The 57,034-nt window shown below is 32.5% G+C and overlaps 1 protein-coding gene across 1 annotated transcript; it reads left to right on the top strand.

The window, feature by feature from the left end:
* The first annotated feature begins 10,192 nt into the window (after window positions 1–10,192).
* LOC129958608 (uncharacterized) lies at window positions 10,193–21,262 on the top strand. Its single transcript, XM_056071205.1, has 3 exons — window positions 10,193–10,350; window positions 11,103–11,249; window positions 17,976–21,262. Exons 1-3 carry the CDS (start codon window positions 10,311–10,313, stop codon window positions 18,170–18,172), a joined length of 384 nt encoding a protein of 127 aa, XP_055927180.1. The 5' UTR covers window positions 10,193–10,310; the 3' UTR covers window positions 18,173–21,262.
* Window positions 21,263–57,034: the final 35,772 nt, after the last annotated feature.

The raw sequence follows: 57,034 nt of genomic DNA, 5'->3' as shown, positions 1-57,034 counted from the left end.
CTCAATACTTTTCCTCATTTTCTTCTGCTTTTTACTTTCTTGTTGGGATTGTTCCTCTTTGAAAAGGCATCTCACAATAGTTTCTATAGTTTCTTTTGTATTTTTGGTTTTTGTACCATCCTGTTTTTTGACACCGTGCAAAACTGTTTTCCTTTTCATTTTATCTGCCGCTAATTTATAAGGTAGCTCAAAAGGGTTCATTCTCGTTATTTCGCTACATAACTTTTCAAAGCATTCAATACTTTTCTTTCTTAACATCCCTCTGTATATTGATTCATTCTTTTTATAAATTTGTCTTCTCTTCATTCTCTCTTCAGTGTTTTTACATCGTTGGTATCTATGCCGCAAGGCTCTTGTCAGTTTTCTTTGTTTCTCCTGTTCAGTGTCCCACCATGGGACCCTGAGATGATTTGTCTCTTTACTGTTCGATCTTTGGCTAATTCCTTGAATGAATTCTGTAAATTCTTCTACCCATACTTCTAAATCTTTTTTAATTTTTATCCTTTGCATTGTTTCGCTTATATCAGCATATTTTTCAGCCACTTGAAAACTAATTTTTCGTATTTTCCACTTGCTTAATTTAAATCTTTCTGCTGAAACAACTTTGCCACCCATATTAATTTGAAAATCCAAAAATCCATGGTCACTCAGAGTATTTTGGATTACCTTCCAGCCCATTACTTTGTCATGCAGGTCTTTAGTTGATAAGGTGACATCAATCCAGCTTCTTCCACGTGCAGATTGAAACGTTGGCAATGAGTTTGGATCATTCGAAATAACAAGGTTCTTCTTAAAAATGAATTCTATAAACGAGCCGGCTTCATCTTGTGGTATATTATCGGGAATTTCATTTCCCCACAGACGACTATGAAGATTGAAATCTCCGCCAATTAGTATGGATGATGTCCCCAACTGTTCAAACAGATTTCCAAGTTCTTTGCAGATTTCTTCTTTATTGTGAGTCGGTGGGAAGTATGCCGATACCATAGTAATTTCACTATTTCCCACTGATAAATTGGCTGCTACTATGTTTTCGCTAGTAAATCTTGTCAAAACAGAAATATCTTTGTTTCTTACTGCTATAATCACCTTCCCGTAAGGGTGAGAAATAATTCTCCATTCTAGGGGAAGTCCTATTATTTTTCCTTTCATTGTATATGGTTCTTGTAACAAGTGAACATCTGGAATATTGTCCCCAAACAAATTTAGGAGTTCCTTTGTTGCATATTTACCCCGACCTATATTATGTTGAATAACACGCCAAGAGTAATCATTGAAAGGCTTATTATACATAGTTCGTCTGTTTAATCAACTGATCTCTCTCCCTGATAAATACAGGGCAATGCTCCGATGTTGCAATATGATCCGTTCGAATCATAATCTTTGTTCTTTTGCGATATTCTTTACAGTTTCTGCATTCTGGATTTTGCTTTGTCGAATCACGCCCATCCTAACGCATGCGCAAAAGCGCGAAGGGTTTTACAATCCGTTGTCAAACAGTATTTTATCACTTCTCTTGATTGTGCTATGCAACTTTGTATTCCCAGTCTAATTAATTTCGCCCATTCGGGAGATATAAAGAAAATAAACGTATACTATTTTGCTAAGTTGGCGGTCCCTGAACATACAGTTGAGACAATTTAAAACACTTCTAGTAAATACCAAAAAAAAGGTATTAAAATTTGTGAATACCAGTATTACAAAATTGTACAAATGGCTCAAAATACCGGTATTCGGTATCCCGATATACCGGTATTGCAATCTCTAATCCCAACTCTTTACCACTACTCCCAGTTGTCTGTAACCTAGTACTGCTTTAGAGCTTTTTCTAAGTTTCAAATATTTGATCTTTTGCCTTGCAAAGATGATTGCCTGCTGCTAACCAATTCCTGACAATTGTACAAGTATTAGCATTGTCTTAGATATTCCAATGTGATTTTCAAGGTAGGAGGGTGCAGTGGCGTAGCGAGTTTGAATAATACCAAGTGTACAATGTGATTTTTTTTCGGCTCTTGCCTTAATTAGTGACTTTACAAATGTGAACTGATATTACTTTTTTTTACAGTTTAGTTATCTTTCCTTAAATATCTGAAATTAACGCACTAACATTTTGTCACATGAGTCCTGTATAAGATCGGTCCCAGGGAACCTCTCTAGTCGATGAGCCACGTGTACGGCACATTCAAAGATGCAAGGCCGCAGAATCGGCAAAACAGAAGCCGAAAAAATCAAAAGGGATCGACAAAAGAAGAGAAAAAAAGCGGTCAGAGATCTGGGGGGTTGATTGAACTTCTCTATCCCTATATCCTGTCAGTGCATTAATCTATGCATGCAAATTTATTTATAACTAGCCGCCTTTGGCGACCAGCCGGTTCACCAATCTTAATGCTCGTTAAAATTTTAATAATTAAATATTTTATGTAATTCCTCCTTTAAAAGCTTCTTCATTAAAATATTTTAAAACTTCATATTTCAATTCCCTCATAATATTATAAAGACCTTCAGTCATAACGTAATCTGTATCTCTCTAATTTTCTGTTAGCTCCCGTAGAATTTATGTTTTAAATTAAAGTGGAAATGATTAATCTGCAATTAATATAATAATAATTTTTACTAACACAAAGCTTTTTTTTTTTTTTTTTGTAATATGATTACTGAAAACAGAGTCATTGAGCATTTAAACCTATGGGCACTAAAGAATATCGTTCTTAATTTATGTAATATCTTAAGAATTTGTCAGCAAAATTTTTTCAGATTCATCATGAGCAGGTCTATTAATTAACAATGTTTAATTTTAAATGCATCAAGCACTAAGAAAATAAACTAAATCGTTTAAAATAATCGGTCGAAAAAAGGTTAAAAAAAATTACTTAAAAAACGATGAACTAAAACATAAATACAATTTAATTACAAAAGCATACAACTAACTAAAAATAATTTAAATTAAGTCCGCTTCACCTAGAAAAAGATCTCTCTGTGGTCCGCTTCCGTTGAAAATAGATGTAAACAATCAGAACACAATGCGCATGTCTGAATTTTCAACGCCAGTTGGGGTAACTCTATGCAGATTAGAAATTTTTTAATTTCCTTTTTTTCTGTTTTATTTAAATTGAAAAGTGCTTCAGAATGAATCTGAAACATGGATTAATTAACAACGTTTAATTTTAAATGCATCAAACATTAAGAAAATAAACAGAATCGTTTGAAATAATCCGCCGAAAAATGTTAAGCCTAAGCCTCATTACTGTTGGGAAAAAAATGCTGAAGCCTTATTCATTTGGCGATGGGGAAAGAAATGAAGATTTTTTTGGTGGGAAAGTTAGTTTTTAATTAATAATTAGAATTCTAATTAAAATTTCAAAAAAAGGGACCCCAGGTGCACATTCCCAACCTCCAAGGTATACACATACCAAATTTGGTAGCTGAAGGTCAAATGGTCTTTTCTGTAGAGCGCCAACACACACACACATTGAGCTTTATATAAGTATAGATTATTATTATTGAATATGAGTATTGCAAACAGAATCGCTCGGTATTGTCTTATGTGAACTACAAAATATTTTTCATAATTTATGTAATATCTTAAACAATAATTCAACAAAAATTTCTCAGATTCAGCATAAAATTCAGTTTTTATTTTAGTTTTGCTTTTAAAAGGATTGAAATGAAATCAATGAAAATATTTTGTTCCGCCTATAAATATATTTCAAAAATTATGAAGTCTAAATTTAATGCAGTAAGGTATCAGATTCTGAGAAATATTCTGGACACACCAAATTTTAAATAAATGAATGAATGTTTCTATTTTCCACGATTAACTAAGACTGATTTATGAAGTTTTGAATGTTAAAAATTTAGAAAAACTCAACATTTTCATAATCTTAGGCCAATTAATCTTGAGAAACCTGCGCGCTGATTGGCGTATTTTCTTTGAAACGATCGATGGAAAATCTAAAATTATCCTTTTTTTATTGAATAGTGATATTCAAATTTTCATAAATCAGTCAGTTTAAGTGATTGATTTAGTTGATTGGAAATTAACTCTTTTTATTTAAAATATTAGTGTTTCAAGAACACTTTGTTATTCGAGATTTCTACAGCAGAAGCTTTATGTAAAATCAAAAATTCGTTATTTATTAGAGCATTTATTGAATCAAGTTACATGAAATATAATAATTTTCCATTTAGACCATTTTAGCAGATATGTGTCTTACTAAAGGTTTACAAATTGACTGTGCGGCTCTGATTTAAATGGATATCCTGTTCATATTAAACAAACCTTAAAATAAAACTGATTTATTGGATTAATAATATAGAGAGTGTAAAAGATCATAAAATAATTTTTCTTGAATTTATTTTTTTAGAAAAAATAATATTTCATATTTGTTTCGTTTCCTACAGACACGTGCCGAAAATTATATTTTTGCATATTTCATTTCCAAAAAGATTTAATTTATTTTTAATTGGAGCTTTAATCAATGTGATGGCAACACTTTGAAAAAAGCTAATTTTTTCCCATATATGCAAAACGTGCTCGTGCAGCTTAAATTTTATTTTTATTTTGTACGAAAAAAAATTGTTGAAAAATATAGTTAAAATATTTATTTAAAAATTCATTAAAAATAGAAATTTAATTTTAAGGTTAAAACATTGGTATCATTTAAAAGATAAATTTTTGATCTTTAACTTCATGTAAAAATATTTTTTGTGCGGTAGTATTTTCGGAAGTTATAGCAGAAATACGCCAAAATTTCGCTTAATTTTTAAATAAATAAAATTCTAATTAAAAATTCGAAAAAATAACCCCCAGGTGCACATTTCCGGCCTCCAAGGTATACAGGTGCCAAATTTGGTATCTGTAGGTTGAATGGTCTGGCCTGTAGAGCGCCAACACACACACACACATTGAGCTTTATTATAAGTATAGATTAACCGCTCTTGGCAACCAGTTGGCTTGCTGGGCGCTAAAAATTCCAATGAAATAATTTCTGTATCTTGGTCTTAATGGATTCCTCAACAAAATATATTTAAACAAACGACGCTGTCTATAACTTTTGATGGACGTGTAACTATTCTCTTTTATAAATACATTATATTTTTCACCGTAGAATGACTTTCCAGTTTAATAATCTTTATACATCTTCTAATATCATAAGAAAAAGCAACAATATTTAAAAATGAGCACAATTTAAAAATCTTCCCCCTTTGATTGATTTTGAAGAGATAGAAGAGATAGATAAAGAACTTTTTGTAAAGAGTTTAGAAAAAGTAGCTTAACAGCAGGATAGAACTTTGTGTTTTTTTTTACTTTTATTTATTTTTCCATTTCATGCATAAGATGATTGCCGTGAAACTTCTGCTTCCTTTTTGCTATATAAAATGCATATATTTCTCATAAAAAGGACTCCTTAGTCCGCATATATCTATATATTTTCAAAAACCAATAAGGAAATAATTGCTCATATCAACGAGTAGGTAACGTTTTAATGAATTATTTTTTTACTACACCATATGTTAATGTTAATTTAATCTATTTTGTCTCAGAAAATTTTTTAATCAAGTACTGATTGCCGAATGGTGGCATTCAAAAAATCCTTTGGAAAAATACATTCCAAATGAATGAGTTGATCAAAACTCATTGAATCTTAAAAATTGGCTAAACCATTGGGATCAAATAATCTAATTATATAAATAATTTAATCCATTTCAACTAAGAACATTTTAAAACCGAAATATGAATTCTAGAAAATATAACTCTCCTTATATCTAGATAATGCATTAATCTTTGTTTTAAATGAAAAATATTTTTTAGCTTATTCTTCATTGGTAGATTTTTACAAAATTATACTTCTTAAATATAATATATAAATATAAATAAAACAAAATTTTTTGTAACTCTTTTCTATGCACAAAACTAAAAAGTCTGATAGCTATTTCATTGTTTAAATAGGAAACAAACCGAATCATTTTGCTCCGTTGACTCCATTTCCTTGTCTATGGACGCAATTCAAGACATTTTTGAAAGTGACTGCTATTATTGGTCAATGAACGAGTTTCAGTTGAACTTACTCTTCTATGTAATTGGCTAAAAATCCACAAAGCTACATGTTAGTGTTCACCGTAACCAGTATTGAATTTTATTCGACGTTGCTTAGCAACAATGAACTATTTAGCAAGAAAATTATTCCATTGTTGAGTGAATAACCTACGTCTCTCACTCCCTCTTTATTTTCTGTTCGTGCCAACTTTTCTTTCGCGCAAAGTCCATTGGAATATATTTCAGTGAGTTGAATTAGAACTGCGAATGAGAAAAGCAGATTGAAGAATTCAAGGGTTGATTCTTCACCTCATTTAATAACAGTTTGGCGAATCAATTCTTCCTTACTTTTATATAATAGACAAAAGCAAATAACGATTGCTTTCTTGAAAAACTGATTAAAACTAGTTAATTAGTATTCAAAATTCAAATTTTAGAAAATAAATGTCACAAAATTTCAAAATAATTTGTTTCAAAGAAATGAAATGCTCTCCTGAAAAAAAAAAAAAAAAGAAAGAAAGAAAAAAAACATTGAATCACTTCACTCATACAAATAATTATTAGACAATTTACATCTAAATATACAATAGAGATAAATAAGTAGGGCTTACAAGTTTTCTATAAATTTGAAACTTGTTGATATGAACTTGAAATAAAATAGAATTTCAAGCGCGACACATAGTTATGGAAACGTACATCACTAAAGAATCACTGTTTAAATATTGTTCGAACTGAAAAAAAAATCCGAACTTTTCGTATAATGTTATTTTATGATAATACAGATGAGACAACGTGGAAGATGATGTGATATCTATTAAACTTATCAAAATGGTTTTAAATGGACACTTTTCCATTCAGAAACCTATCAAATTTAAATAAAAGTTGAACATCCAAATGAAAGTTGTAATTATATTTTTACAGTAGAATTCTCTTAACTTAAATCTCTTTTTAATCAAATTATTACTTAATTATATGTTTTTTTATTGAACATTTATAAATCCCCCATACACCACACAGTATCACACGGGGCTTACAGAAGTAAGTATGTAACACATTACAAAGAGAAAAGAAGAAAATTTAACAGTCATAAAAGATTACAGATGTCAACAATAAATTTACTAAAATTTTCAAAAGCACTTCTAGTGGAAATAAGTTGCTGAAACTCTGGAGGCCAATTTATATTTATGTCCTTGAGAGCCATATTTATGTCCGAATTGGGTTTTTATATTTAGAGAGAGAGAGAGGAAGAAAAAAAAAAGCTTTATGAATTTTTATAAAACTGGAATTTTTGAAATTTATAATAAAACTGGATTTTTTTTTTGTTAATTGGCATTTTTTATCAACATGATAATTCTCTGATATTTTTTCATGTGTAATTTTTTACAAACTTTTTTTCATGTCACTTTAACAAAGAAAAAAGCCCCTACACAGGTTTAAAAATATAAAAAGTTCTACAAAAAAATCTATTAAGATTTTAAAAATTTCATATTCAAACAATTTTTTTTAGAAAATCGAATGAATTCAGAAATAGCGAGAAACTCTAGGTAAGCCTATACAAGAATGCTAAAGAAAAGGGTAATGTAATATCTTGATCCAGAACGATCAAATAAGAGAGTAGCGTAAACAAACATTTACAGCCTTATATATGTACACAAAAACAACTTGTTTTTATCTAGGTTAATATTTTTTTACAAAATTCACATAATATTTGAAAATTTAATCATGAAGTAGTTCCCCGATCAAATCGGAGAATAGACACCAACAAGACGCTAACAGGCTGTTAGCTCGAAACGGCTACTCCAGAAATCCACCGATCTTTATCGGGTGGATCCTAACACAGAAACCCGAATCATATGGAGCTTCTCACAAAATCAGGAACCACTTCTTTGAGCACCGACGTCTCTTCGACTTCTCCTTCCACGTCTCTCACTGCTCTCCTCTCTTCTCTCTCTTTTCTCCCCCTTCTCTAAAAAAAACCACATTTTATTTCTGTCATATCTCCACCTTTGATTTTCACATTGGTGAACTAGAGTTCCCTATCACCCAATAGCTGATCAGCAATGTTTCCTCAGCGGTATGCAGTTGATCGTGGGAATGTCTGTTAATGATCCATCTTTGCGACTGACCCCTTCCGAACGCGTGTTAGTTAAAATCAATTCACAGCCAACACCGGTTAAAGTACACCCGACTTCGATTCTTAATGACAACGGTTTCTGATGATTGACCGTTTCTTGAAGATTCGAGGAGTCCCTTCATAAAGAAAAAAAGTTTAATATTTGGATGTTTTGACATTCTTCTTCCTTGAAGACATGATGGATCTATTTGAAACGACGAATCTGTGGCCTTTTATCTGGATACAACAAATGACCAGACACAGTGACTCTACCAGTGAAAGGATCCTCTTCTGGCAGTCTGTAAGCACTTAATTATGTGTGTGGAAACGGGTGACGCTACAGGTGGTTGGAATGCCAATTACCCTGTGAGGGAAAAGGAGAAATGTTATAGTGGCCTTGGTGAATTAATATTTCATTTGAAACCTGTTATTTATCATGATGTCATGAAATCCTTTTTACGAAATTTGAGGGGTTTTTTGTTGTTGTTGTTGTTGCTAAATCCTTTATTTATCAGTTGCTAAGCAATGCATTTCTGTTTTGAAAAATCTACAAATCCAAATTCTTTACATGGTTATTGTTAGGCATTAGATGTATTTCTATATATATATACAACGATAACAATCCTAAATATACTGGGATTCCAATTTATGGGAGAGTTTAAAAAGATACTGTACTATATTAAGGAGATTAAAGAGCCTTTTTATTCAGGAAAATATATGTTTTTATTGTCTGTTATGAAAAATCTACAAATCCAAATGCTTTACATGGTTATTGTTAGGTATTAGATGTGTTTCTATATATATACAACAATAACAATCCTAAATATATAGGGATTCCAATTTATGGGAGAGTTTAAAAGGATACTGTACTACTGCATTTAAAAGATTAAAGAACCCTTTTATTAAGGAAAAGGCATTTTTTTTTATTATGTTATAGACATTGTTGAAATAAATATCGGAAAAGATTTTATGTTCTTAAGATCAGTGCAGGAAATTCCTAGTACAGGCTTTGAAAAAAATGATTAGTCATTTCTTGTTAAAAATGGTTCCCTTTTTTTTTATATCATTAAGGGAATTTATTAATTGAAATTTGGAACATATTGCGTTGTTTCATCACTGCATACTACAGATTGAGGTAAATTCTAATGAGCGCTTTTAATTCGAGTTATTTAAGGTCATGCATGATATATAAAGGAAGTCATACATTTGAGAACTCTTTAGCATATTTAATATGCAAAAGGAAACGTTTTGAAAAATTGCATTTTATAAATTCCCACGATTGATGATGACTTACTTGTATTAGAACATTATCACTTTTCGGAAGGGTTTATTCTTAGAAATTGGTAAGAAATCGCAATTACTGATTTCTAAGGAAAATCTGATTCATTGCAGAGCCTTGATATAAAAGTCATTAATGATATGAATTAAGTGTATGTCATGTGATCTACAAAAAAAGAAAGGAATATATTTAACTTCACAAGATATATACTTAAAAACTTAAGTATATTTCTTAGGAAGCTAATTTAATTTTCTACATAAAACAGTAACTTTTCAAAAGGATTCCAGGATACGAGCTATAAACAATTTTTCGCTCGTATGTTATTAAAATTGTTGTGAAAATTTAACCTAAATAGAAAATAATAATACTTGAATATCTAAATACTTGTTGTTAGTATTATGTTTCAATTAAATCTTTTCCATTATCTTAACCTAGGCTAATTTAAAAAACTTTCATGAATTGCAAAAGAAATTGTGAGATGTGGCTAATGCACATCTAAAGAGAGTGCTTGAAAACATTCTTTTATTTTTGAGCTTCAACGGGTATATCTTAAAGTCAACCTAAGTTCAGTCAGTAAAAATAAAGATCTGTTAATCATTTTTCTTTGTAAAGATTTTCTGTCACATCCCCACGTCGCATTCGACAGCTTAGTTTTTATTTGGAACAAAATCCTTCGTTAAGCCCAAACCCAGCAGCTCCCAAAATTTCGAATCAGGCGGAGCTTGCGTGTCGTCAAACGTTGCTAGGTAACGAAGTACACTGCGCGTGTCATCGATCTTCACGTGGGCAACCAACAGAGAACAACAGTCCTCTACCCGACAGCCGAAAAGCATGGACTTACTGTCCAACGTGCAATCCGACCCGACTTCGTTAACTAACCAATGCTGGGGACTATGACGAAAGACCAAGAGCATAAACCAGGTAAGTGGAGCCTTATGGGTAGCGAATCTAATTTATTTTTGAGTCGCGCATGTCCATTTCAGATCTGTTTCATAACATCCGATTTTAAGACGTTATAAATAAGTTCCGGAAAACGCTTTGACATTTCATTATAAATTACGAAATTCCTCAATCGGCTGATCTCTAAAAATGACAACTCGTCAACAACCTGGAAGTAGTTCGAACTTTCGGCGATTGTACGAAGATACTCGCTTATCTTGGCGTAAGTCGCTTTAAAATATTAATTTCAATTTAGGATTCTTTTGGATTTGTAGATCTTGAAAAAAGGATCATTTTGTTTCTTGAAATGTCCGCAATACAGATACGCTAATACCTAATACTTGAACGTTTTATTTCGACATTGTTTCTAAATAGTAATTCATATTTAAAAGTATTTAACCATTTTGAGATGTACAGAAAGGCTTTTGTAACGATGCATTTATCCTTTCAAGGCTGCCATTCAAACTATCTAAATATCTTTATCTCAAACATTTGGTGATCAAAGATTGATAACAATTGATTAATCAATTCAATCCGTCACTGAATGATAAAAATGAATTATTTTTGATACCGACAAATGATGAATTATATTTATGGATTATTAACAAGCATTTCTAAAGACTGGCGCTTGCGAGACGAATAGTTTGAGAACCATTTGGTCCGCATATGTGTAATCAGTCGACTCTTACCTATTTTAGGCATTTGGCTGATTTCAAAGTGTTGTTTTTCATTAGGTTGGGATTACTATCTGGAAGACGTATGGTGGCCAAGGATCCGACAACCGCAGAGGAGAAGAGGATCCGGAGAGGAGACCGAAAATGATTTCTGCAGAACGGTACCCGCCGAATACTACTCCAGACACCAGATGCTTCGAACAGAAGGTGAGTTCATTTTTACTGTTCTGAAAAAAAAAAAGAGTTTCTGATTCCTTGAACTATGCGAAAAGTTTATCAGCGATGAATTGGAAAATGAACCGTTGACAAGATTTATAAAAATCTTATTTACTTTTAAGAATTTTTCTCACTGCGTTTTTTATGTACTGCGTACAGAACCTTTCCGTAAGGATCATTAACGTCCAATAGCTCATTGAAAAAAAGAAGTCAAGAATATTTAGCGAGAAAATGTATTAGTATTTTAACTAAATTTCGATACTTAAACATAAGGAAAAGGCTTTTATCTTAAAATTAGATAACTTTTCCTTTTTTCTAATAAAAATGAATGAGCGTTTGCTGTCGGTGTGTGTTGACGCTGTATAAACCAGGTCATTTGACTACCAAGTTTGGCAAATATAAACTTTGAAAGTATACTCCTCAGAATGATTTTTTTTTCAAAATCTGAAGAAGAATTTCCCGAGGAAACAATTGAAATCATTGTTTCCTCAGTTTTTGAATGAATGATTCAGAGTATTTGCAATGCTCTGAATCATTCATTCACAATCAATATGCTAAATAGAATTCTAAAATGAAAATTAATACACTGTAAAAAGAAATCTGAAATAATGAAATTTTATTCTAAAAAATGCACCTGAATTGAACCATACACAATTCTAATGGTTTTAAGAAAATAAGATGATTCTTTTCAGCTAATTAATAACACAATAACAGAAATGAATGTATTTTTATTTGAAATGAAACTCTTTCGAAGTACGGGTAATTCATACACGCTTAAAGTAAATCATTTAACAAAATCTATGTAATCTCATATTCAAGAATCACATTTATATCCCTTGATGAAAACTTCCCTTTTCATGCATAAATACAAATGAAACACTTTGATTAAAAAAGCGCAACTAAAATCTTATTTAACAGAATAAATATACATATTTTAAAGTTTGATAAAACATTAAAATGAATGAATTTTTTTTTTAATTTTACGCTTTAATTTGCATTAGAGATAACATCTTTTTAGTATTAATATTTTTAGGTTGTCACTAAAAACAAAATTTGCTTAATATCTAATAAATTAAAATTGAAACTTCGAAAAAATCGCTCTGAATCTCCCATTCCATCGTCAAAAATATATTTGTACTAAATTTAGTAGTTCTAAATATAACGGAGTATTTTGTCAAATGGACATACAGACTCACACACATTCACTTTTATTCTTAATAAAGAAAAACCTTATTTCATGAATTAAAATATAAATATCCGATGCTTTAATTTTTGAAAGAGCATACATAATTTTAAAAGAATTTCGAGTTCCTGTCTGATATAAAATTTCTCTTTTTCTTTTTATCTTACCTGAAAATTCTATTATATTTCCTGAAACTGTTTTTGTTTTGTTTTACGACAGTTAAAATTGAAAATTTGGAACATTTAACTAGAGCTTAATGACTGAAAATGGTCTTACTAATAAAACAACAAGAAAGCATTTTTTCACTGTTTTTAATAAACATATCTAATATTTAATGCTAATTTGTGTTTTGCAACATCTGCAATGTATCGATTATTGTTTCAGAATATTTTCAGTATGACTTCCTTTACCTTCCGTGGCATTGTTACAAATTTAGGTAATTTTGAAACACTATATTATCTTGATTTCCATTAATGCTGTAATTTTTGACAATAAATGCTTGGAAAACAAATAAAGGGCACTTGTGATATCAATAGCTAAAAGTATATTCGTGTCAGTTAACTTGGGTGTTCAAGTTAATTGTTTGAAGAAGTATTCAAATAAGTCTTTGCCGATTGAATTACAAATCGCAATAAAAACTGATTAGTCAAAAAAACAAAAAAGAAAAATATTCCTCAAATTAAAAATTTGAAAACAAGGGATTGAATAAATCTGGACGAAAAGAAAGATTAGCTTACAAAACTGGGGAATATTTCAGAAAAGTCCTTCCTACTTTGTAATGTAAATCAACATTTATTTTACTGAAATGTTCTTTTTTTTTTCAAAAAATTTTATTTTTAAACAGATAGTTCAAATTTTATTTTAGAAATTTGCATACAATTTAGCATATCATAATTCTGCAATCATAATCTACATAATTCTACATATAAAATAAACCTATATATTTCTTGAGATATTGCATGAATGAGTAGTGTATTGAGATGTTGCATGAGATTTTACTCATTATCACGTTTTGACCAGCCAGTAAGGAGATTGCTATGCCTTTTTGTTGCTGTTGTGACTTATGGCCTTATTTTAAATAATTTGTTGTTATGGCACTTTACAAGCCCGCTGACAGTCTGTCAGCGATTGAAGCCGAGTGAGCGTCTCTTGTTTTTTCAGTAGCGCCAACTATGGCCAAGAGTACGACTTAGCTACTTCCTGCATCACATTCACTTGCACAGCTCCTTTCTACAGGGGAACACAGATAGAATACAGAAGAACAACCATGCACGAACCGGGACGCACAGGGAAGACGCGCTACCCCTATGCCAGGGCGCCGGCACCTTTGTGCTTACATATACAAAATAAAAACCAATTAATAATATATCACTATAGAAGTAAAAATTTTTAAAAAAGCAACAGTATTGAAATCGAACATATAAAGAGGACCACAAAAGTTTAAATTTGTGATAGCACTGCTATTTTGCAAATTGATATTTTAAAGTTGATATACGTAAAACACCACCTCATAAAAGAATAACATCCGTACTTCGGGCTTTCTCTATTTTACTTATTGCATTTCAATACTATCATTATGGAAATTATGCTCTCCTTATCAGTCATTTCAGCAATTCTTAACAAGTGCTTCAAGCTTAAGAAATGACTCTTTTTGTAAGTGACCGTAATAAAATGCATGCTTTTTTGTGTTCAAATTTATTAAATAAATGAGTCAGGAAGAAATATGACAAAAACTGATAAAATTCAACAGTTTTCGATTAATGAAAATCGTTATATTTCAATAAAGTAACGAAATGAAGGCTCAGATATTTGCTATCTAAAATATAGAATATGACTATTGTTTTGGCATAGACATAGGGATTTATAAAAATAAATATCATTCGTTCTTAATTTTCTTCATACAATTTTATGTCATTTCATTGAAAAATAATTCATCTCTCATAAAACACTATGTAGAAATTATTAAGACTGAATTAAAAAAGTATTAAATTGTATTAAAAAGCATGGCATTAAATAATCAAAATTTTATTAAAAATCATTCCAAATTCGACAAAACTCACTCTTGTTAATAAAGTTTAGAATGTTGAAAGCTCTTCTAGAAGTAATTCTTATAAGTAACAAAGACGGCTTTCAAAAGACCAATGATTTACAGTTTTATGACCTGTAAGGAATTGTCCCGTACGGAAAAGTCATGCAATCCGTTTTTTAGTGCTTTGCCTTGAATAGATGGCAAAGGAGATGAAATTCAAGTTCCTGACTGGGACATTTTGGCAATGAACATTTTTTATTATAAATCAAATACATTAGAACTTACATTTTTCATGACAAAATTTTTGCAGGCATATTAAGAAAAAATGAAATCGCAGATTAGTTTTAATCTTCATTACAATAAATGCAAGTCAGAAAAATGCTCCTTGCAATGGAAGCAACAGTTGGGTCATTTGAGAATCAATTCATTTCTTAACTCTTTCAAATGGATGCTTTAGAAACACAAGACTTCAAAAGTACAGGAAATCTGATAAGAAATGTTATAATATTTACCCACCAGACTTGAAAGAGTTACAGCATTAAATTTTAGGTTACTCTTCATCCCTTGATAGTTTTTTCATTTTAATCAAATGACACATTTTGTTCTGAAAACGTGAAATTCAAATTAATGTTTAGGTAACATCTATGAAAGATTTCATTTCAATATATTAATTTCAAAATACGATACACGAGTCTGGCTTGCCTCAAATTGTTGAGTGGTATATTTTCCTATGCACATGAAATCCAAAATATATTACAACAATTTTGCAAGTTGTTCAATTTACCACACTTGTTATTACAGAGTTGCAATCCGATGGAGTGAGAGAGAGATTAATTATAGAGTGTTGAGTTGCAATCAATAGCATTAAAGGAACTAGAAAAATTTACAATAATCCTCCTAGTGTTATAAAAACTTGCTATAAGTAAGAGGTTCTTGATTCCTGCATGGATGCAATTTTTGAAACTTTCGATTTGATTATGGATTTCCTTCAATGCTTTTCTTGTTAGGTGAAACATTAACATGAAAAATAAATTATCGCCTTTTGAAACTACAATTTGAACCAAATTAATATGAGAGTGGGTGAATCACCATTCCTCGTGCCTCACCACCTTCAAGGGTAGTCTGAATGGTTGGGACAGAAAGAATCTTTACACTTTCAGTCACAAAAAAGTGAAAGAAATTTTTAGATCAATACCCGGTTTGGAAATTATATTGTGAGACGAACTTCGTCATTTCGAACAGTGGTCAAATAATGATGACGGCCTCTGAACCAACCTTCTGCTGGATAGAAATGGGCGAACCCGATGAATGCAATGGGCACCAGACCTACGCATAAATCGGAGTTTCGATGGAATCAATACTCAGACTTTGCCCCCGAGTCCCTAGCCATATAGTCAAAGCTCAGTCTTCATTGCCTCTATAGTCAAAGCTTCTTGCAATGACACTGAAACTCGTGGAAAATTTGTTTTCATATGAAATTATTAATAAATAATCTATGCAAGAGAAATCTGACAAGGTGCTTTTTATCAATGTAATGTCTTTATAATTCAACATCGCTTTTAGCATTCTCTCATATCAATTTATTTTAAACCACCACGATTTTCTGCAAGGGCTTATGTTATCAAGGCCCAGCTAGGATCTTACTTAGATTGCATCCAACCTATTACTGTGAGGCAGTTATTCTTTGAAATACTTTTTGTTGTTGTTGTTGTTCTTTTGTATACATACTTATTATGAAAATTAAAGATCGCTACTTGGGTGTGTAAGCAGGTTCCCTTTTCCCTTAGCAATATAAGAGAGAAATTCATTCAGGCTCTCCCAAAATTCTACTGCTTACTACCTGCCCCAAAGATGCCAACCTTTTTTCGCAATGATGATATGCTAACCAATATTGAGGATTTGACTCTTTCAAATCTCACGATAATTGAATATTCTATTAGTTGTGCATTGGAAACATACATTTATGTCGTCTTATCATCTTAAAACAGATATCTCAAACGTAAATGTAATTTTTGCTCATGCAGAGAACTATCTTCATATTAAAATCCATACGAACTCCATTTTTTGAAATGACAATACCCGAACTGGAAAAGATTCAGATTCAATTTGTCATTTCAAGGGAGCGAATGATTGATTATGAGTAATTGATGTTAAATGAAGGTTTCTCCGCTATATCTCTAGATAGAATACAATAATTCTGGCTTCGTATTAAACTGCTATGTAATAGAAATAAAAATTATAAATGTTTTCAAATTTCAAGTAATATTTTAAAATTTTGATTAATTATTAAATTGATATACCCTAAAAATTGTTTTAAATAAGCATTTTTTGATGCCAATCAAAAAACAGTATCCTAAACTACTCTCAACAAAATTTCAATTATTTCCGCTGTATAGCTCTGAAGATATATACAGAAATTCTAAAGCTGGTAGTATACCAGTATTTTCACTCTTTTCGGGGTATATTGCAACTTAACATAACATTAGTCAAAAGAAAAATATCTCTATAATGAAATAAAGTCTGATTTCGGGCATTAATTCAATCTATAATAAGGTATTAATATAATATATTTCTTTTCAGTGCAAAATGCTGAGACGAAACGAATTGTTGATGTAGTAGGAAGATCATTTTAGAATTGCTTCTGCTCTAAATATACAGATGCCCTCTCCAATCGCGGCCAAATCACTACTTTCTAAACCATTAGAAACCAAGTAGAAAAAATGACGAAAGGAATTAGATTTGAAATGATCTTCTGTCTAATTTCTCATTCATTGCTGATTCTTTGCTCTATAAATTAAATTTAGTAAAATATTTTGCATTAAACCAACAACAACAAAATTCTAATTTTCTGGAATTAAAACTATTAAGTTATGTCATTTTGAATGTCAATGCTTTAGACCATTTCAATGGTCGTCTCGAAGAAGAACAATCAATTAAACAGATGTCGTTTCTTCTAGGAAGCTGTTGATTGGCTTAAAATAATGAAATTAAATGTTTCATAATTCAGTCAGTTTTATTTCTAGAAGAGTGGAGTTTTTTTGTTTTAAATGTTCGTGGATTAAGTATATCTTACTAAAAATAATCAATTGGAACTGTATTTAAACTTCATAATGTTTCGGAAGTATTTTATTGAATCCAAATTCTAAAATATAATTTTTTAAGTCATTTAAAGCATTTTTCTCGTTCGAAGTATTTGCCTATTTGATTTTAATGGTTTAGAAATCAGCCATAAATGGAATGAAGACACTGAATAAAACAGAATTAGAACAGATTAGGATAGCAGAAACTTTCACGAATTCCTTGATTTATAAAATTATAAAAAAGGGATATTTTGAATAGTTCCATCAAGTATAAATGAATTTATAATCAAAAAAATTTGAAATAATCTATGAATGTATAATAAACGAATGTATGCTGACCTTTACCATTACCTTGCATTCTTTAGAATGAAAATAGAATTTATAAATTATATATAATGCATATAAAAATTTACATATGATTTCAGCTCCAAGTTACATAATGTCACCATCGTTTCAAAATCAGAAAGGTGCTCCAGTGTATGCATATCGTCCAGGTTCAACAATGCCACAAGCTCAAAAATCATGGCCAAGCCGTGCCCATGATGGATCAATGGAACAAAAACAAGCATCAAATCAGCAGGATCCCAACAATAACCCAGACAATGATGGGTTTTCAAGATAATTTTTTTTTCGTCTTTTAAGAATCTTAATATGTGTGAATGTGTATCATTGAAATGCACAGTTAAAAACCCTCTACAAGATACCATTGTAGATGTATCTTCATTTGATGGGTTTGCCCAAACGTGTGCTAGAAATTCTTGGCGCAAGTATCTTTTTTGTCTTTTATTATGAAACATATTAAAACTCTTGTAACATCAGGGCCGGATTATTAAATAGGAAACTACCTAAGAGTCCCGCAACTTTACGGAGCCTCGAATTTCTTTGCAGTACTTTCAGAATAATTTCATTTTGTACTTTCATTAAGTTTAAAAAGGCAGTATATACGAACTAAAATACGAATTAAAATCAAGTATTTTTAATACTTAGAAAGCTATAACATTCCTTATTCATTACCTTTTGTATATTTTATATAAAAGGAAATTGATAAGGAACTGCTGCTATTGGTCAATCTTATTGTGACCCAATATTTATTTTCTAAACTGTTAGAGATAGATAAATAGTTACAAATGGGAAAAAAAGGCCTTTAGTAAAGAAAAGAATTATATTTATCTTGTTTAAATAAAAAAAAAATTATCTCAGAAAAAGTAACGAATTCTAACTTTTTTAACTTAACTAACTAACTTTCTAAATTCTAACTTAACTAATGAATTCTAATTCTAAGTTCTAGCTTTTTATACTTTCCCATAGCCTATTGGTCATATTTAGCAAAAAATTGGATACTCTAAATCATACGATAAAAAGAGTCTCATCAATTTATGACTAAATTTTACCGAACTATTTAACCTGAATATAGGTCGTAAATTTTAGGAATGGTTTGAAAAAATAACACAGCAATACATAATTTCAGTTTGCAAAGAATCTCTTATAAGATATCCCTCGAGGTTCCAAATTGATCTGTAAAATTCGCTTAAAAAAGTAATTTTCGATGTTTCATAGGTCGGTCAGGTTTAGTCGCAACAGGGAAAAAAATTATTTGTTAAAAATGTTACAGTGTCAAGAATATTTTACTTGATATGATTAACAGCTCTGAGGAGACTGTATAAAGAGTTAGATTTCAAAACTTATTGAGAAAGATATTTAGTGACATAAACTACATAAAATATAATTTCCCCCATTCTTTAAAGCATTTTACTAACTGGAACTATACGTCTAACGGCTTAGAAATTAGTTATTGCGTCCTATGAGAGTGGACATTTGGGCGGAACGAAAGAATCATCTTTACATTTTCAATTTGTAATAGCACGGAATAGTTGCATTCTGGTGTAGATAAATCAAATTATAAATATGAAAAATATTGGTTTACATCTTGAGGTGCCGCAATGATGTTGAAGTTTCATAAAATTGAAATTTTTTGCTACATTTTGAAGTTTTTTTAAAAAATAATCAGGTTCTGATTTTTAATTTGTAATAGCGCCGAAACATTGCCTTTTGGTGTAGATAAGATAAATCAAAAATATGAAAAATATTATATTACATCTTGAGGTGCCGCAAGAACGTTAAAGGTTCATAAAAATCAAAAAACGTTTAGTTATATTTAATACTTATACTTGTATAAAAGAAAAAAGTACCAGTTGTGGAACAAGAGTTTCTAAAAGATCAACGCTCTAACAGGAAAACTGTTATAGGTAATATTGATATAGCTACAAAACATGCGCTTTGAGGAAGAAACAAGCAAGAAAAATTAGGAACTACAGAGAACAGTTAAGTTGAATCAAGGACAGATAAAAAACACTAATGTGTCAGAAATGGTTACTGGCGACAATGACAGCGCTGAAAAACAATAGTGATCTCTACAAAAACAGGCAAACCAGCGTGATCCTTCAATTATTCAAGAAGAGATAAAACTAAAGTTTTTTCAAAGAGAAAAACACTCAAATGTTACCATCTGTAGCTTCCATTGCTGACCATATCGAATATCAGATAGAACTACTACAGCTATATCTAGTGCTGCTTTACAGGACTTGGGTGTGATCACAAAAGAAATAGACAGGATGAAAGTTAGAAAAGCGATTGAAACCTCCCTTGTTAAAACACTTTTCTAATGAATTTCTCATACAGAAGGTATCTTAATCGGAACCAAATACTGTAGGGGACTCGGTTATCGACTTTCCGAGGCTTCCTTATCACATGCAAAGCAATGGAAAGAGCTGAGAAATTGGTAGCCGAATCGGCTGAAAATGTCTGTGGTTTAATCACAAGAGAAGGATACTTAAGAGCAAAAATTGATTCATTTGTGAATATGTCAAAATTCAATATAAAAAAAATAATTTAATGTAGCAATGGAGTAGAAACAAACATTTTGCAGCTGTAAAATTTGCAATCATTAAGGATACAGAAGTAAGAAACACAAAATTTGAAATTAAAAATATTTATTATTTTTATTATATTTTGGAATAAATAATTTTGTTCAATTGTAATACTTATATATTTATTTAAAACCATCCTTTGTAACATTATATGTAAGAAAAATTTATAAAAAATATCTTATCAAAGTTTATAATTTTACGATTCTTTTACAAACTTTTAGCTCTTTCTTGCACCTCAAGATGATGTAATATTGCAACCAAACTTTTATTTTATTTAACATTTTTTTACCTAAAAGTCAAATTTTTCCCGCTATTAAATCACCAAAACTAAAATCTAAAAAATTTTTTTAAAGGCCCCCAAGGTATAACATCACTGAGTAATTCTAAAAAATATATCTTGTTTCATAATTTAAAAAAAAAAGATATGATCGTATAATTAAATAATATTTAGATTGTGCTAAAATTTTTGTCCTTTTTTATTATTGTTATATAATTACTTTGTAATTTGACGTTTTATACTCAATAAATAGAAATCAACTCTTTAAAAAATGATCCCCAGTTTGATGTTTGCTATTTCAATTTGTTCGAATTTGCTACTTATATAAAGATTAAATTAAAATCAATAAAAAATTGAATTTTGGAAATTGTGAAGGTGAAAAAAGGAATCTTGCATTGACTCAGGCCCTTAGAAAACTTAATCCGGCCCTTGGTAACGTATCTAATCCTTGTTTATTAAAAGGTTGATATATTTATTACTGTATGTGTTTAATGATTTTGTATTTTAATATGTGCAATTATGTACTTTTTCTGAAATGAATAAATCACCAAAACATTATTCTACTTTTTATTACTGTGCAATAATTTAGTTTTATGTGCTTTTCTTCACTCTTATTGATAAGTTGAAGCTATGAAATTTGTTTAAACTTAACAGAGAAATGAACTAACATTGAATCATAAAAAAAATTATTGTTGACATTATATTGAAAATGAAAATAATTACAAATTTGCGTAAATTAATGCGACAGTTATAATTTAGAAGATAAATTTTGTTTTGAGAGGTAACAAAATTGGAGCAAACCGAGGCAAAAGTTGTCCTTTACCAATTACTTACTAAATTAGAGACTTTTCTTGAATGAATGCAAGTTGCTTCTCCTCAGAACGTTAATAATCTATTCATCTTTGATGTTCGGATCGAAATAAAATATTTTAAGAACTCCCATGAAAACAATTTGAAGGAAGTGCTTCAAAAATTTCATTAACGCCTAGTTCAATATCCACAAGTAAATACATTTGTTCTGAATGTCCCAATTTCTTCGGTAAATAAACCTGTATTAAAAAGAAACATCAGGAGAGACGAGAAGGAAGATTTCGAAACTTTCAAATAAAAAAAGAGCCATAATTCAGTAAAGGTTTTGTTCATGTCCGCAGATAAACGCATCTATTCTGAAGAGTTATTTTATCTTAAGAATTCGTCCTAGAGACCATTTTCAGAAGGATATATATATATATATATATATACAATTGAATACATTTTTAATTACATGATAAATAACTTTGTTTCCTTATCTGGGTGGAGATATTTCATTAAATCTGCCTTCTGCGAAATAAAATACAGATAAGATTAGTTAGGGTAATTGGAAACTAATTTTGCAGTGTTTTAATTTTCATTGTCTTGGAAATGCTCTTATAAGAAGGAAAATTAAGTCTCTAATTTAGATGTGTGCATAATCATATTCTGGAGTGCTCATTAAACAATTCCGTTTTCCAAAATTCATTTATCAATTAGCCGATCTTAGCTACAGAAACATTCATATTTACCTGGTATGTTCTTTATTGGCCGAGAAAATAAAAAGTAAGTGGTAACACGTATTTTAGCTTGTGCTCATATTAGCGAATTGATTTGAAGACAATGTATTTGCAACGATAAGAAACTATTGCCTAAGAATTTATTTTACCACCGTTCTCAATTATCCAGAATGGTGCTTTTGAAGAAAAATACAATCTGTTTCGTGGAATTTCGATTATAAGCTGTCATAACAAGTGAATACCATCCATCTAATCATTTTATCCCCGATATCATCTGTAAATTAACCCGTTTAAAAAATCAATATTATAAAAGACTCGAAGGAAATATAAAAATTTAGAAATTTTAAAAAGAATAAGGAAGAAAATCGAGTTCTTATTTCAATCTCGAATTCAGCTCATTTTTCTCTGCCATTCCACAAAATATCTCCTCAGTCACAGCATCTGATAATCTTATTTTTGGCAATCGTTTATCGCCGAAACAAACTGATGCTCCTCAAGCTGTGACTCTTTCAGTCCCTCAAATGAGCGTATAATGGTCATTCATTCGAATTGATAATAGAATTGAATATAATATCAATTCAATAGAATTCATCGAAATATATGTATTTGCTCATGTCAACCATGGGGATGTTACTTTCTCCTTCTCAAGACTCAAATTCATCATTTTCAGATTCCTCTTTCAGCAATACATTTTTTTTCTCCTTTCTTGAGGACAGTTTTCTTATTTTCTTCCATACCCAATGTCAATCAGTATCAAATCATTATTAATAACCAAGTTTAACACATGAAAAGTATTATAAATGAAGATCATATTGTAGATTTTATTAAAATATCAGTTTGTTAATTTGGTATAAAATAAACAATTTTGGTCGTACATGATACTTCCCCGTTCCTAGACTTAATATAACTTCCTACCATCAATTAAATTATTCAAAATGCATGAAAAATGTAAGCTTTTATTACATTAAAAACCTGTTCCTAACTATCCCTAGATGAAAATTGTCCTTGGGGATGGAGAACCCAATTTTCTTTCCAAAGAGAAAATTTAAAAAGAAAGAGAAAATGAAAATCAAATCTTACCCGAAACCGTTTTACCTTACATCCAGAAAATTTATAACTTATCAACCTACCTTGCAAATAGTCATAGCAATGAATGAATAATGCCATTAGGAAAGTTTTGGGTGACGCCTTTTTAAATACGGTTGCAATTAAGCAATAGGTGTCAGAAAATTTCACTGGAAAAAGCGGGAAAATATTTATCGACTTGATCTAGAGTGCCTTGAGAAAAATTTATGTTTCCTAGCTCACTTCACCGGTGCGTACTGTCGTCACTATTCCCAATTAACCATTCGAGGGGAACGAAAAAATCGGTTTTTGATTTTTAATTTGTAAAAGAGAGGAAAAGTTGCCTTTTGGTGTAGATAAAATAAAATTATAAATATGAAAAATATTGGTGTAGGTCTTGAGGTGCCGCAAGGACGTTAAAGTTCCCTAAACTTGAAATTTTTGTGACATTTTAAAGGTTTTTCATGAAATAATCATCCTTAATAACTTTTTAATCATAACTTTTGGTTTTTACTTCGTAATAGCACGGAAAAGTTGCATTTTGGTATAAATAAGATAAATAAAAATTATAAAAAATATTATATTACATTTTGAGGTGCCGCAAGGACGTTAAATTTTCATAAAAACACATTTTTTGCAACTTTTTAAGGATCTTTGCTTGCTTCGATTATGAAATAAAAAGCTTTAAATAGGCGTAGTCATATGAATAAAAGTATAAGAACAGTTTTACTATTGCACTGGCATGGCACTGAGTCGTCGCCGGAGCGGTTGTTATTGGGGTAAGGCGGAGATATGTCTGCGTCCAGTGACATGGACAGGGCTGATTTCAAATCAGTAACTTTGCCGAGTTCAGTTGAGTTGGTGTCTCCGTTCTCAGATATAACTGATTTGTTAGTGTGTGCACTCGTGTGCTTTGCTGTGAATAAAAATAACGCAGTCTAAATTAGCGAAGACAAGACAAATATCAGAGTGTTTTATTTTTGGGAAATTTAGTGATTTGCTTGAAGTTGAACTAACTACATACGAATCTAGTGCTACTGTTATATTAGACATAACCTCAAAATTGCTTCAGAGAAGGATTTTTCTGTACGCGAAATATGGGACACTTTAGTTCCCATAATAGAACAAATGTGGTCAAGAGCTTCTATTCCTGTTACTTCTAGCACAAGAATTTCACAAATGATAAAAAGTTATCATGCTAAATACAGGAATTTATTAAAGTCTAAAAGTAGAAAATTGTTCAGATAAGTTTAATTCCAACTTCACAGAATTTAGAGAAGAAATTAGACGTTTATTTGATATTGCTGATTTGTATAAAAGAAAAACCGTGCCAGTTATGGAATAAAAGGTTCTAAACGGTCAACGCTCTAACAGGAAAATGGGTATAGGTAATATTGATATATCTACAACACATGCGCTTTGAGGAAGAAAGAAGCAAGAAAAATTAGGAACTACAGAGAACAGTTAAGTTTAATCAAGGACAGATAAAAAATACTACTGTGTCAGAATACTGGCTACAATGACAGCACTGAAGAGCAAAAGTGTTCTTTACAAGAACAGGCAAACCAACAAGATCCTTCAAATATACAAGAAGAGATAAAACTACCAGGTGTTTGTGTGGTTCAATATTATGTTAAAACCTTCATGTACATATGGTTCCGAACATCTGCGTAACCGTATCTCGTATTTAGGCTATATCTGTGACGATCTCAATAGCTTTATAGACCTTATTATTTAAAAAAAATGGGTACTTAGCAGCTCCAGAAAATATCCTTTTGTCCGTGCTAATTCGAAGAGAAATTGGTTTACGACTTGTTTTAAAAGCAAGAACAGAAAGTAGAGCCAAAGCAGGAAGTTTAAAGTTCCAAATGTAAATTCGATGCAAGGGTGATCGACATGATTTCGTGGCTTGAAAATGACGTAACTAACTGAACCCTCAACCCTTGCTAAAACATGTTTCCAGCGACTCTCGCAAAAACTTTATACAGAAGGCATCTGAAGTTGAACCAAATACTATATGGGACTCGGTTATCTATCGACTTTCCGAGGCTTCCTTATCACATGCAACCAATGGAAAGAGCTGTGAAATTGATGGCTGAATCACCTGAAAATGTCTGTGGTTCAATCACAAGAGAAGGATACATAAGAGCAGAAATTGACTCACGTGTGAATATGCCAAAACTTAATTAAAAAAATTTTTAATGTGGCAATGAAGTAGAAAAACAAACATTTTGCAGCTGTTACATTTATAATCATTAAGGATACAGAAGTAAGAAACGCAAAATTTAACATTAAAAAAATAATTTTTTTTATTATTATATTTTGTAATTAATAATTTTTTCAATTATAATGCTTATATATGTATTTATAATCATCTTTTGTAATATTATATGAAAGAAAAATCATAAAAATATTTCATCAAAGTTTATAATTTTTCAATTTTTTTACAAGCTTTAAGCTCTTTTCGGCACCTCGAGATATTGTTGTATTGCAACCAGAATTTTTTTTTAATTCTTTTTGAACCTAAAAGCTAACTTTCCTCTACTATTATAAAACTAAAATCTTTGAAAATTTTTTAAAGGCCCTTTTTAAAAATTTCCATTTTTTTTACACATTTCAAGCTCTTTGCGGCACCTCAAGATAATATAATATTGCAACCAAATTTTAAAAAATTGTTTTTGAACCTAAAAGGCAGCTTTTCTGCACTATTACGAAACTAAAATCTTAAAAAAAAAAAAAAAAAAAAAAAAAAAAAAAAAAAAAGGCCATTTTCGTTCCATCCTACTGACCATATAGCATGCAAATTTTTGCTTACGCGAATGAAATTTCCTCCTTCTCGTTGCATCGTCTTAAAACCATGTAATTACCAAATAATCATCGTGTTTAAAGTGACTGTAATGCAGAAAATCATAAGCCTAAAAAATTATCTACGTATTATATCATAAAAAATACATATTATTTCATAAAAAAAGGAAAATATTTCATTTTTTTTTATCTTAGTAGTTTCAAATGCTTTATTTATTTTCCTTTCTTTGCATATCACATGTCTATTCCATATCCCATGAATAGCAGTTCGTAGCAGGAGTTCATTCATCTCGGATGGCGATAAATGTGCATACATAATGCTTTAATGTACCCTGAAATGAATCAACTGCAAACGGCAATGTCTGGGGGAAGGTTGCTGATGATTTGGCCAAAGGGTAGATCATCAGCCAGTCCAACATCTCCTCGTCTTTCCTAATATTGCTTAGCGTAAGAATAAGGTGCCACTCCATTTAGTGGATGGAGAGGAAAATATGGAATAAAAAATTTCTCTCCTTCCATTCAGCATTAAAGAATATAATCAATATTTTTAAAATATATCATTTCAAACCGGTGATTGTTACGTTATACATTATATACATTCATCTTTCTCTTGCTCAAAGACTATCAAGTACATTACTTCAGTGATTTTTCACTTTTAAATGCATTTTTTTTCCAGCTAGTCAACAAAACTCTTTTTTTTCAGCGTTGAGCTAAGCATATAAATCGTTTTTGATTTTTCATGCTTTGTAATTAGTAATTATGTTCTTTGTAATTGGTGATTATTATATATATATATTAATCGTTAATAAGGTTAATGGCTAATACATATAAACATAAATGCTTTAAGTTGCTCAAGCCGACGGTCTGGCATAGGGGTAGCGCGTTTTCCCCGTGATCTGGGCGTCCTGGGTTCAAGTCACGGTTCTCCGTGGTGTTCTTCTTCTGTGTTCTATATGTGAAAGTGCCCCCCCCCATGTAATAATGGGTTGTGCAAGTGAATGTGACGCACGAAGTAGGTAAGTCATACTCTTGGCCCTAGTTGGCGCTTTCGAAAAAACAAGAGACGCTCACTCGGCTTAAATCGCTGACAGATCTGTCAGCTTGCTCGTAAAGTGCCATAAGTAACAACAAATTATTTAAAATGTTTCGTAACAAAAGCTATTTTAACTACATAAATGACATGTAATAATTGTATCTTTTAACCCATGCGCAACCACATCAGTCGGCAAATTACGAAAAAATAATCGTACATAATATTTTATTCTACACATCGACGACACTTGAAGAAATATGATCGAGATGTTTAAAAAAAGAAAAAGAAAAATTCAATTTTCTTAGTTTGTTTGCAAAAAAAAAAAAAAAAAAAAAAAAAAAGCTGACTACATGTTTTAGAAATCAATAGTTAAGTAATACTTTCTTTACTGTCATAAAATACAGTTAAAACAGTAGTGACTAAAATTAGCCGATTTTACAAGTGGAAGGAGGGGGAAGGCAATGGAAATCATTCGACAGCCCTATACCAAGGAAATGACATTGATTTCCAAAGGGAGTTGAGTATTTTCGTTTCTTGTTCGTACCCAACGAGAGGAGTTCCCACAATGCTTCCTGGTATACTTCTTCACAAGGGTATTATTCCTCTCCTGCATAAAAAATTCGGACTATAGACAAGAGCATGAACTCCAAAAGTACTCAGGTTCCTTCTGAATATGACATCTGAACAAGAAGAAAGAGTAGCAATATAAGCGATCCCTTCTGATGCAATTATTTTTATATAAGTATTTTTATTTTTATTTCACATAATTTAAATAGATATCTATAAAATCCCATTTTGTATCCGTTTCACATCTTGCATGCAAAAAGAAAAGAAAAAAAAAAGACAGTTTTAATTCGGATGCTAACGTGGTCGTTTGAAGGTTCTTTTAGCTCGATCTCCATTACCAGATGTCGCTGTTCGGATGAGTTGTTTGCCCTGCTAGGAATGAAATGGTGTTAACGCGTGCACTCAGTATTTTTTAACGTTTGTCCTGTTCATAAGTTCTGATTGACAATAACAGAACGCATAAATTTGTAATCGTATATGGATAATTTCGTTCCCGTGTGAATAAGTTTTACATTACAACTGTAACAAAATGTTTTCACGCAAAGAAAATATCTTTATTGTGTGCAACAATAAAGAGAAAGTCAAATCAAGCTATGCAAGAAATAAAAAAATGAAGCTTTTATTCTAAATTATTATGCATGAAAAGACATTCGAGGAAGAGACGTGAACAATATTCGATATGTTCACGAACCTCTGGATCCTATATCTGCTGGATTTTCCTTTGACGGCACATACCTCCATCTATTTTGAGGGATGAGGTCCAAGATCTCTGACGTCCTGTTGGCAACAAAGGGCTTCCAATTTAGAGGAGGTGAAGACAACCAGGAAAGAACAACTTGAGAATCTGTCCAAGCATATATATTAACATGATCATTAAAAGTTTTAATTAGAACAGATTATAATCGGGCTAACAGGAGAGCTCCATTTAACTCCAGCCGTGGAATGGATACAGGGTTTAGCGGAGCTACCTTGCTTTCAGCTGCTAAAATAGTGACTTTAGTAACACCATTATCCGATCGTTGAACCGCATAAATTACACAGGCATATGCTGATTGCGATGCATCCGAAAATCCATGAAGAATAATTTCCTTTTCTGTAATTAGAAGCCATCTCGGAATAGAAATGTGACATATTTGCTGAAATTCCTTTTTGAATTTACGCCACTTAACTGCAAAATGTTCCGGTAAGGCACTGTCCCAATCAAGTTTCAGCAACCATAACTGCTGATAAAAGATTTTTATTAATATTGTGGAAGGTGAAAGAAAACCCAAAGGATCAAATAGCCTTGCTGATTGCGATAGGAAAGATTCATTCGCAAAATTAAAGTCAATTTTAAAAACAAAGCAACCAGTAGAAGAGTTCCAAATAAGTCCCAGAGTTTTAGAACAGTTTTCGGGATGAATTTCCACATTAGATTCATTAGCACTCAGGCATTCAGCTAAATTATTTAAGACATGTGGAGAATTGGAACGCCACTTTCTTAAGTGAAATCCCCAGACAGCTAGAATTTCCGACAATTTTTGGATTAACGCGATTGCTTCTTCATTAGATTTTGCTCCAGCCATCAAGTCATCCATATAAAAGGAATTTTGAATTATTTTAGATATTTCAGGATTTATAATTTGAGAATCCAAGCCTATTTGATGTAAACATCTAGTAGCTAAAAATGGTGAGGATGAAGTTCCATAAGTTACAGTAGAAAGTTTATATTCCTTAATATTGGAATCAGGTGAATTTCTCCACACTATTTTTTGCAAATTTTGATCTTCTGAATCAATTGAAATTTGTCTATACATTTGCTTTATATCGGAAGTGAAAGCAACTTTATTTAGTCTGAATCTGACAAGAATAGTAAAAATATCTGGTTGCAATAATTTTCCTACCCCCAAAATGGAATTCAACGAATTGAAGTTAGGCGATTTGCAGGATCCATCAAACACAACTCGAAGTTTGGTTGTAATACTGTCTTTCTTTTGCACAGCATGATGAGGAAGAAAGTAATCCGGTTTAGAAGAATCAAAATCTTTATTAGGTGACATATGCCCCAATTCTTCATATTCACTCATAAAACCCTGGTATTCCAATTCAAATTCTGAGTCAAATTTAAATTTCCTTTCCATTGCTAGAAGCCTAGAAACAGCCATTCCCTTTGTATCTCCTAACTGATTAATGTCCTTATAAACAGGTAATCTTACAACAAATCGACCCTGATCATTTATTCTGTAAGTTGATTTAAAATGATTTTCACAAAATTCTTCTTCATCTGACATAAGAAACTTTTTATCCAACAACTCTTCCATTTGCCAAAATTTTTGCAAAACAGAATTAATGTTGTAATCATTTTCGACGGAAATCAGATGTGATTGCGTGTACGATGATGAAATAGAATCTCTTCGAATCTGACCTGCGACAAACCAACCAAATATTGTGCTTTGCGCAATTGGTTGTCCTTCAGACCCACTAATTTTTCCATTACGAAGGATTGAGAAAAAGCAATCAGACTCTAAAATTATATCACATACTGATGGACTTGAAAAATCTTCATCTGACAGAGGGATGCCCTTCAAATAATCTAATTCTTTAATGTTAATATTCTCAACTGGGATTTGAGAAGTAACCTTATTTAAAATAAAAGCATTAACTGTCAAACATTCTTCACTAAATCTTGACCCAATTTTTAAATTAACTGAGCCACGTGTGGTTCCTGCTTGAACACCACTTATTCCACTTAGAGCCATTCTAGCATTCTTTCTTTTTAACCCTAAAATATTTATTACATTTTCACTGACAAAACTGGACTCCGAACCGCTATCTAGCAAAGCTCTGAATAAAATGGAATCATCCTCACTATTATACAGTAAAACCTTTGGGAAGGAAGGTTATAAATTTTGAGTTGTTTAGACATGTGCTAGAACTAACGGGCCTTTGAGGTTCCGCTGATTTATTGCATTGGGTTTCTCCCCCTTGGCGGATGTCGCCTTCGGAGGGGTGTTTTGCGGTTTGATCGTTAGGTTCGGGTTCGGATTCTGAAACACGTGCACTATTACTTTTAACATCTTCATGCAAGAGTGGATTATGTTTTCCTTTACATATGGTACACTTTAAATAACTATTAGAGCAATCCTTAATTTTATGAGAATTCAAACATAAAAAACAAAGATACTTTCGTTTTACAAAATTCTTCCGAGCATTCAAATCCATATTTCTAAATTTAATACACTTAAACAATTTATGCATTCCCGAACATTTCAAACAATTTTTATCACTTTTATTTCTTTGACTATTTTCACATGCGACAAAATTAGACTTAGTAGGAATTTTAGCATCAGATTCATTATAAACTATTAATTCAAGAGATGAACATCTGGTATTTAAAAATTCCAAGAATTCTTCCCACGTAGGAAATTCTATTTCTGAGGTTTTCACCGACCAAAGTCTTCTTGTTTCAGGATCTAATTTTTGCAATAACAAATGAATCAGTCATGGATATCTGCTAGATGCCTCTTCTCCTAAAGATTTTAACCCTCTCAAAACTTCATCACTCGTGTCAACTATATTTCACAAATTAGTTGAATTGGCTTGAGAGATGCCTTTTTGTTCCAAAAATGTTTTAATTAATGCATGAATAATTTTCTTCTTCTTATCATACCTGTCCATTAATCTTCCCCATGCTTCTTCATAGGAGTCATTGGACAACGGTATGTGCTTAATCAAGGAAGCGGGTTCATCAGACAGCAAACCCTTTAAATATTGAAATTTTTGACTATTGCTTAGTGAAATCTACGAATGAACTGTGGATACAAATAAATCTTTAAAGTTCATCCAATCTTCAAATTTACCAGAAAACACTGGAATAGTATGTTTTGGCAAACGAAAATTCGAATTAGATTGAACTGAAGATTTTGTGTTACAGCAGAAGTAAATTGTGATGTATCAAAAACATCAATTTTATTTTGAAATTTTAATTTCAAGGAAAAATATATATTTTCGAATTTCTCTATTTCAGAATCCTCAACAGTTAATTTTGAATCTAATCTTTCGAATTCTTTCAAAAGTTCTTCTAATCTCTGCAAACGAATCACTACTTCATTTTTTGATTCTAATTCAGCTGCAGAATGTTCTAATCTAGTCAAGGAGGCCTTAACCTTGCCTCTTACGACTCTAATTTGCGTTATGTGTTCCTTATATCTTTTCGGGTCGTCCATTTTGAAAAGAAATTATATAACAAATAGTTTGCGAACCGAAACCAAAACTAAAGAAAATTACGTTCGCTCGCAATTGAAAACTTCTTATTAAACTCTTCAGACGTTCTTCTCTTTAAAAACATCAAACTAATAATCAATAATAATAAGAAAAAAATGAAAGAAACTTATCTGTTTCTCATGCTGACATCTCGTCGGTGCCTCCAATTATGTAGCTGGTTGTGTGTATTTAAGCCAAGGAAAGATGCTTTCTTGTCTCTTTTCTTATTTATTTTGCACACACACACATATAACAACACATGGACGATGACTACACATATATAAGATAACACATAATACAATATACATTTAAAGTAGAAAATGCCGCTAACAAAGAGCGAACGAATACTTCTTTTTTGCCGCTAATAAAAGAGCGAGCGGTGCCTGCTTGCACCAGTTTCACACCAACTCTCAGGGAGAAGTCTTTACAAAAACAGCTTAAGTGCGCCTCCCCCACATTCCAAACATACATATGGTTAGCGCATGCTGCGCCATCTATGTTCAGTATTAATCTTTACTATATAAATAAATATACAAAGAATAAAAAATACAAATAAAATAATTAAATAAAAACAAAATATTATAAGTAATAAAATCACAAAAACAGGTTCAGAACATAAAATACAGATTCTTATCAAATTTGGAATCAAATCTGTGTCTGTCTGTACCTTCGAATGCTTATAAATTCAATATCTTATTTAATCAATGAAATGAGTATTTAATCTTGTGCATACATTCATAAGATTTGCTTTCAATGGGTCGGCAAAAAGATTCCACAATATATATTTGTACGACAGATTCAGAAAAAAAATGTTGAATTTACGACAAAGATCTACATTTCATAACTACTGCCATGCAAGATATTCACAGTTTTATCCGCAGTTTTATGTGGGGGATAAGACTTATTGGAAAGTATTCGAAAAAGGATATGGAAGACCAGTGCCACTGGATAATTTTAAAGGATGCGTTAACAACGTTGCACACGTCTGAATAGGTTTCTAAAATTAATATCAATTATGTCATAATCCTAAATGGTTAAGAAAGATATTATTTTAAATTAATTTAAAAATAAATGCACAGTTATTACAAACAAAAGTACAAACTTTTTTATTGCTTAATATTTTCTGCCACCTTAAATTTATAAAAATTATTTTATCTTATTATTTATTGATTTATTTTAAATTGCTAATGCCTATCTTTGGCAACCAAATATGTGTGCATCATCTATATATTTAAACTATTGGGAAAAACAATACTTCATAATAAAACTGATGTCACCTAAATATGTCGTTAACAGTCCCCTGCTATCCACCAGCATGCCTTTTTTAGAAAAATCTACATTTCTATGGCAATTTCGCCAGTTTTTATTTCATGTCAAATCTCATGACATCTTGATTCTCGTCAATAATCAACTATTCATCTATCTTTATTTTCGAGAGATATAGCAAAATAAAATTTAGGTAGAGCCCCCTGTCTTAACAGTTGAACAGATTTCGACAATTTTATATCAAATTACTTTCGTCACTTTGTACGCATAGCTAATCATTCAGAATGTATCATTATTATGCAATCATAATAATATTGCATTAGGAAATAGTATTTCCTTTAGTTTTGATAAGATTTAATTCATCCTGATTGGTCAACACGAGTATGTTAATACCAAATTAATCTACTTAATTAACTACGAATTGATTACTCAAATTAATAATGAGTTACTTAATTAATCTATAACAAAGCAAATTAATCTACTTAAATTATCACACGTCTTTTTAAATATTACAATAACTGCTTGTTTAACATCACATTTTTGCTGTTTTATTGTATAGCTAAAAAAAAGTAATCTATTGCATTTTGAACCAAGATTGCATACGTAGTCACGTCGTTTTGGTTGGATGGTTGTTGGTGTTATGTTTATTGTCGCAAGGACCATATATGGCATGCTGTGCCAAGCAAATGGTAGGGTTATACGAATATATGATTAAAAAAATTAAAAGCAAATAGTACAAGATAGAAAACATCATAATGCCAAAATGAGAGATAAAAAATTTTGAAATTTCAGTTTATGAAAAATAAAATAATTCAAAAACAGGAGAACGCGTCATGAAATATATTAAAAATGTAACAAACATCAATTAATGTATATGTGAATGTAGAACTGAATAGCGTTTAAAAAATTAAATATATTCACCCACCAAGTCTGGTCAAGTTAAAGGCAATGAATGGAAGAAACGAATACGAGAAGAATTAAAAGCAGGGCATTCGACTGAAATGTGATATACTATAAAATCCAGTTGACACGTTGCTGCTTTTTCACCTAGAATTAGATGCCTCTGAATATGGTGTGTCCTATACGGAGACGAGTCAGTTTGACATCCATCTCAGTATAGGAAGAACAGGCCACAAACCTATGATAGGTTTGATAGAGCGTAGCTTATTATGAATTTGAAGATTCCATGTCTCCTGCCAAGAAGGATATTTGTGATTGAAAACTGCCGTTTTAACATTAGAAAACGGAAATCCTGTTTCTTAAAAACACCGTTGCAGATTTTGCAGTCGAGTCAGCCTTTTCATTTCCAAAAATGCCCTCATGAGCCGGAACCCAACGAAAAATGATATTAAAACTCCCATTTTGTAATAAACAAATAGAAAACAAAATACGAACAGCAATCGGATGCATCCGATAATGATAATTAGAAAATGTTTTCAAGGCACATCGGAATTCGGATAAAATCGGAATAAATGATAAAATTACGCTGAGTAGAAGGCGAGATATTTTGCAGAGCATAAAAAATTGCCACTTACTCAGCCATAAACACAAAGCAGAAATTATGAAGACGGTAACTCACTGTAGCATGGAGTTATAATGACACAATCAACATGTCCATCTGATTTTGAGCTATCCATGAAAACTGGTATAAAGGAAGAATACCGATAGCGCTGATGCAAAAAGAGTTGCTGGAAAATTATCGGAGAAGTCGATGATTCAGTGAAGGTATTTAAAAACGAAAATTGAGGGATATCCCAAGGTGGAAAGCTAAAAGAGTCCTGTAATATTATTTTGGCTCTCTAACTGAATGGAGAGGATGGAAATCTACGAAGACAAACTGGAAGATTCCTATGACATGATTATGCACGGTAATAATATAAAATAGATAAATTCTGACGCCTTAATTGAAGAGGGAGTTGATGGCAAATGACATACAGGCTCTCTACTGGAGAAGTGCGGAAGCTCCGGAACAGATTCTTAGAGTAGTGTGGTGTATAGTATCCAGTCGCCTATGGGAGTGCAGAACAATACACCATGCAGCCGTAATCAATGCGGGAAAGGATGACTGCTTGGTAAATACGAGTACGGAGGTTCAATCAGCACCCCGAGATGTTTTGGTGAGTACTTTTAAAATATTCAATAATTTCTCACACTTCTTCCATAGGTATAAGATGTGCGGAAGGAAAGTAAGTTTCCGATCAAGAATCACTCCCAGAAACCATATTTCACTAACCACTGGAATTTTAATGTTCCAAATATGAATATTCGGATCAAGATGGAGACTTCTTTCTCTGAGTAAATGAACGCACCGGCTCTTCTCCGGAGAAACAGTGTGCCCGTTTTTATCACACCACGCTATCAATTTATTTACGGAGGTTTGTAACTTTCGTTCAGTTAGATTCATACTACTTCCGTGACAGTAGATTTGCTGATCGTCAACGTAAAGACTAGTTTGTACAGATGAAGACAAATGAGTTAAAATTTGACTAAGATGAACGATAAAAAGTGCGACTCTGATGACGCTTTCTTGAGGAACTCCCTCAGCTTGATTAAAACGAGTTGAATAAAAGTTACTAACACGAACTCTAAAAGTCCGAACTAATAAAAAGTTCTGTAAAAATATGGGCAGGTTTCCCCTAAAACAGAAGTTAAAAAGTGTTGAAAGTATGCCAAAGCACCAAATACGGTTATAGGCCTTCACAATGTCGAAAAATATGGAGACTAGGTGGTTCCTTCTGACGAATGCGTTGCGTATCTGAATTTCCAATGGTATGCGATTGTCAAAAGTATACCTACATTTACGGGAACCACTCCGCAACTGGGGGATGCATTCTCTTTTCTCCAATTCATGTATGAGAAGTGTATTGACCATTCCCTCAAAGGTTTTGCAGAGACAATTCGTCAGTGCAATTGGTCTGTAGTTCAGATGGTTAGATGGTTCCTTTCTAGCCTTTAATAGTGGAATCACAATAACTTCACGCTATTGTGAAGGGTACTCCTGTTCAATCCATATCCTGTTAAATAATAACAATAGATCTGAAAGAGGAGTTGTATTAAAATGGCGGAGCATATTATATGTGATACCATCTGGCCCTGGACTGGTATCATGGGCTTGAGATAAGGCCGTTTCCAGTTCAAGCATGATAAATTCACAATTATATGGTAAAGTACTGCGGTCATTCAAGCACAAAGGCAAAAGTTCCGCGCAATCCTTAATTGCCAGAAATTCAGGACTGTAATAATCTATTGCGGAAACTTGAGTGAATGCATTACCAAGAATATTGATAACGTCTAATGGGGAGGAATGCATCTCTTTCCTGTATTTAAAATAGGAATAGAGGTTTCACTATATATTCCATTAGCAGCCTTTACTTTTTTCCACAAATCTTTACTGGAAGTGGAGGATGTAATGGATGATACGAATTTAATCCAAGATTCAATCTGACTACGAAGGTAAAGGCGACGAGCAAGAGCTTTGGCAGGCTTAAAAGCAACCATATTCTCTGTTGACGGGTACCTTCGAAAAATATTCCAAAGTAGTTTTTGGTTCTTATGACTGTCGCGACTTGCTTCGTTCCACCACGGTCCATGAAAATTTTTTAGACGTGGGGAACTCTTCGGGATGGTGGCATTTACGGCACTTGTGCTATCAACGACATGTTGCAATGCTTCCGTGATGTCACTAGTACTGATCATAGTCTCTGTGACATCTGCCAATTGCATGAAAGCATCCCAGTCTGCCCGCTGGAATAGGAAACGCGGAGGACAATGAGTCATACCGCTGCTTTCAGGATGGGAGACAATAATAGGGAAGTGATCTCTGCTCACTGCAAAGGTTAGCAGTGGCAGAAGTTCAGGAGAACATATAGCCAGATCAAGTGTATGGAAGCTACATGTGGGTCCGTGAAAGTATGTTTTCCCTTAGTTTAGTAAACTGAGACAGTTATTGGCAACAAACTGCACAATCTGTATCCCACGAGACTTGGTACTATTCGAAATCCACAAAGTATTCTGTTCGTTGAAATCTCCAAGTATAATAAAAGGCGAAGGAAGCTGGTCCACTAGATTGTCAAGCTCTTGTTGGCGGATGATACCTTGAGGCGGTAAGTAAATGCAGCAGATTATGGCCTATATTCTTGCATAAACTTGTACGGCCACAGCCTGTAGAGAGGTATGTAAATTAAGAGGTGAATTCGGGTAGAGATTTGAAGTGAAGATATAGACACCTCCAGAATACAGCTATAACCGCGCTATTTAATGGGAATATTTGGTGTCAAGAAGTGTTCTTGAACACCAATGCCAGCAGGAATGTTGTTAATAATGGTCTTGATGTCATTTAATTTGGACCGAATGCCGCGACAATTCCAGGAGAGGAAGGTACGCATTAAGAAATTCTTTTTGCAATGGAAGATGTGGGGACAATGCTTAGAGGTGGCTTCACATCGCACCTTATTTCAAATTCACCCTCCTACTCGGATTGAGGGAGTGAGATGATTTCGGGACTTTTTGGTGCGCCACCAAAAATAATTGACGTTAAGTCCTTATGAGCGGCACCTTTATTCGCATGTCCCAGAGCAACAGAATTACCTAAAGTTGCCTTTATAAATTTATTAGAAAGATTTCTAACCACCAGGTCAAGTTTCGAGAGCTTTAGTCTGAGTGATTTATTTGATTTGTGTTTTGGCTTAAGTGTGCCAGTTTTACTATTGTGAGGAGTACTAGTCAGGGAAGTTTTAGTGTCGGAATCAAACAATTTTGCCGGAGATTTTGTTTTGATGCCTTTTTTGTACAGTTTGGGCAAGAACAGTTTTCGCAAAAAGAGTTTTGATCAGTATTTAAACCAGTTTTTGATGTTCCTGCTAAAATTTTCCATCTGGCTTCAAGATAGAATACATTCTCTTTTATTTTAATGGTTGTAATTTGCTTTTCGAGTTGCCAGCATTCACAGGATCCAGAAAAAGATGCTTGATTTCCGCCACAGTTGGCACATTTTTCTTCTGCGTTGCACTGCTGGCTTTCGTGGCCTTTTTCAGCACAGCGGGTGCAAGTTAGAGTCCCTTGGCAATTAATTTTGGAATGTCCAAAACGCTGGCATAGAAAGCATCTCAACGGACTAGGTATGTACTAACCAACCAGTAGTTTTATGTATCCTGCATATATGAATTCAGGTAATTTGGTACTATGGAAGGTTAGAATGTAGTGCTTTATTGGTTGAATTTGACCATTCCGTCTAATTTTGATTTGGCATACATGCATTACTCCTTGGGGTTTAAGTTCTTTTGTTATTTAAACATGAGGCACATTGAACAATTCCCCGCATGTAATTACTCCCTTAGAATGGTTTAAAGAAATGTGAGGACTGACTGTCACAAGAAATGTAGCCAAAGAGTTTATTTTAATGATTTGCTGTGATTGCTTTTTAGAACAGATTTCTACCAGCAAATCAGCAGAACGCATTTTTCGAATTCATGACAGTCTCCAACAGTTACTGTAATAGCTTTTTGTACCAGTAAAGGAGAGATATTGTTAAATGTTTCATTTTTTTCTGACACACGTTTTATGATAAAAAAGGAATCGAAATGGTGAACTTTGGTGACAAATTGAAAGTCTTTTTGATGCCCACTTAAGAGAAATTTTTTGGAGCCCATGTGATATAGAGAGAAATTCAGGCCCGAGGGCACCGGCCACCACGGCGCCCAACAAGGGAAGGCAGCCACCGGCTCTGGCCATTCCCAGCCTCGGCGCTTTCCTTAGTTCTAGCCGGAACCTGTACGCTGAGAGTTACTCCCGGAGTCAGTGACCACTCTTAACGCTAAGCCGCCCAAGAAGTAACCCCTTCGCTTGACTAAGCCTAGCAGACTAACTACTTAGGTGACTAACTACCAGCTGATTGATACACCGGGGACCACAGTGCACTACCCGTCTGATGGATCACCACGCACGGCCAACACGTGGGGGTTTTGGTTGCCCATGTGAAACAAAAAGCAAACAGAACGGCGACAGCTTCTCATGAAGAGCTCCTTCGCTTGTCGACAAGGGAAGGAAAAAAAAAATAGCAGAAAGCAGCAAACTGAGAGGATGGGAATCCGGAAGGCAGACCAGATCACTAGGGATCCTCGGGGTCGTGAAGTCCGTCAGACCTAAAGAAGATGTGCCCCTAAGGGCGTGCGTCGTTTTGGACAATCCCTTGAATAGCGTATTAAAGAGAATACATAATATTTATAGTTTTTAGTTTTTGTTTTAAGATATAAAAGGAATTATTTCACTCATTATTAAAAGTAAGAGGAGTGACTCTCATGTCGCATTTGTCAGCGTTTGTTTAAATAAATACTAATCTTTAAAAAAAAAAGATTTTCGATACATCTCACTATTTTTTTAATATTTCATACCTGTGGGCTTAGCTTAGTTTTATGAGTTTTTTTAGTTCCTGTTTTGGAGCAACACAATAGCTATTTTGAGGCGCATCTCGTTCGTTCAAATTATGGACAGAAAACGAGGACAATGCCAGTGTAGATGTACCATTCTTCAAACTTCCACACTTCATCTCCCGGAAGATATTTCGGTCCAACGAATTTTATGCACAAGAATCCCTGCTCCCCTCTAAAGAAAACATAATTAATATAGAAAACAAAATTAATATGGGAAACAACTTCTCAGCCTAGATTATTATATTTTTTTCGTTTAAAAGTTAGCAATTTATTAGTGTTCTCCTGAATAAATAGTAAAAACCAGATTTAACTATCCAAAAAATTACTTTTTATGTCTTTTGGCTTACATGCGCTTATTGGGAGAGGGGGATATTCTTTTCACAATATGTAATGGTAAATCTTGGCCGGTAAAATGGACGTAATGGTAAATATTTGAACGTAAGTCTGGTTGGCTGGCTGTCTGCATACGATAACTCAAAAGTTAGTAGTGTTAAGTAGAAGAAATTTGGTGCATCTTTTTATCAGTATAAATGTAGATGCTTTCAAATTCCTCAACGATGTGACTATTTTTTGTTTTCTACATGCAAGAGTAGATGAACATCGTAAGTGAAAAATAAAATTTTTAATAAAAATTTTAATTAACAAAAATTAAGTGAAATTTTGACGTTTGTTTCAGAATAACTTCCAAAAATATTACTGCTCAAAAATGCTTCAAAGTTTTAAAAAAAATAGCACTTTTATGGTACCAATTTAATTGTTATAAAATTTTTAACCTAAATTAACTTCTTAAGATACTTTTAAGTATATTTGATAACAATATTCTCATTATTGTGATTTAAACCAAAACCATTCTTCATTTTTTCACTAAATTTTTATTTGTGTGATTTTATTCCATTGATGGAAAAAAATTCTGTTTTATATCTGTATGATTTATATCTCTGTTATTAGTCAAACAAGTAAATTTCAGTATAAGGCAGCTTTTAATATTTTTATTTTTTATTTTGTTGTATTTCCAATGAAGTTGAACTTTAGAACAGAACAATGGGGAAACGATTTTCCCCTTTTTCAACACTCTTTTTTGTGATATAACTGAATAAATAATTAGTGAAATGCAATTAATAAAAAGGCCTCTAAAATAGTAATAAAAGATAAAATAGTAAATTTGGGAAATACTTCTATCAAAATTTGAAATTCAAGAATATTTTGTTGTGGAAGCCATTAAGAGCAAGTTACATAAAATTCGCAATTAAAAGTTTTAGCAGCCATTAATCTTGGAGAATCAACTTTTCACCAAAGATGGTTAGTTTTGAATACATTAATCTCTTTAGTTAAATTACTTCTTTACATGTTTGGTCAAAAATTCTTCAATTTACTGTAGACAATTTGATAACTTTTTATTCAAGTCCTGAATACATTCTTTTTTTTTTTTTTTTTTTTTTTGCATTCTTTTATTCACAAAGATTTTAATACAAAAATTCCTTCTGCGGAAAATTATATTATATATATATATCCATTTTTATGATGTATGTATTGAAATAAAAGAGAAATTTTTAAAAAGTAATGGTAGAAATATTAGTAATGGTTTAGTTCGAATTCTTAACGTTGTTCAGGAAAGCAGTATCTATTTAAAATTTCCTAATTTCAAAATCGTCTGCATAACATTTTCTAAAGAATTAATAAAAAAATGAAAGAGAAATTGCACAAAAATGGAAATGGTATCTTTCAAAGTTAAATTTTTAAATTTTATGAATCTTTTCCGAATTCATTTTTCCCAAGGCTGCTGTGGCAGATCGACTGGCTAGTTTCTCACAGCCATCTTTTGCAGAGTTTCTTGCCTTCGTTTGAACGATTGCCTTCTGATTTTACGCATTTACTCTGATTTCCTTTTCAATGATTCACTCATAATTATCTTTAGGTATTTCTAAATTAATACAAAGGAAATTCTGATAAAAAGATAGCATCAATTAAACAAATAGTGATAGAACAATTCAAGATTAATGTCTCAATATTTTTAAATTGATAAAAATTGAAAGAAATACTGTGCAAAGATGAAATTGATATTATTGAAATGGTAAAATTCTAACTTTTAAAATGGCATTAAAATATTTCTTTTAAAATTATTTGTTCTGAAGTTACTGCAGGTAAATATTAAAATTTCGGTAAATTCCTAATTAATTGAACATTTAATTTCCTTTTGAACTTTGAAAAGTTGATAATATTCCTTCTCTTCTTTAAACGAATAAGTGTACAATGTTTTATTGATCATTCATTTAAATGGAGATGTGGAACATACATACATAGCGATAATGTCTTCTATTTATACCAAGATAGTCAAAATTACTTTGCTATTTAAAAAAGAAAAGACGAAATTATCACCTTGTTACGCTACCGATTCGGATGCCAGTTCTTTGCGTGTGTGTGTGTGTGTGTGTGTGTGTGTGTGTGTGTGTGTGTGTGTGTGTGTGTGTGTGTGTGTGTGTCGTCACTCTATACTGTTTCACTTAGAACTGCCAAACCTAGCAGATACATACTTGCAGAAAATAACTTTTACATCATCTTAAAATTTAAGAAAATATCTTTTCAATCACACTAATTTAATATTCGTGAAAATCATTTTTGAAATATTTTTTTTTGTATAAATATGTTCTGTAAAAGGTTCCAATCATTACTATATTGCATTGTTGACCTAAAATTCAAGCCATTTTTATTTTTTTCATTAAATATTTGATATCTTTTCTCTTTGCTGAAAAGTCAAGAAGGATGCAAAACGAATGAAAAAGTGAATCCCAACAAAATGAGAAGAGAGATGAACCGCATATTTACGTTTTCATTGATATCATGAGACTGGGTCTCTATTAGAAAAAATCATGTACACATTGAGTAGAACATATTTAAGGAAATTAACATAACACGGCTTTAATGTCTGACGCAGTCATGACGTTATATCTAAAAGATTTAATTGAAATCAAATATAACCAATATCTCCGGTGATTCGGCTGGTCGCCAAAGGCGATCGATCATTTAGATATACATAATTAATTATGTTTCAGGTTCATGCCCATAGATAGCGTTTCTGTCGAGTGAGAAATTTTTGTTCATTCGTTTTGTATCTTAACGTTCAGTTGAAGAATGGTATTATGTGTTCGTGACGTGGCACCCAATGCTAGTATTGAGTGAGGTGTCCTAATCTCTGAGAGTCAACTTGAAGTGGCACAAAATGTGCCTGAAAATAAAATGGTGTTAACAAGGCAAGAGTTTTTATTTGAAGAGATTTACATTAAATGGTCCGTCGACTACGCAGTAGTGAATCATCGAGAGTTTTGAGAAAAAGTCGGCAAGTGTTTCGATTTTGCCGCGTGTGTTTGCTTGATATTGTTCTCATTGATTTGTGAATCGTTAGAGTTTGCTCTGATGGATATAAAGTGTAAATTCCTTTGATTGGATTATTGCGTCCGTTTCGATTTCAAGATAACTGTGAGTACACTTTTGTTTATTTTATTATGTTTTCTAAATTTGTGTATTAGTTTCTTTTTATGAGTTGCATATATTCAGAGCTCTCTTTTCAAAATACTTTCAAAACTTAAAAAGAGTGAATTAATTGAAGTTGCCGAGGAACTAGAAATTGATATACCTTTGGGTGCCAAAGTAATTACTATTAAAGATTTAATTGAAAAGAGCGAGATCTATAAAGATAGTTATGAATTCGTAAAAACTATGGTTGAGTCAATAATTGAAAAGAAAAAAGATTACGAGAAAAATGAAGCACAGAAACTAGAATTGGAGAACTTAAACTCGCGCAATTAGAAAAACAACTTGAGCTTGCGAATTTACAAAAAGATGTAACATAAAAGGTTAATGTGACAAATAACGATTCCGATTCAAATTTCAGTTTAGGAAGTTTGATTAAAAAAAAAAAATGTCAAAATCTTAACTCTACTAGTTCCTACACGAGCAGTCGTATAATTTATTTTTCCAATCTCTTGAAAGAGCTTTCGAAATCAAAAATGGCCCAGAACAATTCAAGTCGGAGATCCTATTAATTATCTTCGGCGAAAAGGTTACAAATTTAATGATATATTTAATTGAGGTTGAATTGTGTATGTATGACAAATTAAAGGAATTAGTGTTAAAAGAATTTCAATCCAGCCCACAAGAAGTTTTAAATAATTTCCGTAAAGCGAAAAAACGTCCAAACGAAAGCTATATCCAATTTGCATCGCAACTTAGTACAGCATTTGATTATTATTGTCAATTAAGATAGGTAAATGATTTAAAGGGAATTTGTGAACTCGTTTCCGAAAAAATATTTGATTCATTAGATCGTGAACTACAAATTGATATTGGCTTGAAACAAGGAGAATCTTGGTATGTGCCACCAGATGTGGCCAGGCATTGCCATATTTATATATCGTCAAATTTCAAAAACGATAGTAATGTGTTTTCACGTTCGCAAGTTGTAAACCATTCGCAAAAATATAGTAAGGAATACAGTCCACAAAAAACATTTGTATCAGAAGTTAAAACTCCGAAATGTGTAATTTGTAAATCTAATGAAAATCATTCCCTGAATGCATATCCTGTGTTCAAAAATATGCTTGTAATGAGAGAATTGAGGTCATTAAAAATAAGTAATTATGTTTTAATTGTTTAAATCACCATAAAATTGATAACTGCTATTCAAAATCCAACTGTTTCATTTGCAAAAAATGATATAACACTCTTTTGCCCCTGGCAAATACTCAAAGCGAAAATGAAACTCATTCGCAGGATGCTAACGCAGGATTAAATCCAAGGTCAAATATATTCCCTCAAATTGAAAATCTCAGTAATAATTCTTCGCAACTGACGAATGAATCACCTGCAAACAGTACGCATTCATTCACTGCTACCAACGTAAATGTAAACAAAATGGTTTTATTAAGTACTGAAACGTGATGTTCAGTCAATGCATGACAATTCCATTAATGACGAAGCAGGAGTTGAACTTTCATAGGTTTTATTTTCACACATATATGGACACGGACATTTCTAAGCTACCACGCAAACACATCACAACACAAAGACGGGAGAGAGTCGTCTCGAATACATCTGGTTAGGGGAACAGAATTTCCCCTTTTCTCCATCGGAGGGAGTGAAAACTTTAACATGTGATGATTCAGAATAATATAGGAATGTTTACGAATTCACGTGCTTTACTGGATGTCGGTAGTATGAGTCATTTCCTTTCAAAATGGGTAGCCGATAAATTGAATTTGAAAAAAGAAAAACGAAACATCGTGGTTCCTGGACTAAATCAGTAATTTTCTGTTATTAACTGGTTCGTAAAAACGAAAATTTCGAACGTTAGCGGAAGCTTTGGAAAGGGTGTGAACAAAGTGAATTTGAAACGACGATAACCCGCCAAGTTTGGCACTACTCTTTCTCCCCATCTATGCTCGTGTGAGTGCCAGAAAAGAAAAAATGTAAAATTATGTGCAGTTGAACTTTAGATTTCGAAATGATAGGATAGGAATCCATTTGGATGCGCGCTTTGTACATAAATATATTCGATTGTAAAAGTTATTTTAAGCTGAAAATGCAAATGAAAATCTAATTATCTTAATGTTTGTCTAGTGTTAAACATTAATGTGTTTCGTCTTTGTTCTGCAAAATAAATGTTTTATACTAAATTCGAGTATTTGATTTGCACCATTTTGACAGGTTTAATTGGATGCTACTGAACCAACTTTCGAACTCGCTTTATACAGAAAATTTCTACATGGTGCATCGACCGGGAAGGTTTTGATTACTTTGATTTTAGTAGGAACTCGAATTATTTGAATATTCCTAGCCTTGTATTTACAATTGAAGAATTTCGAATTGGAATAGCGCATATCAAACGCGCGGAGACTGCTAAAGGTTTTTTATTCCTTTTTTTTAAAAAAACAAAAATGGATATAATGGAAAAGAATAAAAAAGTGCGAACCGCACTAAGATCCTCTGCTACACGGCTTATTAAAGCTATTGATAATAATTTAAAAGAAGAAAACATTGATTTTGATTCCCTTGAGGAAAATGTTAATTTACTTATTTCGAAATCAGAGGAATTGAAAAATATTGATAGTATTGTGCTCAATGGAACAGCTTTAGATTTATATGACGCTGAATTAAACTCGTCATTTGAATGTTCTGATAAAATCACTACCATGATATTTCGCGCTAATAAGAAATTAAAAGAAAAAAAAATCTGTGTTGGCTCTTTAGTGCGTAGTGATACAGAATAAAATTCAACTTAAATACCCATAACGTTGTGAAACTTCCTAGATAGATAATAAATAAATTTTATGGAGACTGTACTCAATTTACTAACTTTTGGAATATGTTTCGAATTTCGACACACGATAATGATTCACTTTCAAAAATTGAAAAATTCAATTACTTAAAAAGCTATTTCGCTGGATCAGCTGCCCAAGCAATAGAGGGCTTTGAGATCGGTGAATTAAATTACGATTTTGCTGTTGAGCTTCTCGAGAAAAAGATTCGAAAATAAAAGAAGTAATAATTGATAATCGTATCTGGTGACATTCCAAGGTTGAAAAAATTAATTTAGTGAAATAGAAGTAAATGTTAGATGTTTATCCGCGTTAGGTTTAGAACCGAAATCTTACAGCTCAATGCTTGTTCCTGTTACGAAAATTATTCCTACTGAATTAGCACTTGAATATAATCGACGGAGCTTAGATAAGAAATTACGTCCGGATAATAATGATTTATTGAATTTTCTTCAGGCTGATATTGAGTGTAGAGAAAGAATATTTTTAATGAAAATGAAAGTCGTGGCCACTAATTCTTATGCCGATTCTAACAAAATTAAATTTAAATCTCACAATAGAATTCAAAATGGTTTATCCACATGCTAGTTTGACATCCATAAATGAAAAGGGTTCTCCGGAACATTATTTTTTCTGCAGTTTAAATCATCGCGCAGAAAAATGCGATTAAATTAATATTGAAAAGAAGAGAGAAATCTTAAAAAAACAGGGCGAATGTTTTTTGTGTCTTCGGCCGAAACATTGCATGAAAAATTGTTCCTCGAATGTAACTTGCAGAATTTGTTTTGGCAGACACAATGAGACAATTTGTTTTCAATCAAAATTATCTAAAGAAAACAAAAAATCCGAATCAGTTGAGAAAGAATCAGAAACACAAGACACAGTTCTTACAACAAGAAAAATAAAATTCTGTTGCAAACATGTTACCGTAAAGATTGAGAATAATTCTAAAGAAGTATTTTCTCGTTTGCTTTGTGACTATGGATCAATGAGAAGTTTTATAACTCAAAAACTATCTAATTATTTGGGACTTAATATCATCAGAAGGGGAAAATTATCGGTATACACTTTGGGAAACAAAACTCCCATTGAAAAAGAATATTATGGAGGGAAGTTAACACTTAAAAATAAAGATTCGCCTGATTTGAAAATAGAATTAGAGGTTTTAGTCACAGATGAAATTTTGGCATCTAATATCCCCTCTCCTGAATCAGACGATGTTCCCCCTACGTTTCAATTATAAAATTTGGTCCTTGCAGATTTACCTTCTAATCGTGAGCCCATTACTTTACTAATGGGGGCAGATTATTACTATGACATAGTTACTGGAAATATTAAACATCTCAATAAGAAGTTAGTAGCTGTCGAAACCATATTCGGCTAGTGCCTTCAGAGTCGAAACAGTTAAAATCAAGCATCACTCGCTCTAAGTGTAATAGTGCAGGAAAATCTAATTTCAGACCAACTAAAGAAATTTTGAGATCTCGAGACCTCCGGATTAATTGATACTAAACAGGAACCTGACTTTTCTGAGAATCAAATAATGAAAAATTTTGAATCGAATATTGAATACGACAAAGTATCTAAGAAGTATAGAGTGGAATTGCCATGGAAAACTGACACAAAGCGATTAAAAGATAACCAAAACATAGCAGAAAATAAATTCGCGAAACTCAGAATAAGATTTATTTGGAATCCTGAATTATATTTTGAATACTCAAAAGTATTAGAGGATTATTTACAAAAAGGTATTATTGAATTAGTCGAGAATCCCGAAGTGAAGGAAAATCCAACATTCTATTTACCCCATAGGGAGATTATTCGAGAAGATCGCGTTTCAAGCAAGTTACGCATCGTTTTTGATGTTTTGTCTCATGAATTGAATTCACCTTCCTTGAATAATTGCTTATTTGCTGGACCTAATTTATATCTAGAAATTTTCAACATTTTGTTACTTTTTTGACTAAAGCCAATAGCATTTACTGCAGATATGAAACAGGCCTTTTTGCAAATCGAAATTGAAAAAAGGGATAGAGATGTATCCCGTTTCTTATTTACTGATGATCCCTTTGATGAATTTAAAACTCCCTTGACTTACAGATTTACAAGAGTCTTGTTCGAGAGACTAACTAGTAGCCCCTTTTTGCTTGCAGCTACTATTAAACATCATTTGAAAAAAATATTTTGCAAAATTTCCAGAAATTGTTGATTTTTTGGATAGAAATATCTATGTTGATGACGTTATCGGGAGTTGTAATACTGTACAAGAAGCATTTTCTATTTCTTTACAGTCAATCGAAATTTTAGAAGCTAGTTTTAAACTGCATGGATGGCATACAAATTCTGAAATCTTACTTAATTTGTGGAAAGATAAAGGTATAGCGGTAGATGATAAATCGGAAATAATCGGATCAGAAAAATTGACGTGTAAAGTTTTGGGAATAGCGTGGAATAGTGTCGAAGACTTACTTTACTTCGATGTCGAAAAATTAATTGAATTTGTCACTCGAAGGACTGATACTAAACGATTCATTCTACAAGTAATAGGTAGGATATTCGATCCGGTAGGATTCCTCAGCCCTTTTACTTGGAGGATAAAAATTTTGATGCAGAAAGTCTGGTTTTTGGGAATAAATTAGGATGACAATTTTCCCGAAGATTTGAGTTTACTTTGGAGGAATTGGTGCGATGAAATACCTAAGTTGTCGACTTTTTCTGTTCGGCGTTATTATGTCCCTGAAGCTGTCAATGAGAAAACAGACCATTTGGAATTGCATTTGTTTTCTGACGCTAGTTCAAAAGCGTCTGGCACAATCGCGTTGAAACCTCGGAAGATGTTCACGTTAGTTTTGTGGCTTCAAAAAATAGAGTAGCTCCATTGAAACCTCGGAAGATGTTCACGTTAGTTTTGTGGCTTCAAAAAATAGAGTAGCTCCATTGAAACCTGCCAAAATTAGAACTTATGGCTGCCTTATTGTCTTCGAAATTAAGTCATCACATTTTAAAAGAGTTAAATTTAGATATCCCTTGTCACTTTTGGACCGACTCTAAAATGACGTATTTTTGTATTAAGGGCTTATTAAATTTGAATTAGAAACCGCATACAAGAAATACAGAGTTTGACCTCTCCTGCAAATTGGCATCATTGTCTAGGTAATTCGAATCTAGCTGATATGGTTTCCAGAGGCACCGGAGTTGACAAACTTCTGAACAACGAAATTTGGTTGCATGGACCAAAGTGAATTTCCTTGCCTCCCGAATTCTGGCCTAGAAAATGAGAAAATTTCTGATGGGGACTAATTGGAATACAAGAAAAAATCTGAATTAACTTTCTAGTTTGAATATATTGTGGAAGATTTGGAAAATGTTATTGATATTACCAGGTATAGTAATTTAGAAAAATTTGTGAGAGTCCTTGATTGGGTGAAAAAATTCCTTAAGAAGATTAAGAAGCGTGGTGAAATAAGCAACACCTTGACAACCGAAGAATTAGTGGTGGCGGAGAACTATCTCATATCTAACGAGCAAAAGTTGCTTTTTAAAGAAGAGTATGAAAGTTTAAAAAACGGAAAGCCCGTGGACAAGAATTCACATCTGAGCAATTTTGTTCCCTATTTAGATGAAAATAATTTGATGCGGTTGGGTGGAAGACTTGAATTCAATGATTTACTGCCAGAGGAGAAACATCCCATCCCATCCTGTTGCCGAAAAAGTCATGCTTTAACAAGTTTAACCCGCGAGCGCGCGCGTCGGGCCTCGGAGGCCCGAGCGCTTGAAAAAAATTCTACAGAAAATCGGTTTTTTAGCGTAGAAACTCAAGTTCCCCAGTAGCTGCGTCCAAGGTCATTTGCCACCTGACCCCAGTCATTCTAGGAATTTCACCCCTCTCGTTTCTTGGAAAATGGAACACCTGCTGTCAGAAACAGCTGCGCGGGCCTCGAAAGCCCGATGCGAGCGTTCGCATAGCTATTTTTGTAAGCAGTGGACACGTTCGCAATAATGTCTCGATACTTCAGTTATAAAGAGGAATGCGAAAGATTACAAAAATTATTAGCGGAAGTTTCAACAGATGAAGAATCTCTTAATGAGGAAGATGAAGAAATTGTTGATGAAGAATTAATTAGTGATCATTTATCGAATTCAGAAGAGGAGCTAGATTCAGACAGTGAAGTGTACGTTTGTGAATCCACCGATGATTACGTTGGGAAAGACGGTAAAACGATATGGCATAAAAAGGAGCCAAGGAAAAATGTGAGAACTCCTGCTCACAATATCATTTCAAAACTGCCTGGAAATATTGGCGAAACAAAAAATGTATCCTCGCCAATAAATTCTTGGACATTTCTGATTGATGAAAGTATGATATCAATTATTGTCGAGTGCACGAACATTTTTATTCGATCAATTGCATGTAAATTTGGAAGAGAAAGAGACGCTCATCCTACAAAAATTTCTGAAATAAAGGCATTTATAGGACTTTTCTATTTTGGTGGACTGCACAAATCTTCCCATGTAAATGTAAAGGACCTCTGGGCTACTGATGGAACAGGAATTGACATATTCCACCGTACTATGTCATATAAACGTTTTTTATTTCTGATGAGGTGTGTCAGATTTGATGATGTAAGAGATCGTTCTTCTAGAAGAGAAGTGGATAAACTTGCTCCCATCAGAAATATTTTTGAAATGTTCGTCGCAAATTGTCAAAAAGTTCAAACTCTTGGAGAATATGTGACAATCGACGAAAAATTAGAACCGTTCAGAGGAAGGTGTTCATTTCGACAGTACATGCCAAATAAACCAGCCAAGTATGGAATAAAAATTTTTGCCTTGGTAGATGCGAGAACATTTTATACATGGAACCTAGAGATTTATGCAGGAACTCAACCAGCAGGACCATATAACGTTGAAAATGGCCCAGACAAAATTGTAAAGAGATTACTAGAACCTATTTTCAATTCAGGACGCAACCTAACTGTTGACAATTGGTACACTAGCTATGATTTAGCAAAAGACCTCTTGAAGAAAAAAATTACACTTGTGGGAACAGTCCGAAAAAATAAAAGGGAGCTTCCAAAGGAATTCATTTCTGGAAAAAAACGAGAACAATATTCAACATTATTTGGATTCCAAAAAAATTTGACACTGGTTTCTTACGTACCGAAAAAAAACAAATGCGTTGTTCTATTATCCTCAATGCATAATGATGGTGCAATTGACGCTTCTACAGGAGAAGCAAAGAAACCAGAGATTATAACATTTTATAACCTTACAAAGGGCGCAGTTGATGTAGTGGATGAAATGTCAGCTACATATTCTACTGCGAGGATAAGTAAAAGATGGCCTATGGTCATATTTTTCAGTATGCTGAATATTGCTACTGTAAATTCTCGAATCATATTACTGTCATCAAATACGCCACCCGTTCAGTATAAGAAAAGAAGTTTATTCATAAAAGATCTTTCTTTAGAATTATTGAAGGATCACCTTCAAGAAAGAAGTATGCAGGCTACTCTTCCCCGTCAATTGCGTAACCAATTGAATTGTAACCACAGTGAAAATTGTGATACTCCCCCGCAAAAAAAGCAAAAAATTTCTAGAAAAAGATGCCATGTATGTCCCAGTACAAAGGACAGAAAATCCCAAATGTGTTGTTCCGCGTGTAAAAAAAATGTATGCGGGGAACATAGCAGCGTTGTTTGCTGCAAATGTCTCTAAAATGTAAGTTTTATTTTAATTTACTAATGTAGAAATAATTTTTATTAATAAATACTAGTAATAATTTATGTCTCATGTATGTTTTGTAATTTTCAGTTTTAAAGAGAAAAGAACCTTTAAACAATTTTAAATATTTTGTACTTAAACTAGTTGTAATTGTGTAAATTGAAAGTGGCATTTATCTGAAAAACATTATTTTATATTTTCAGCAGTATGCTTTTGTGAAACTTAGATTTTCGTTAACGTAAATGTAATTTTATTTGCGTTTTTCTCACAAAAAACGTTTCCGGGCCTGCGAAGCCCGATGCGCGTCTTCGAGTCACAACAGAAGCGCGCGTCTTCGCGGGTTAATAGTTCTTCAAGAACATGAGAAAATTATGTACGGTGGGGTAGCTGCGACACTGACTAGAATAAAATCTCGATATTGGATTTTGAAAGGTCCACAATTAATTAAAATTATCCTAAAAAATTGTGTTATATGCAAAAAATATATTTCGAGACCAGCTGACCAGATCACTGCACCTTTACCTCGTGATCGAATTAATGAAGCTCATCCATTCTCCTTTTGTGGCTTAGATTTTGCTGGTCCCTTCTATGTGAAGAACTTCGAAAAAAAAAACAGAAATCCTATATTGTCTTATTTACTTGCGGAATCACAAGGGTAATTCACCTAGAACATGTATCAGACGTGACTACAGATTCTTTCTTGCTTGCCTTCAGAAGATTTATCTCTAGAAGAAGAAACTGTAAAACAATATATTCCGACAACGCAAAAACCTTTCAAAGGGCAAAATCTGAAATTGCTATGTTCTCTAAGGTTTCATCAGATAATTTATTTTTGAAATTTATTGCGAAAGAAAGAATTGTATGGAAAAACATAATTCAACGAGCTGCATGGTGGAGAGGCTTTTACGAACGCCTTATAAAATTTGTGAAAGATAACCTCAGAAAAATCGTAGGAAAAGCTCTTTTGAGCTTCCAATTCACTCTACTTAGTGAATTGGAAGCCGTACTAAATTTACATCCCTTGACGTTTGTTTATGGCGAAAATGATGAACCTCAACCTTTGACACTAGCTCATTTTTTAAATTTTCGAAAGGAGCCAACATGTCCACTTACTTTTGCTGAAGTATTGGAGAGTGGATCAAGAGCTTCATTGCTGATATTCCAACACGAACAATCTCTAAATTATGGGCAAGTAAAAGCGCTTACCTTTATTGTTTTGTTCGTTGGAATCTCTTTTTGTTAACATACTGGTGTTGTTGTCTCCATCTGCAGCTGAAAATCTCAAATTTCTAATTAGTGGCAGGTTTAGTGACTATGACTCATTAACACGGGGAACTTATCTTTAAGAATATTATTTAATAGATACTTGATTATATGTTACATGATTAAGAATATATTTACAAGATTAGAAGAGAATAAAACGCGTTCCTTGGTTGCCACCAAAACGAGAGGAAGTCAACAAACCCCTGGTGGCGAGAAGGGAAAGTTCTTTACAGTTAAAACTGGTTACAGTTAAGGCCTGGTTTCCGACAGCTGAAAAGGAAGAAATATCAGTCCCTACTTTTGAGACAGCTGTGGAAAAGATGGAAAGAATAGTATTTATTGGATCTTAGAACTGCTCATATTTTGAAAAATCCTTATCAACAGATTGAACTTCATGTGGGTGAGGCTGTGCTTGTTCAAGGTGACCTTAAAAATAAAATGCTTTGGAAACTTGGAAAAATAGAGAGAACTATTCCAGGAAGAGACAATAATATTCGTGGCTATGAGGTTAAAACTGAAATGGACTTTTGAGAAGAAGCATGCAACACCTATATCGTTTGGAACTTTAATTTTTCATATTTTATTCCTAATATTTTTTAATAGCATATAACATCATTTTAATTGCCTTAATTAATTGGTTTATTGTTTTAATGGAATTTAATGTGTTAATTGTATAATTTGTTTAATTGATGTTTTTTTTTTTTTTTTTTGAATTTTTATTGCTTGAAATTTTTAAGGATTGGAATTATTGTTCGAACTCTTGCAAGTTCGGAAGGGGAGTGTGTGAATTTGAAACGACGATAACCCACCAAGTTTGGCACTCCTCTTTCTCCCCACCTGTACTCGTGAGATTGCCAGAAAAGAAAGAATGTAAAATTATGTGCAGTTGAACTTTCGATTTCGAAATGATAGAATAGGAATCTATTTTGATGCGTGCTTTGTACATAAATAAATTCGATTGTGAAAGTTGTTATTTTGAGCTGAAAATGCAATTTAAAATTCAATTGCCCTAATGTTTGCCTAGTGTTAAACGTTAACCCTTAACTGGGGAGGTGAAATTTTAGGACTTAACTGGGGAGGTGCGGTCTACGAGACCGCATTTCATTTACAGTCAAATTAAATTTTCTAATGAATGTATTAGTACGAAAAATTGCCAATATATTTTGCAGATATTTTTCTTGATATATAGATATGTTTTAGAATTTTTTCAAAATATATTATCATTGAAAAAAGTAAATGTGTTGGAACATATATTTTCTTCTCAAATTACATGTTACAATAAATAATATTCTTGAAAAAGCATATTACTTTTTACTTTTTATATCATATTTATTTTTACAGTATATGAAGGTATATAGAAGACAATATAATGTAAAATTCAACAATTATATGAAAAATAAAAAAAAATGACTATGGGTAAAATTGGCCCCTTTTTATCAGCTTGTGTGACTTTCATAGCACGGTTTTCTAGGGCATTTTAAACATACAGGTTAAGAACTAGTATAAAAATCAACCTATAAATTATGTATATATATATCTCTTGGTACATTAATATATTTTATAAATTTTTCAAAATACCTTATAACTAGTAAAATTAATTATGTTTGAACATACATATCAAAATCAATTGAATGCGAACTTTCATCGAAAAACTCTTCTTTATAATTATCCTTATCACTAAAATCATTTTATGCTTCATTTAAAAGTGTCTGGAGCACGGCTTCATAACATGATCAGTAAACTGGATGATATTTCGGGGCCGAAGTTTTAGTGCCATCTGCTAAGCCTTGTTTATCACTGGGATACTAACAGGGAGATGCGGTCTTAGAGACCACGCTCGAAGAGATAACTGAATTATTTTAAAAAGCATCTGCTGAAATTGGTTGAAAAAATGCACGTGTACTGAAGGTCCAAAACAGGAAGCTACAGGGTCAATCCATTCAATTGAGCTAAAAATAGAATAGGGGTGACAGAAAATCCTTCGCCAGCGGTCTCGCAGACCGCACGTTCCCAGTTAAGGGTTAATGTGTTTCGTCTTTGTCCGGCAAAATAAATGTTTTATACTAAATTCGAGTATTTGATTTGCACTATTTTGACATATTTAATTTGAAGCCACTGAGCCAACTTTCTAATTCGATTCATACAGAAAATTTCTTCAAAGGGAATTGAGTTGTTGGTAGTATCGCATATAACAATTTGTATCCCCTCCCAACAATTTGGAATTGATACGCTAGAATTAGATAATTTCAATTTAGTGGATGTGGGTTTCAATGAACCTGGAAAGTTGGATATTTTATTAGGTGCCCAATTATTCTATAAACTTTTAAGATAGGGTCAAATTCGGTTTCCGGGAACAGACATTATTATTCAAAATACTGTGTTTGGTTTTGTTGCTATCGGAAGTGTTCCAATCGAAAACGAAACTATTATTCATTGTGGGTTCATAATAGAAGATTTGGATGCAAATTTAAGGAAATTTTGGGAAATTGAAGAGGTTGAGGGGGATAAATTACAAAATGATGAGAGTTTAATATGTGAAGATCATTTCATGAAAACACATTTCAGAAATGATGATGGAAGCTATGTCGTTAAAATGCCGTTTAAGAAAGACCCCTCCCCTGTTTAGGTGAGTCAAAACACATTGCTACTAAAAGATTTAATTCACTTTGGCAGTGTTTGAAGAACGAACCAGAGTGTGTGCAACTATACAGGAAAATTTTAACTGAGTATGAGAATTTGGGGCACATGCAGGCACCTTGAGAAACTCCAAAGTACCTTATGTCTCATCATCATAGGCCAGAAAGTAGTACTATAAAATTACACGTTGCTTTTAACGAATCAGAAGCAACGTCATCTGGACAATCGCTTAATGATAATTTGTATTCAAGATCTGTTGTCCAAGATGATATTTATTCGCTATTTTGTTGCGGTTTCGAAAACATTCCGTAGTTTTCACCTCCGATATAAAAAAGATGTATCGTCAAATTTGGATACATTCAGATCAGTGTGATTTACAATGTATTTTATGGAAGGATTTAGAAGAAGAGAAATTACGTGTATTTAAGTTGCTCACTGTTACCTACGGAACCAAATGCACCCCTTACATGGTGACCAGGGTACTAAAGCAAATATGCTGTGATGAGCAGGACAATTATCTTTTAGCTGCCGCTGTTGGCAAGGATTTTTACGTCGACGATATGCTCAGTGGTACCGAGGATTTATCTTCTGCCATTGAACTACAAGACCAGTTAATACATTTTGTTAAAATCAGCTGGTATGGAGCTTCACAAGGGGAGCTCAAATAATCCTGTTTTGTTACAAATAGTTCCAACGTCGGACCGAAAATGCAATTTCGATAACCCTAACTCAGCACCTTTAAAAACTTTGGGATTACAATTCAATCCTAAAAAGGATACATTTAGTTTTAGTGTTCAAAAACTTGCGAGTCCTGAAACAAAAAGAACAATGTTATCGGACATATCCAGATTGTTTGACCCTTTAGGTGTCTTAGGACCTTTGATAATCACAGCGAAGATGTTCTTGCAGAAGTTGTGGGTTTTGAGAATTGATTGGGACGATGAAGTTCCCTTACACTTAAATAGAGCGTGGGAAAAATTTAGTTCTGAATAGTGTCAATTGAAAATTTTTAATGTGAAACGTCATGTGTTATGTTTTAAGTAGACCTGATAGGCTTCGGAGGTGCTTCGAAAAATGTGTACGTTTGTGTCGTCTACATTAGGTCTTTTTCAAGGTCTGGTGAGATAAAGGTGTCACTCTTATGCAGCAAACCTCGAGTGGTTCCCATCAAAGAAGTTAGTATTCCACGTTTGGAGCTGTGTGCAGTGAATCTGCTTTCCAAGCTTACCGTTAAGGTTCTGTCATCCTTGCAACTAGACATTCATGGTGTACATTTGCACTCGGACTCCACCGTGGTGCTTGCTTGGATCAAAACTCCACTTACATCGTTGCAAATTTTTGTTGCTAATCGAGTTACCAGAATTCAAGAGTATACTAAGGACTTTCAATGGCATTATGTAGATACTGCTG

The sequence above is a fragment of the Argiope bruennichi genome, chromosome X1 (genome assembly GCF_947563725.1).
Source record: "Argiope bruennichi chromosome X1, qqArgBrue1.1, whole genome shotgun sequence".
Lineage (NCBI taxonomy): Eukaryota > Metazoa > Arthropoda > Arachnida > Araneae > Araneidae > Argiope > Argiope bruennichi.
Note: the sequence above shows the minus strand (reverse complement) of the source record. Positions and strands in the feature narration are given on the sequence as shown.

Excerpts from the sequence above, each read along its gene's own strand:
- LOC129958608 (XM_056071205.1), top strand. The coding sequence starts at position 10,311 with ATGCTGGGGACTATGACGAAAGACCAAGAGCATAAACCAG. Across the intron at positions 10,351-11,102 it reads AGACCAAGAGCATAAACCAG|GTTGGGATTACTATCTGGAA; the intron begins GTAAGTGGAGCC and ends GTTTTTCATTAG. Across the intron at positions 11,250-17,975 it reads CCAGATGCTTCGAACAGAAG|CTCCAAGTTACATAATGTCA; the intron begins GTGAGTTCATTT and ends ATATGATTTCAG.